Source organism: Narcine bancroftii, chromosome 9 (assembly GCF_036971445.1).
Source record: "Narcine bancroftii isolate sNarBan1 chromosome 9, sNarBan1.hap1, whole genome shotgun sequence".
Classification (NCBI taxonomy): domain Eukaryota; kingdom Metazoa; phylum Chordata; class Chondrichthyes; order Torpediniformes; family Narcinidae; genus Narcine; species Narcine bancroftii.
Window position 1 is genome coordinate 98,868,029 of NC_091477.1, and position 60,948 is coordinate 98,928,976.

The window sequence follows — 60,948 nt, forward strand, 5'->3', positions numbered from 1 at the left end:
TCTTGATGGAAGATAAGAGGAATGATTTTTTTTTTCTTATGCACTCAGAAATTTCCAAATGGTGCAGATCTCCAAAGAATATTGTTCTTAAAAAAAACCCCAATCTGCTGGAGGAATTAATGGTGGGGAAAATGGAACTGTTGCCATAAGGTTAGAGCAATGCTGTTATAGTGCCATTGACCCAGATTCCAACCTGCCACTGTCAGTAAGGACTTTGTCTGTACCTCCTGTCTCATGAAGTTTTCTCCAGGTATTCTGGTTCCCCTCCACATTCCAACAATACCTAGAAACCTTTCAGGTCTTGATGAAGAGTTTCAACCCAAAACGTTGACAATTTATTGACCTCTTCACTGCAGTTACTCAACCCACTGAGTTCCTTCAGCACCGGATTCCAGCTTTTGTATTCTCTAATGCCTCCATATTGAATTCAGTGGTTTTCTATTATGCATGATGTGAAGTCATTGAAAAGTGTCCATAAATATTTCATTAAAGCAATCATTCAATCTGTCTGTAAAGAAAAGTCATTATATAAATAATATTAATTATAATTGTACCTTATTGCAGCAGTTTTGCAAACTCAACATCTAAAAGCATGCCTTTTATTTCATTGATTTCAAGCAATAAACACTGATGCTATGGAGTGGGCTAATACTTAGCACATCATGTTGCAGATTGGTTTTTAAATCTCTGAATCCATTTACAAATCTCTCCATGGCTTAATTCCATCTTTTATTGTAATCTCCTCCATCAGGCTGTCACAGAAGGCCTCCCTTTACTTCATCAGTAGCATCAGAATCTTTTACTTTGGTTTCGTGGTCTGGGCTTCTTTTCCCAAGCTTCCCATTGATCTCTGTTTCTTCATATACTCTTTAAAAAAAATCTTTTCAAACATTTTGGCCTTGTCTCTTTGACTTTAGTTGTGGTACCTGCTGAAATCTGCTTTGCGTTTGCTTTGTTTGCATGAGACTCATGCATTTCTGAACGTTTAAAGGACGATTCCCTTTATGATCTGGAGAAGGATGCCCAGCTGGGTTATTCATTACAAGGTTGTTGTGTGTTCCTGTACATTCCTAGTTGGTTTGCAAGATGTCCATCATTGATCTTGATTTCCCTAGTGGTCTAAGAGAAGTGCACTTTAATGACCTAAGCATTAACTTTAAAGCTGTCCAGATTCAACTTGCAAGTCAAGCAGAAACTGCTTCCTGGTTAGTATTTTGGGCAGTGGAGTTGGGTGCAGGTGATCAACAGCTGGAACATCTGCTAGTCATTAAAGTTGCTCTTATGGTTGATTAAAAGGGCTGAGGAAGATCTTTAAGAGATATGATTGAGTTCAGCTGGATGAACATTCAAGAACTATTTTGAATGCAACCCAATGATGCAATTAAACAAGCATCTAGACTGAGAATACATTTCAATATGAGCTTATATTAACAATGAAAATATGACAATTATTTTACCTCTTTTATTAGAAGAAACAAGTGTGCCACCTTATCAGCCTTGTATACATAGCTTTCATTTAAATTTGTATCTTTGTTGGATCCTTCTGTTTACCAACCTATTACTTCCTCTGGTTTGACTTCCACTTTTATTACACATCTCTGAGGTAACTTGAGACAATTTTCTGGGTTAAATATCAGTTGTTCCCAAATACCAACTGATACCAATTGCTTTATACCTGCTTCCCCCCCCCCCCCCCTGCCCCCACCGCCCCCCTACCCCCAACTGGATGTGGTACCCCAAAATACCAATCATTATTCATCTGGCTTTTGCACATGCAATAGCTAGGCAGTGCATTTCACGTTACATGGTGTTGATAAACAATAGAAAATGTTGGAAGTAATCAGCAGGTTGGGCAGCATCTGTGCAGAGAGATCATTATTTAGGAAAGTAAGTTTGTCATTTTAAAAATATTCCATATTATTTTAAATCTTTGACAAACAATTTGCATTTGATGTGGAAACCATGTTGGCTGTTGATCTTGATGCTTCTGAAATGTCTTGGATGTCTGTGATGTTCAGAGCGTTGTATTTTGATACTGTCAAGTCTCCATTCAACTTTGTAATTGACTGGCTGCCAGGTCACCAAAGTGACTGAGCAACCAATCATTGTAATGAATTCGTATAGCATACCAGGAATTAATTTTTATAATGCTTACAAAGTTAATAATATTTAGCAATGATTAAAGCATCAAATAAATGGAATCTGAACTATTACAAACAAACTTTATTGTGATTCGCAGTGGTAGCAATATAATATGCTGAGCAGAAATCATGGATTCATACATCATTAACAATTCACTTGGATCCTGTGTAATTAAGTGTAAGAATTTGAACAATGGTATTTTAACATTATTTGAAGAACCATTTCAGTTTTGCAAATTACACTGAAGTATATTGGCATAAACTTTATAGAAACAAAGACTGCAAAATGACTGGAGTTTGCTGTTAGTACAACATGAAATCTGCAGCAATTTTATGGTGTCCATGCACATCTTGCTTATTGCAGGATCTTGGAAGTACAGGCAACGATTTCAAATATTCCACCATGATCAAAGCAAATCATTTGAGAAGATTAGAATTTCAAAGGCCAAAACTTTGTGAGTTTTTATTCCAAGGTGCATTTTAGTAGCAGAACTAAAATTCAAAATTTCATGAATGACTGGCTGTTTTCATATATGTGTGCAGGTAATGGGGTCATGATTGAGTTGCGACAAAGGATCCTGCCCTGGAACATTGACCATTTCTGCCCATGGATGAGCTCTGAGTTGCAGAGTTCCTCCAGTTCATTGTTTCCATTGGTATCATGGACCATTTATGAGTGTTGCCAAGAGAACCCTGGTCATGTTGTTGCAAAGCTTATCAATTATTGTTCACTCTTGGATCAGCTGGGTCCAGCATCTTCTTCCCAACCTTCGAACAGACCTACCCCCAAATTCTGATTAAATTGAAATATTACAACCCACTTACTGCCTCCTTACTGGCAAAGACCCCAACTAAGGCCAAGCTGCTACCCCAGACTTATATGGACACAGTAGGAGAAAGAACATTTTTTCTTTGTGTAAGTGTAGTTAGTAACTGATGCCTTGGCCTTCAGTCATTCATGAATTTTTGAATTTTAGTTCTGCTACTAAAATGCACCTTGGAATAAAAACTCACAAAGTTTTGGCCTTTGAAATTCTAATCTTCACAAATGATTTGCTTTGATCATGGTGGAATATTTGAAATCGTTGCCTGTACTTCCAAGATCCTGCAATAAGCAAGATGTGCATAGACACCATAAAATTGCTGCAGATTTCATGTTGTACTAACAGCAAATTCCAGTCATTTTGCAGTCTTTGTTTCTATAAAGTTTATGCCAATATACTTCAGTGTAATTTGCAAAACTGAAATGGTTCTTCAAATAATTTGGGTTTGTTTATTTACTGAGATGGTTTTAGATTTCTCATGCACCACTGAGTTTGTATGAAATGTCTCAAGACACACAGATTCTTTATATTTTCTCCACAATTGTGTTTTTTTGTCATAAATCAGGTGATAGAACAGCCATGGAATAGCATCAATGATGAGCCAGTCAAGGTAAATTGGAAAGAAATTATTCAATTATACAATATTTTGGTTTTAAAATTTTTGAGGGATAAGGGGATAATGAGAGAAAGAAATAATTTGGCAGTTCTAAGATTACGCAAGACAGGTTTACAAAAGAAAATATGCAATGAATTCAAATTTGAACCCATTAAAGTAGATTTTCTTTCTCACTGGGCAGCGATCTTACAGAATGATTTGCACGTTTCCTTTGAAAGTGACTGATTTTATATGGAACATAGGACAGTGCAGCACAGAAATAGGCCCTTCAGCCTACAATATCTGCGCTGAACATGATGTCAAATTAAACTAAATCTTTTCTGCCTGTAGATGATTCATATCCCTCCATTCTCTTCATATCCATCTATCTAATAGCTTCTTGAATGCTACTTTTTTCTGCTTCCACAACTATCACTTTATGTGTGCACCAAGAAAAATGAACTTTGCCCTATATATATATCCTTCAGGATTTCTCTCCCTCACCTTAAATCAATATTCTCTGATATTTGAAATCTTAACCCTGAGAAAAGGATTCTGACTTGCTTCCTTTTTAATGCCTCTCATAATAAACTTCTGTCTGTTTTCTCCTCAGCCTGTGTTAAACTTTAATTGATTTCCTAAAACTAAGAAGCCGATTTGTATATGAAATATTTTGTATGTGCAATTAGTTTCACCATAAATATACACAATTATCCAAAGAATGAATTCTGTATTAGTGAGTTTGATTTTTTTAATTGTAAAATAATGATCAAACTTTTTGCCGTGTTCAACAGTTACTTTTCTGTTATTGTTGAAATTATTAGTCAATCCCTGTTGGTCTAGACTTTGGTCCAACTGCGAAATACCACCTGCAGCTGTCAGTCTTGCAATCTATCAATACGGCAGGTCTGTTTGAAGTTGCAAATAACACAAACAGGACAATTAAGAAGTCATTGCCACATCCAGCTGCTCTGACCCATCTTTTGCTGACTCAAATCCTACAAATCCTCTGTAAAAATAAAGATTTCCTGGTTATTGACCCATGTTGTATATTAAGCTATTTATTAGCAGTAAAAAAATAAAGAGTGGTTTCCTCTTGTGCAGTCATTGTAAATTCATGGAGAGAAAACTCTTTTGGTGAGGAGAGGAGAAAATGAAGGAGACAATATTAAATGTTTTTGCTTTAGTTTGGAAAAAAAAGGCAAAGCTGCAGCTTTACTATAATCAAGAGAGTGACAGAATCTAATTTCCTTTCACGAGTATAAGGTAGCAAATTGGTAGCATAGCTAAGAACTTGTGATTTAAGGCAATAATTATAAATGCCAAAATTCCAAAGTTGAAAAAATACTTTCTGCTTTGTTAACAATTATAGTTGTTTTAATGAACAAATTCTATAATTGTGTTAATTCCTTCCTTTTCTAATGGGATTCATTTTGAAGATGTGCTGGCTTGATGTTATACTGTAATTGTTAAATATGTGCGTTCAGCAACAGAAAATGTAATACAGCTAAAGTGTGGGCAGAAAATTGAAAACTTTAATTTTCCTCTCAGGAATTCCTTTCATTGTATTTACTGAAAATAAGTGAGTAATTAAAAAAAAATGTAATTGATCCTCTGGTAAGCTTTACTACTTTTGAATCTCAAGTTGACGTACAAACATGATGGTCAGTCTCTCGTTAATGGGTTAATGTAGAAATGGACAATGACTGTAAATCATGTCTGTATTCCAACACAGCCTCTTTGTGCTCTACATTAATGATTAATAGCTGTACTGATATTGTCATATTATCTCATTTTATAGTGTAGTTTGATGTATATTTTGTGAAACTCAGTCAGCACTCACTGAAGATCAATACTGCCAATCTATGTCATGTTTGTTTTGAAGAGTCCTTCAAATAGGTTTTCAGTCTAAGCCTCTTTCACACTGCCAACCCTCCTAGGAAGTGGGTAAACTTACCAGGCATGCAGTACCTGGTAAGCCATTCACACTGGATCATGATTTACCTGCTTCATCTGGTTCTCTTGGATCTGAAGTTGGGGGGGCACCTCCATTGCTGAGGCCACGAGTGATGTATTACGTGATCGCGGGGCAGTGAAATCATGGCAAGAATAAAGCACATACGTGCTCAATATATAAAAGACTGTGGGAAAATCTACTGCAGTAGGCTTCAGACTGTTCAAACTTAGGACAAACCTACAGACCAGCTTGTTATTATTCCTTAAGCAATAGAGTATAACAACTATTTACATAGCATTACATTGTATTAGGTATTATAAGTAATCTTAAGATGCTTTAAAGCACAGGCTTTAAATTACTTTGCAGTTGTATTTCACAGGGCAACCGGAGGAGCTGTCATTGGGTACCTGTGTTTCAAAGCATCTCAAGATTACTTCTAATACTACTAGACTGACGCACACACGCTGGCACTAATGTCACAAATGGTACCTGGTAGAACTGGTTGAGCATTCACACTGCCACAGACTGATAAACTTGGCCAGGCTCTGATACTACCTGCACCCAACCCTCCCACCCCCAACCAAAAATCTGAGCCCAGTTGATTTATCCTCGCCGTGCTTGGTTGGGACCTTTCACACTGCCAGATTACCCACTACAGACCTGCTAAATTGTCTGGTTCAACCCACTTTATTTGGGGGTGTGAAAGGGGCTAAATAGCATTTCAGTCTGGCACAATGAGCTCTTTCTCTCCCAATATGATACAGCTTGAAGTTATGGTGTAAGGAGCATGCAATTGCTGCCCAACTTCCAGATCTGCATCCTATCATCCAGAATTTTATATGTGTCCACACATTTTGTTGAGGAGAGATTATGTAAAGTACAATATCATGTCCAAAAAATAAGGTTATTAAGAGATTATCTAATTGAACCTTAAAACGTTTCAAGGTAAACAGATTTAAGTACATAGATGGGTCATTTCCAAACATCTGTGATTTTAGGACTTGGAGTTAGCAGTTAGAGGCAAGAATTTCAGAAATGAAGTTATGAAATATTTATCTGCCTTGATAGTGGTAGGTAGTTTAAACTCTATTGCAAACATGAATTAACACTGCTCAATTGCTATTTTAAAATCTGAAATTGATAGTTTAAAAAAATTATCTAAACTATTCAAGGAAATGGGGAAAACCAAGTAAATAGAGTTTACTTTTGGATCAATCATGATCTTTTTTAATGGCAGGCAGCTCCAAGGAACCAAATGGCCCACTCTTCTAATCTTTGTATGGTTCCAAAGCGGAAAGAATTGAGTGGTGAGGAAATATTGAAAGCCTTGTCTATTTTTCTTTGAGCTTAGAGGGTTGAGACTCTAATTGAAGTATTTAAAGTGATTAAAGAGTACAATGTGTTTCTGTTGATAAACTATTTTCCCTGGTGATGAAATCCAGAAAAACAAATTAAAATTAAAGTAATTGCATTTCAATGTGACAACCTCCCCATGTCCCTCCCCCACAATAAACATCTACCGCACCCGCTTAAGGGGAAATGGAACCCAGTTGCACAGAATTGATCCCTTTTCAATTACATTTAAATGACTAAAGTCAAAAGATTTCAGTTATGCACAAGAATGACAAAATATAAAATAATGGGGATTATTCATGATCTAAATGCAAAAAAGAACAGGTTCAAGCTTCTGAATGACTGAATCTTAGTCTAATATTTCTATTCTTTCAAGTCTCAACATGCTGCTTCTTGTGGTGGTTAAACAGAGAATTTGAACTGAACTTGCCCAGCCCTGGAATTTGATGATTGACAGGAGTCATTTGTGCCTTTGCTTCATAGTCGACATGACTTGGCTCAGGAAAAAATCTGGCTAAAGTATAAATATATTGTGTGTTGCTGGGATCCTGTCTGAAGTTATCAATCAAATTGCTGTGATCCTGTTCAGGTGTTATAACTGGGTTTCAGGATATTAGCACCAGACAGTGTAATTTAAAGGTCACAGATATCTTACAGAGTTGACAGTTGTAGCCTCAGCAATGGTAAAGACTCAATTATCCTTAAAAACAAAAAATATCTACCTTGGTCATCTACCAGGACAAATTTACCATGCCATAGACAGATCTTATTGGATTGGATAGGAGGCAAGCACCTGGATGTAATAGCAATCACTGAAGAGGTAGTACTGAGAAGATTTAAGGGTCTAAAGATAGATAAGTCCCCTGATCCTGATGGAATGCATCCAGGGTACTGAAAGAAATTGCTGAAGTTATACTCGAGGCTTTGGTGATAATTTACCAAAATTCTCTGGGCAGGTCCTGGCAGATTGGAAGAAGGTGAATGCCACAGAACTATTCAAAAAAGATGTTGGCAAAAGGTGGGAAACTATAGGCCAGTTAGTTTAACATTTGTAGTTGGGATAAGGCTTTCAGTAAAGAATAAATAACGAGGCATCCGAAGCAAAATTGATCCATCAGACAGACACAACATAGATTCAGCAAAGGCAGGTCCTGTTTGACAAATTAACTGGAGTTCTTTGAGGATATAACAAGTACAGTAGATAGAGGGGAGAAAAAGGCCACTATTTACCTGGATTTCCAGAAGACGTTCTTCAATAAGGTGCCACATAAAATACATACATAAAATAAGGATACATAGAGTTGGGTGTGATGTATTTGCCGGGATAGAGAATTTGTTAAACAATAGAAAGTAGAGAGTTGGAATACAGGAGTGTTTTTCTGGATGGAAATCAGTAGTCAGCAGTGTGCCGAAGGGGTCCGAACTGTGCCCACAACTGTTTACAATATGCATGAACTATCTGGAAGAGGGGATAGAGTATAGTGTATCTAAACTTGCTGATGACACTAAATTGAGTGGAAAAGAAAATTGTACAGAGGATATGGGATTTTGAGAGTCTGCACAGAGATATAGATAGGTTAAGTGAGTGGGCAAGGGTCTGGCAGATGGAGTACAATGTTGTTAAATGTGAGGTTAACCACTTTGGAAGGAAAAATAGAAGGTCTCATTATTATTTAAATGGCAAATGATTGCAGCAAACTGCCATGCAGAGGGACTTGGGAGTGCTTGTGCGTGAATCACAAAAGATTGGTTTGCAGGTGCAGCAGGCTATCAAGAAGGCAACTGGAATGTTGGCCTTCATTGCTAGAGGGATTGAAATTGGGAGCTGGGAAGTTATGCTGCAACTGTACAAGGTACTGGTGAGGTTGCATCTGGAGAACTGTGTGCAATTCTGGTTACCTTACTTGAGGAATGATGTACTGGCTTTGGAGGCAGTGCAGAGCAGGTTAACCAGGTTGATTCCAGAGATGAGAGGGCTAGACTATGAGGAGAAATTGAGTTGTCTGGGATTGTACTTGCTGGAATTTAGAAGAATGAGAGGGCATCTTTAGAAACGTATAAAATTATGAAAGGCATAGATAAGATCAAGGTAGGTAAGTTGTTCCCATTGGTGGGAGAGACTAGAACTAGAGGACATTGGGTTAAGCTTTAGGATAGGTTAGAGGTGAGGGGGAATAGCTTTTCCCAGAGGCTGGTGAATCTGTGGAATTCGCTGTCTATTGAAGCAGTGAAGGTTACCTCGGTAAATGTATTTAAGACAGGGTTGGATAATTTTTTACATAGTAGGTGAATTAAGAGATTAAGGTAGGTGGTAGAGCAGCCATGATCTCATTGAAGGGCAGAGCAGGCTTGATGTGCTAGATGGCCTACTCCTGCTCCTATTTCTTACATTCTTATGTTCTTATCAGGATTGTTGTTGCAAATCATGGAGGGAGTTAGCTGTCATTTCTCAGTTATCCAGTCTGGACAACACCAGACCCAGAACAATAAAAGTTACTTTTAGCTGTCCTCTGAAATGACCATTTGTTGCATAACCATTGCAGTGCTCCTACAGTTCAAGGAAGTGGCTCACATCACTCTCTCAAGGACGTGTAAGAATGGGCAAAAATGCTGGTTTTCTCAAAAGTGACTGGATCCTAAAAAAAACAAATGAAATAAATTAAAATTGAACTTGCTTATTTTTAAAATAAGATTGTGTTAATGAGTAGGAACATAGTGACTTAGTCATCATGACATTGAAGGAGGTCAATTAGCTCATGGATTCATGTCGTCTGCCAGTGGAGCAATCGCGTCAGTTGAATCCCCCCACTCTATTCCTGCAAGATACTCTACCTCAATTGCCTATCTCATATGTACCACTCCCATAGGATCTGAAATTAGTTTCATCTTACATTCCTACAAAACCTTAAATTGTGTCCCTTTGTCCTGTACCTTCAGATAAAAGGAACTGATTATGATTCTGTAGGCCTCTTATCAAAAATAACCTCATACCAGTTTCTCTAATGTTAATTAGAACTTCCTAAACCTTTTATTTTCATCCTCTCGAGGATCTTCTTATTCTTTCTAAAGTGTGATGAGCAGAGTTAGATCAAATGCTCTGTTTCTGACTAGAGCTTCATAGATGTTCAGCATAACTTTTCTTTCTTACACAATATCAAAGTCTCCAAGGTGCCCTGTGTTTTGCTCTCTCTACCTTCAAATATCCATGCACATGAACCAGTCTTCTTTGTCTGCACTGGCCCTTGGAGGAACACCACTTATCTGCTCTCCTTCAATCTGTCAAACCAGCATTTACTAAGGCTTGGTGCTTTCTGTCTTTACAATGTTTTTATTCAAACTGATGATGACTCACTCAAGTCAATTTTGTTCACCAGCCTTTTATGTGGCACTTGATTATTTTGCCATTCAGTCAGTGCAAACAATATCCCACTGCATTGCAATTATCAACCTCCTCTGTTATTTCATCAACATTTGATTGTGATGTTCCTTTTACAAATTAAACGTCTCCTGAAGTCTTTTATTATTTTCTCTGATTAATGTTTGTGAAATATTATACATTTGCATAGTTGTATTCACCAGACTAGTTGAACTTGTCCCTGCTCCTTCTGTGGAATAGGTGTGCCATATCTTTAACTTTGCCCTTCCCAGCTACTCCCCCATCTCAATGGAAGATTGCAGTAAGCACCCTGCTGTCTTTATCGTTGCTGCCCTTTACAACCAGAACTCAGCCCTTGAGAAAAAAATAGCTGTATTCACAAAGTTACACATTGCGCCTTCTACCTTGTAACCTCCAATGTAATTAATTTCTGGCACCAGCAGCCAATATATCCGTGATCACCTCGAGTTCTTCCTTTGCAGTAAACTGGTGGCCCCTGCTGGGTATTGACAAAATCTTAAGGTTTATGAGCTCATAGCCAAGTCATAGCAGTGGTGAATGTGATCTAAGCCATAATACTTTGAGGAAGAGGACAGAGCTCCATTTCTGGCACCCTGGAGAACTGGAGCCACCTGGTGCTTTGCTCCTCATGGTGGAAGGCCTCCTCCATAATGAGAAACCCTCTGGTGCCTGCCTTGATCTTATCACTTCTACTGCTGCTTTACTACTGCCTCCTCTTGTTTAGACCACAAAGATGAATAAGTGAGTGTATCGTGTTCTAAAAAAATTGCTTTAAAAGTAACCATTAGTAAGAGTTTAATTTCAGATAAACAATTTTTGTGTCCATTGGCATGTACATGTGTGTAGATCTCATCCCTACAGTAACTCATTCATGACTAACATTAAGCTCATTGGACTACAGTTCCCAGGATTGTTCTTGCAGCCTTTTAAAAATACAGGCACAAACTTACCTACCATCCAGTCTTCCCGCACATCACTGAAACCTAACAATGATGCAAGTATCTCTGCCAGGTCTGCTGCATTATTTCCCTGGCGGCCAACAATGTCTGATGTCAGAGGGAAAAAAAAACGATGATTCCAAATAACTTGAGATAGCTGAATCCTTTCCAATCTAGTTTAAACTGATTGTGGTTCTTCAGCTTCATTTGCCAATTTGGGGTGTTTTCCCTCTGCAGGAATGGTGAAACATCCTCTCGCATCTATATTTTGATTTCAGCAGAATATAAAATTCATTGGTGGTCTTAAAAAAATGACCTCTGACCACAAAAGATGATGGTAGTCTTACAAACATGAACTCTGTTTATATTTGAACATGAAACGTGCCCTGTACCTTCATGACTTCCTATGTTTGTGGTTGTGATCTGTTGTGTGCCCAATTGTGGGCTTCAAAATCATTGTGTTCTAGTCCCATAATGACAAAATTTGAAGTCATGTGTCTGCCATTTTCTGCCGAATCTCAGTTATCTTCTTGGATATTTTTGTTTTGCATTTTGGCTCTTGTCAACTTTCTGTTGTTGAGCAATGAGTTATAGCTCAAGGCCATTCATTACTCCTTGGTTTGGGGTACAGTAAAAATCTCTGTTATCCGGAATTTAAGCAACGGCAGCCTCAAGCAACCAGCAAACAACTGCGGAAAATAAATAGGTAAAAAAGTACAAAAGTTTAAAATTGAAGTCCCTACCAGTCAGTTCACCAATCATGCAACATACAATCTCAAGCAACCAGCAATTCACTTAAATCCAACATGTACCAATCCCCAAAGAATCTGGATACCAGGCGTTTTACTATATTTGGAAAGCGCGATGCTCAAGTAGATGACTAACTGTTAGGCTTAACAATTCCTTCGTCGTCGTTGATATTGGGGTGATGTTGATAGTAATCAAATTGCCAGTCTGATTGCTTTTGCATCTACATCTTGGAAAACGAATGGATGTTGCTATCATTAAATTAACTTTTTCTCTATACTGTGGGGCATTATTTCTGATGAGCTCCTGGGGCTATATTGTGGGGCATTATTTCTGATGAGCTCCTGGGGCTATACTGCGGGGCATTATTTCTGATGAGCTCCTGGGACTATACTGTGGGGCATTATTTCTGATGAGCTCCTGGGGCTATACTGTGGGGCATTATTTCTGATGAGCTCCTGGGGCTATACTGTGCGGCATTATTTCTGATGAGCTCCTGGGAATGCAGCAATGGGAAATTGTCCAGAGTAGACAATCAACAAGTGGTTGATTTCTGTACTCCCTCTCTCAACTGCCACTAAATACATTTATCCACCCAAAAACATGCATTTTTCCTGCCTAGAACTTGTATGTGAAGTGTATCCTTCATTTGACTTTGTTTCTCTCAAGATCTGCAGATACTATCTTCCTGCAATGTGTCTGTGATCTCTCTGTTCATTCCCAGTCAATTTATGGCTCTTCTTGCTCTGCAGAGGTAACCATTCACTTCCACAAATGAGGAGTGGATACTTCATCGCACCACTTCTTCATAGCTTGGCGGAAAAAAAACATCTTCACTCTGATAGAAGTTTGATTACTTTGAGTGTCCAGCTTGTTTCTCACATGTTGAGTATTGGTTGTAGCTTGCACTTTGTCTCTTTTGTCTTGTATGAAACACTCAGTTAAAGTGTTCTTGATTTCCTGCATCACTGGCGAGGAATTAGAACATGTCTTTTCATATTTATGTCTCATGCAGAATGGTTCTTGCGTCATGGAGATGGACTTGGCTCAGCATTACTGCCTTAATCAGTTTCTCCATGTCAAGTTTCTCCATGAGAGCCAATGAAACACCACTGACAGTCTCCTTCCAGCTACATCCTCTCATTCAGGGCTATATTGTGCTGGCCTCCTTGTATCCACTGCATTGAAAAATATTTACATATCATCTGTGAGTTGTACAGCTTGTTTGGTTTTAATTAATCTACATGGTCTTGTCATGGCTACCATTATCCATATTATCTGCTATGTTGTATAATATAGTCGTAGGTGTAAAGTAAGAAGAGCAGGGAGCTAAGAACAAAGCCCTGTGGTACTTTGGTACTGATGGAGATGGTGGAGGAGATATTCTTACCAATCTTCACTGATTGTGGTCTGGAGGTGAGGATATCCAGAATCCAATTACACAGAGGGGTGTTAAGTCCCAGGTGTTGGAGTTTGCTGATCAATTTGAGGGGATGATGGTGTTGAATGCCGAACTGTAGCTCATAAAAATCATCCTGGTGTGTGCATCTTTGCCGTCCAGATGTTCCAAGGGTTTGTGTAGAGCCAGTGAGATGGCACCTGCCATAGACTTGTTTCTTTGGTAGGTGAATTGGAACAGATCTATGTCACCACTCAGAGGAGTAAATATGCTTCAACATCAGCCTTTCAAAGTACTTCATCATTGTTGATGTGAGTGCTTCTGGTCAATAGTTATTTAGACAGATTACCACACTCTTCCTGTGTACAAGTACAAATGGAGCCTGTTTGAAACAGGTAGGTACAGGGAGTTGTCCTGCCAGCAAGTTATATATCCCTCGTTCTCTCTCTTATACTTTACTTTGTTAGGGATGCTGCCTACACAGGAGGTGCCATCCACAAATTTATGGTGTATCGGGAGTATAGTAGAGTACTAAATACTCAGTCTTGTGGTGCCCTTGCAGTGAGGATGATTGTGGAGGATATAAAATCATTTTGAAATATTATGTGATCACTACCTGCCTAAATGTTTTCAGAGACACCTGGCAAGATGGGATAATTCTTTCACTTTTGAAGGAACTGATAAGATAAATTACAGCCCCAAATTAAGATCAACACAATACTTCACTGGATACATTTAATTACAAATTTTACTTATTACATTTTTTAGGTTTCTGGAAAGGGGAGGAGACAAAGTGCATTCTAACTATCCACAGAGCTGACAGGCCCTTTAATTGCTTTACAACACTATTAACTGTAGCAGTGGTAGATGAAAGAGCAACAGGAGAGGGCTGCATTTTATTAGGAAAGCTCCACCTATAACTGTGAATAAGCTGCCAAGGAATTATCAATAGCTTATAAGAACAAATGAATCTGTAAAGTGATTAATGTAATGAATTAAAAAGTGGTGGTTGGTATTTAATGTATTTTGCTTCTCATTTGAATAGCTCAATGTTTTAAGATTTGAGCATCAAGGTTCATTAAAGATTTAAAGAATAGCAAGAGTGGTTTTTTTTTGTTTTACCATTAGAAATACAGAGCATAAAAAGCCAAGACAAATAAATAAAAGCAAAGCATGAGAAGATTATTGATGTTTTGGATGGGATATCACATTTTGGATGCAGCTTTACATAGATGCTGACTGGGATTAACAAATAAAATATGAAGGAAGATTTTGTTTTCAATAAAATGATGCAAATAGAGAGATGTAATGAAAATGTTTAAAATTATGAAATGATGGCTTAGGACAGATAACTGAATGCTTCCATGAGTGGAGCTTTGAGGAATCAAGCATTATAACAAGAATTTGTGTGCAGGTTTGATGCGTAGGTTTTTGACAGGAAATAGAAGTCGATAGTTGTCAGTATACCATTTTATTAGACCCATTTGGATGCATTAAAACATCATAACGTGAAAAGTTGGATAAAGAAAATTGAAGACAAGGATAATTGTGACTTGGATTTATTTCTTCAGAAAGTTTCTATTTGGTTACTTCAGTGTTTTTCAGTGAGTGATTGCATGAAATAAACTCCAGTTGATATGTACATTCCTGCAAACAGAAGATGACTTCAGCTCTTTGAGCCAAGATGCTTACTGCACGACTCACAATAACAAATGTGCTTTATATGATTCATATTTTCTTACAATCATCAAAAGTACAAATTTCACTCAATTTTTGAAGAGCTCAGGATTGTTTTTTTTCCCAATTTTGACCTTTTATTGGAAAACACAATCTTTCATTAACCATGGGAAATGGTCTTGTAATTGAAAATAGACTTTTTTTCTTTCTTTGAGGAATAGTGATTCATATTTTGAGAGTGTTAATCTAATGTAATATTATTAGTGTATCTGAATATGGGTTTAACTCAAAGAAAATATTTTAAATATGTTCATTTGTTAAAATTAATAATTTTGAAATAATTATAAATCAGTAGTTCCCAACCTTTTTCTTTTCACTTGCGTACCACTTAAGTAATCCCTTGGCCATTGGTGCTCTGTGATTAGTAAGGAATTGCTTAAGGTGGTATGTGAGTGGAAAGGGAAGGTTGAGAACCACTGCTCTAGATCCAATTGTTGCTGAACCATTTTGCTTGAGAAAAGTTGTCATTGGCCCATTTCTTTTGGAGTTATGAAACCATGCACATAACGAGTCAGTTTGATACAATTAAAACAGTGGTTTTCAAACTTTTTCTTTCCACCCACATACCACCTTAAGGAATACCTTATGCCATAGGGATGACTTAAAGTGGTATGTGAGTGGAAAAAAAAGGTTGAGAACCACTGTTATAAATCATAAGACTTGGGGACAGAATTAGGCCATTCAGCCCATTGAGTCTGCTCTAATGTGTCTTTCCTTTCAACCACAATTTTCCCATAATCTTTTGACACCCTTATTAACCAAGATATTACTGACACAAAACAAAAACCTGATTTGTGATGAAAGCATATGAAATGTCCTAATAATTTTTTTGTTGCTTTGGCCAATTTTGAATGTATTTTATCGAAAAATTCAGCACAATGTGGCAAAAACTAACCCTTAAATTAATTTCTGGATTCATAAATAATGGAAGTTAATAGTTAGTACATGCACATACTCGTGGTTAGTAAAATGCTGCACAGTACCAGCAACTTGGGTTCAAATCCAACGTTGTCTGTGAGGAGTTTGTATATTCTCCCATGTCTGCATAGGTTTCCTCCTTCATTCCAAAGACTTGTGGGTTTAATAAGTTAATTGGACACACTGGTGTATTTGGCTGGAATGGGATTGTGGGCTGGAATGGTTGTTCTATTCTGTATTTCTAAATCAAAAAAATAAATGTGAAAATTTAAAGTTCCTTTAATGGCTCAAGCAGCAAATATAACTTCAAAGATCTAGTTATATTGATGAACTTGTCTTATTTTTCTTTGGTAGTGTCCATCTCAATATATTTTGAAATCATTCAAATGTGTACATCTTTGACTAGTAAAACAAAGCTTCTTGCATTTATTTGAACTACACCTATAATGTAACAGAATGATGAAGCTTGGGTGTATCTGAAGGAAATCCTAACCTTAATCTTCTTCATACAAATCTTTGCTGAACTATGTGCACCATGATCTGAGGGTGTTTTATGTGGCTTACTCCAGGTATTCACTGATCCATATACCTGGGGCTCAAGTACAGCAACAAAGTTGACACGTATCATTTTCACACCTATTCCTATCAGTATAATTTTACCCTGTATTTGTTGCATTTTACTGTCTTCCCTCAATGAATAAATGTTTAGTTCCTCATATTTTATATCCCAAAATGCCTTGGTCTTGGATACAATAAAGCTGATCAATAAACTGCCAGCCAGAATTTTAAACTGGTGTTCTTTAGAACTCTCATCAAATGAGATGTTTTAAATCAGACTTTTATAAAGAATATCACCCTGCTTGTTTCCTGTCCTATATTAATCTACAGCAAGCATATCCCTTCATAAAGGTATTTCCAAATACTGTACATTATAAAATCATGAATGACTTATGTGTAGAGTGTCAGTTTCCAGTGAAACTCTGTTCTATTTTAGTAAGTGAGAACAAATATGAGTGCTTGCTGCTTCACTAACAACTATATTTTTTCATTTCATTGAGCTCGAGCCAGAAAATGTTGCAACATTCTCTAGAATAAAATATTGTAAAGGATAAATATTTGCTTTCTAGTTATATTGTAACTTTCCTTGGGTCGTAGGTTTTATATCGGAGTGGCCTTTTCCTATGCAGGTTTCTTACCCGGGCTGGAGGGGCCTGCCTCCCCTCCTAGGTCGGTCCATACTGCCCGGACCGGGGCTGAGGCCGCCGCAGCTCACCCTGTGCCTGGACTGGGGCCGCCGCCTCCCACTCTCTGCCCGGATCGGGGCCTCCGCCTGCCTCACTCGACTGAGGCCGGGGCCGCCATCTCCCCCTTGCTCCTGCCCGGATCGGGGCCGCCGCCGCCTACCCTTCGCCCGGACCGGGGCCGGGGCCGCTGCTGCTCTCCCTGTGCCCGGACTGGGGCCGCCGCCTCCCACTCTCTGCCCGGACCGGGGCCTCCGCCTGCCTCACTCGACCAAGGCCGGGGCCGCCGTCTCCCCTTTGCTCCTGCCCGGATCGGGGCCGCCGCCGCCTACCCTTCGCCCGGACCGGGGCCGCTGCTGCTCTCTCTGTGCCCGGACTGGGGCCGCCGCCTCCCACTCCCTGCCCGGACCGGGGCCTCCGCCTGTCTCACTCGACCGAGGCTGGGGCCGCCGTCTCCCCCTTTCTCCGACTCCCTTTAACTGCCATACGGCGGAGATACAGAAATGAGCTCTCTGAACCCTTCTCCATTAACAATGGCGTGAAGCAAGGCTGTGTTCTCGCACCAACCCTCTTTTCAATCTTCTTCAGCATGATGCTGAACCAAACCATGAAAGACCCCAACAATGAAGACGCTGTTTACATCCGGTACCGCACAGATGGCAGTCTCTTCAATCTGAGGCGCCTGCAAGCTCACACCAAGACAGAAGAGAAACTTGTCCGTGAACTACTCTTTGCAGATGATGCCACTTTAGTTGCCCATTCAGAGCCAGCTCTTCAGCGCTTGACGTCCTGCTTTGCGGAAACTGCCAAAATGTTTGGCCTGGAAGTCAGCCTGAAGAAAACTGAGGTCCTCCATCAGCCAGCTCCCCACCATGACTACCAGCCCCCCCACATCTCCATCGGGCACTCAAAACTCAAATCGGTCAACCAGTTTACCTATCTCGGCTGCACCATTTCATCAGATGCAAGGATCGACAATGAGATAGACAACAGACTCGCCAAGGCAAATAGCGCCTTTGGAAGACTACACAAAAGAGTCTGGAAAAACAACCAACTGAAAAACCTCACAAAGATAGGCGTATACAGAGCCGTTGTCATACCCACACTCCTGTTCGGCTCCGAATCATGGGTCCTCTACCGGCATCACCTACGGCTCCTAGAACACTTCCACCAGCGTTGTCTCCGCTCCATCCTCAACATCCATTGGAGCGCTTTCATCCCTAACGTCGAAGTACTCGAGATGGCAGAGGTCGACAGCATCGAGTCCACGCTGCTGAAGATCCAGCTGCGCTGGATGGGTCACGTCTCCAGAATGGAGGACCATCGCCTTCCCAAGATCGTGTTATATGGCGAGCTCTCCACTGGCCACCGTGACAGAGGTGCACCAAAGAAAAGGTACAAGGACTGCCTAAAGAAATCTCTTGGTGCCTGCCACATTGACCACCGCCAGTGGGCTGATATCGCCTCAAACCGTGCATCTTGGCGCCTCACAGTTTGGCGGGCAGCAACCTCCTTTGAAGAAGACCGCAGAGCCCACCTCACTGACAAAAGGCAAAGGAGGAAAAACCCAACACCCAACCCCAACCCACCAATTTTCCCCTGCAGCCGCTGCAACCGTGTCTGCCTGTCCCGGATCGGACTTGTCAGCCACAAACGAGCCTGCAGCTGACGTGGACTTTTACCCCCTCCATAAATCTTCGTCCGTGAAGCCAAGCCAAAGATATTGTTTAACTTTAAACCTTCGAAGGTGTTGGTGAAAATGCATTTGTATAAAGTTACAGTCACATAGATTAATGACAAAATATTCAAATTTGCACAAACCATTTCTGTGAATCTGCTAGAATGATATTTTAAATGTTGGTTTCCTTATCTGCACAACCTAATGTTCCGATATTTATATTCTTTAAGAAGAAAAACTCTTGCATCATGCCTTTCAAGACCTAGGATATCTCTAAGCTATAAAACCTCATGAGGTGTTCAGAAAAAAAGAAGGGTGAAAAGGATGAAATAAATTTTCAAGAATGGACTCCTGCTGCTAGGTACATCTTAGAAGATCAGTCATGAAGGAGAAGTTTTGTAAAAATATATTAGTTTCTGGGTTGTTAAAGTGACAATGTATTTTGAAAGGTTTAGTATGTCTGAAAATTGATTTTTGGGCCAATTACTTACCTATGCTGTCAAGTCTACATGAGCATGACCTTTGCCATTTACCAAATTTAAAAAAAAAAGTTATGAACCAACATTTCCCTTTGCTGTGTCCAATTTTTGGATGAATTTGCAAAGGGTAATGTTGGTTCATAACTTTTTTTAAAAATTTGGTACATCAGAGGATTTTCTGTAATGAGAAAAGTTCTGACCTTTTTCTTTTTTTTAGTGGTTGGGATGCTTAACCATGAGGACAGCTGTACTGTGGGTGTGAGGTCAGCAAACTTTAACTTGAATGATTGATAAGTCAATCTGGTACTAATCAAGAGGGAGGGATCTATGGTCTAGTTGTGGGGAGAAAACAAGAAATGCACATACTTTATTTGTGAGTATCAAGACTTCATTCAATGTTAATCATGCTTAAAGAGGAAGTTAAACCACCAAAGGTATTTATAAAGTATAAACATTGGTTTTTCTTTGCAGCCTGGGGAAAATTAAGAATGAGTGCAATTTTCAATTATTTGGTGAGGTTCAGATTCTTCAGGTGATGACTCTTGCTGACCAGCTCTACCATATGAAGAGAAATTAAATTGTTCAAAATATTTCTTGTTCTTTTGCAGTCTTTGGGGATTGAGGCTGACTTTCTTCCATTCAAGTTGTTTGCACACTGAATGATTAATAGAATCAATGGGGAAACTATAGATCCTTCTACAGGTGACAATAGTTGTGAGGACACTTAGAATGTGAGAGGGATTTTAGTATGCTCTCCATGCATGAGCCCAAGGACTTCAATAACTTCCTCACAGTTCTCTGACTAACTTAAGCACTTATGGACAAGGAATTTGTAAAATTAAGGTGGAATGTTTTATTTTGCATGGACGCTTTCTCTTTTTAATACCCAGCTCAGAATACAATGTCTATTTAGGAAGGTATTGAAGATGTGAACCAGGTTACTAGCCTAATGCAGCCTATGAGGGAGGCACTTGGAGCTGGAGATATTGGCCTGGGAGAGGACTCTGATGGTGTTTTGCCTTTTATAGCGATATTTTGGAGGCTTTTGTATAGAAAATGGTTGTATCCATCCAATACCTTGAGGTTCCAGCAGTCAGTAATCCAGGTCTCAGAACCATAGAAGAGAGCAGAAATCATTGCCCTGTGGATCATGTCTCTTGAGGAAAGTTGGTCTGTGGTCTTGGTCTTCAATCATTTTAATCTTCAATTGAGCAAAAGTTTTTCTGTTGATCTCTGCCTCATCAAGGGACGATTTCCTAAGATGTGGACCTGGTTTTCCATGTTCTTGATGCAAACCTTTATTGTTGTATGCTAAGGACAAGTTAGTGTAAGATATTAAGTATAGGGCCTTGGAGCTCAGCTTCTGAACATTTACAAACACAAGTATTGCTAATAAACTGTTCGTTCCCAAGGTTCAGGAGGTCATCATTGAGCAATTTCTTTATGATTCTGAAGATTATTTCTACTCTTGGGAGAAGTTTATTCATAAGAACATGAGAAACAGGAGCAGGATTGAACCTTCTTCACCTTTTAATATTGGGTGGCTGCTTGAATTCTTTTAAATCCTCTTACTATTTCTAATTCTGCCCTGATGGATTAAATATTTCATTCTTTTGATCTTGTATTGTCTATTATTATCGCCCTGATCTCTTCCTTAATGAAGATTTTAAAAATGAAAACCTGCAGACACTGTGATTGTAGTCAAAATACAGAAATGCTGGAGGCACTCAGCTGGGCTCATAGCATCCATAAGGGGTAAAGACCTATTACCTATCTCGGTATGTGAAAAAATGGGCATCTAAATTAAAGGCTGGAGAAAGAAAGGGTAAGAATGGAAGGGGAAGGAGTACAGACCAATAAACAAAAGGTGTTAATTGGATATGATGAGGAAAGGTGAGAATTGATTTTGGCTCCAAGAACAAAGACAGAGGAGAAAAGGGAAGAGAGAGAGAGATAGAAAGAGCTAGAGAAAGGGGGAAAAAGATGGGATGGGGAGTAGTGTGTAATGGAAATCCAAGGTTGTGTTAATGCCATCCAGGTGGAGGGTGCCTAGACAGAAGATAAGGTGTTAATTTATGGGTAGTCTGGCAGTACATAAGACTGTCCATGTCTGTCGGATGCCTGATTTTTTTTTTAACATACTTTGAGTAAGGGCTCAGGCATGAAAAGTCCATAATATATTTTTGCCTCCATTGGACACTACAAGACTGGCTAAGTTCTTGCAGCATTTCTGTGTTTTGACTCATTCTTAATTTAGACAGTTTACCTTCCTGCCCAATCTTCTGAATTACCTGATATCCTTGGATATTTACTTCTCACTCATTTCAAACAATTTTGTTTCTCTATTGCTTCCCTCTGCCTTGCTGCATTTTCCACACCCCTCCCTGTCATATTAGTTTAAAACCTCCCCAAAACTACCAGCAAACAATGGATCAAGCACACTGATCCCAATCCTGCTCAGGTATAGATCATTCCACGGGTACTGGTTCCCCTTCCCCAAAACTGGTTACAATTCCTCAGGAATTGAAAGCCCTCCTTTCTACACCACTGCTCAAGCCATGTCTTCATCCCAACTATTCTCCTACTGCTAATCTGATCAGCATGTGTCTCTATTAGTAATTCCGTGATTATTTTTGAGGTCTTACTTTTTAATAGATATCCGAGCTCTCTAAATTATGCCTTTTACCTCTATCATTGGCACCATAACAACAGGCTGTTCCACTTCCCCTTTCAGAAGGCCCTGTCGCCTCTCTGAGATTTTTGCAACCTGGAGGCAACATACAATCGAGAGTCCAATTTACAGCACAGAAGTTCAAGGTTTTTTTAATTGTTATGTAATAAAACAGAAAATATAACATTGCACAAAATTTCCTTTAGTCTACGATAAAGCAGCCTCTACAGCTGCTCAGACCCCCGTTTGACTCATCGGCAACCCAAATCAACCTCTGATACGATCAGGAAGCCTTCAGTGCCTGAGGTCCTTTGAGAACCCATCTTGCCCTCAGCTCCCTCTCAAATCCTTGTTCCCTTGAACCAGTCCATTAGAATTGCCTTTGCATTCTCTTTGCCATAGAATCCACTATCACTGTAGCTCGGCCTCTGTATTTTCTACCATCCTATGCAGCCCAGGCACCCACTGTGCCATGAACTTGACTTCTGCCTTCCCCAGATGAACTACCTTCACCCAACTGTCCAGAGCAGACTCTCTAATTTGCAGGAGATGGCCACGGGGACCTCCAACTATTGCTGTGCTTGATGGTCAGTCATTCCCTATCTTTCCTTAGGCCCCTAAACTGCAATGTGACCAAACCAATGAATGTGTAATCAACAATATTCTCAACATTGCAAATGCTCCAAAGGGAATCCAAGTGCAGCTCCAGTGCCATCATTCAGTCTGTCAGCAGCTATTCAAGGTTAAGTGCACATTACAGTAAGAAACTTTGACGTAAGTAACTTGGAAATGATGCAGCAGATTGGTTTGACACCAGATTCACTGTGAACATATAGATTAGGATCATAATCGGTATGAGATCATGAAAAATTTCAGACATCCTATTCATTAGACATTCTTGCAATTTCCCACAGCATGACTGCCATTTTGGGATCCAGTTAACTTGATGGTAAGTGGGTCACCACATAGCTATGATTAAATGGTAGGGAACACTTGATGGGCTGATATGCTATTTCTGTTCCCATTTTCCTTTAAGCTTATGAATGTTATGATTCAAAAGCAAGTTAGAAAAGCTGCTTTTAATCAGAAGCAAAACGATGCAAATAAAAAAACATAAAAATATTCATTAGACAAATCAGGGGTAGAGAATGCAAAACAATTAGAGACAATTCAATAGATTGCATGGAGATTTCAAACTTAATTTTTTTATTCAGTAAACTAGAAAAAGTTACTGTTCTCTTATGCTGGGGAAAAAAAAACACAAGGATACTCCGAAGCCTTTAAATAGGAAATCCCAGGACAGCACCATATATGTTGACATCACATGGTAAAGGAGTGTGGATGCATCTTCCATTGAAATCTTATTCAGAGATGATTGACAAGTGATTGTTTATGATTTGAGGAAAATAATTACTACTATGTTCAATACACATCCAAAGAATTTTAATTATCAGTAAATATTTGTGACATATTGAAAGCATATTTTAATCTGAGGACATTATTTCTGTACTGTACGTGCTCAGGCTACGTGTCAATGGAAAAACAGTTATGAAGTAATCTGTAATGATTCATGATCATTCATTCAGCTGTTCATAATCCTGTATCCAATATTTTTTATGCCACAAAGATGTTGTTGAGAGGAATTTGGCAGCAAAGCCATATTGTTGTGTTTCCTCGAATAATAGAACCTCCCACTCCCCCCACCCAGCTCCAGATCCAATGAATTTTATAAACTCCCATGCTGAGTTAATAGAGGAACATTTCTGTCAATTCTGTAAAGGCAGAAGTCAAGTTCATGGCACAGTGGGCGCCTGGGCTGCACAGGATGGTAGAAAATACAGAGGCCGAGCTACAGTGATAATGGATTCTATGGCAAAGAGAATGCAAAGGCAATTCTAATGGACTGGTTCAAGGCTCAGAAGAATGCAGATCAAATTTGCTTAATTTCTTTTGGCGTGGACTTGAAGGGTCGAAATGGCCTGTTTCCATGCCATAGACGGTTATATGGTTATATGGATTGAGGATTTGAGAGGGAGCTGAGGGCACGATGGGTTCTCAAAGGGCCTCAGGCACTGAAGTCTTCCTGATCGTATCAGAGGTTGATTTGGGTTGCCGATGAGTCAAACGGGGGTCTGAGCAGCTGTAGAGGCTGCTTTATGGTAAACTAAAGGAAATTTTGTGCAATATAATATTTTCTGAACATTACAGTCCAATAATTCATTTGAAGTACAAAGTAGTTATCAGTTTATTATTATTTCAAGTAATGATTACCATCAGTTTATATTTCGTGAATTTTCATTAAAATGTTTCAGTCTCTCATCCACAGAAATTTCTTCATAAAAATAGTTGCTTCCTGTTTATAGTCAAAGCAGTTACCTCCCACTTGTTCAATGTGGCCACATTAAAAGTTTTAATAGTTGAAAAGAAATCTGTCTGAGGCTACTATTACACATGGTGAACTCTGTCCTGGCATGCCTAGCAATGTACAGTATTTTGTACTTCTCTCCACGTCATTTGTAAATGGTTCAGTGGTTGATAATTCTGCTTGGTGGATAACTACAGACATGATGAATAAAACGAGAAAGTCAGACATTATCATCAGGTGTGGACGTGAGCATAGGCAGTAGAAAATGAAAGGCAGAGAGCTAAGTTGTATTAATCTTGAGTCATTCTCATGGGTTGTAACCTAATTCAAAAAACAAAATTCATGGTCTGTGGGATCTTCTGTTCTCATTGTCTCAATTATGTTTTCCATACTTGACTGTTTTCTGTCTAAATCACATTTACATTTGAAACAAAAGGGGTATTTGCGTTCAGTTATGAAATCCAGTAATCAATCATTTTGATTGAGGTCTAAAATTCCTTAAATTGAGTCTGCCTTCAAAACACACCTTTAGGTGCAATGAAGGTTTGGACATTCAGCAAGTGTGAGATCAGACCTGAAAAATGCAGGATATTAGGGTTCTAGACACCTTTTGGGTCAAACATCAATTACGGTTAGACCCTTTGGCAAAATGCTCAATAATCAAGGTAAGGGATTACCTCATATATAATTTGCATGCTATTTAAAAGTTATACACTCCTTTCCACTGTCAACTGGAATGTTCCTTATTTCTACTTGTTGTGTAGCCTTGGCACTAATTTGCATTTCTTTGCTTTCAACAATCTGACGTCCAATAAAATCCTTTTATAGAACCTAGAACATTACAGAACAATACAGGCCCTTCGGCCCATGATATTATGCTGACCATATAAACTTACTCAACAATTGGAACCTTCCCCACCTCATTCCCATAATCCTCTATTTTTTCTTGAATCCGTGTACCCATCTAAGTTTCTTTTAAATATCCCCATTGAACCAGCCTCCACTACTTTCCCTAGCAAAGCATTCCAGGCATCCACTTCACTATGAGTGTAAAATAAACCTTAACCCTGATATCTCCCCTCAATTTTTTGCTCCTTACTTTGTTCAGATTTTCTCTGGTATTTTCTACTGTTGCCCTGGGAAAGAAAAGGTGCTGGCTGTCCACCCTATCTATGCCCCTCATAATCTAGTAGACCTCTATTAATTCACCTCTCATTCTTCTTCACTCCAAAAGAGAAAATCCCCAACTCTGTTAATTTTGCTTCATAAGACGCATTCTCCAATTCAGGCAACATCCTGCTAAATCTCCTCTGAACCTGCCACAAAGTTTCCACATCCTTCCTGTAATAAAGTGGTCATAACTGAACACTATATTACAAGTGTTGTCTATTTAGAGTTTTATAGAGCTGCAACATTACCTCGTGACTCTTGGATTCAATCCCATGACTAATGAAGGCCAGGATATCAAAAGACTTCTTAACTATCAACTGGTGTGGCAACCTTGAGAGATCTATGGATTTGAAGCCCAAAATCCCTCTGTTCTTTCATACTGTTAAGATTCCTGCCATTAACCTTGTACTCTGCCTTCAAGTTCGACCTTCTAAAATGCATCACTTCACACTTGTCCGGATTGAACTCTGTCTGCCACCTTTCTGCCCAACTGGTTCATCCAGTCCATGACTGAGGGAAAAAAAACATTCTTTAACTATATGCTGCCTCGTGAGTCTCTGAATAGGGTAGTCTGTTTCAGAGCTTCATTGTCATCTATTTTCCCAACTAAGCTGAAGGATGTTGGAGATAAATAAAAGCTATTTTTAAATCACTACTTCCTGCATTTTGAGTGTTGTTGGTAATAGAGAATTGTTGCAGTCTGCAGTTGCCATTCTGGAGCCGTATTTGGAATCTTTTCATCAGAAGAGGTTGGTTCTTTTCTTGGAGGGCACTAAGGATCCTGTTTGTTTTGTTTTGACTATTTGGCAGTTTTCCACATCCATTTTTTTTGGATGCCATTCTTTGGACTTAATTATTCAATTTTACAAAAAAGTAAAGCAAAGAGAAAATGCTGGAAACACTTGGCAGAGCAGGCAACATCTGTGGAAAGGGAAACAGAGTTCACATTTCACTTTAAAGACCCTCAGAATTATCACAAAATAAACTGCGCAAACCATAAACTACATCAGGACCACCAAAAGATCTGTCTGCAGTATTGATGCATTACCTTTTTTGCACTTACTGCAACTGTGAATATTTATTTATCTATCCTTTTTGTATCTTTTTCTATCTCATGGCTCATTATGGTAATTTTATATAGGTATATATGATTGTTGTTGTAAGAATCCATACATGGTATTAATGTATACAAGAACACACTTTCCTATCAAAATAAAGCTTTTTGGTTGGCCAGGCATTAGTTTAATGGTGGGTTTCATATGTCAAGGCCTTACAATGGAGCCCTGACTTATTTTAGACTGCCGTTTCATCTGTCACTTCTGACAGATGCTCCTGTATTCATTTAAGTAACTCCAAAAGCAGTGGCTTTAACAAGTATTGCACGAGCTAGCGACAGGTTGGAAAAGCTGCCATGCAAAACAAGATGTTCTTTCAATCAGTGCATTCTCCAGACCGTAGGGTGAAATTTTCTTTTCCAATGCTTTAAATTGCAATGACAGATCTCATTTAATCCTGAGTTACCCGATGGTTGACAGTTGGTTGGACAGCATCAAAGAAAAACTGTGCACTGCACAATTCAAACAGATATTATCTGAGCTGACAGGTAAAGACTATGGGCATATCTGCCAATACTTGCTCTGTTTACCTCTTAATGTCAATAATTAGCCATGAAAGGACTTGTAGAGATATTTGCTACTGCTGCACTGCATTGGGTATTGAATATCCTGCACAGGACAGAGGCAGCATTGGGAAGCCCGGTTTTCTTGAGGGAACTACTGTTTAACTGGAAATTGAGTGAATCTCAATTGTTTTATCGTTTTGTTGCTGTTTTGTCCTGGCTATCTTTCAGTAGGTTAAAATTGAAGTAAAATTACTTTAATTGAAGAGGCACAGCAGACTTGTAATGTAAACCTTTGTTTAATTCCAAATGGTGGGTAGGAAGCAGTCCATGGGAAAACAATTTATGAAGTGGGAAGCCCAGTTAGCACAATGCTATTACAGTGCCAGTGACCTAGGTTTTAATCTGGCGCTGTCTGTAAGGAGTTTGTATGTTCTCCCTGTGACAGTGTGGGTTTCCTCCAGGTGCTCTGGTTTTCTTCTGCATTCCAAAGAAGTACGGGGTGGGTAAGTTAAATGGTCACACAGGTGTATTTAGATGACATGGGCCAGAAGGGTTTGTTACTGTGGTATATCTGTAAAAATAAAATAAAAATTTTTTAACCCCAGGGCACTGGGCAGAAGTGCACGCTGTTCCTTCTGTACCTCAAAGGAGCAATGTAGATAGATGTGTCAGGACTGAATTATTGAATTTAAATAAAATTATAATTGTTTTTAAATTTAGACAGTTTCTATCCAGAATTATTTAAAAAAAATAATATTTAATCAACTATTTATGTATAGATTTGAATTACATTTATATTAATTTGTAATATGTATATGATATGACATGCTTTTTCTGTTAGTAGACTTTGTATGCAGCATTAATATGTTAAACTCAATAAAATTATTTTAAAACAAAAAGAAATTTAGATATACAGCATGGTAACAGGCCATTTTGGCCCACGAGTCCATGCCACCCAATTAACCTTCATCCTCGGTGCGTTTTGAATGGTGGGAGGAAACCGGAACCCCTGTGGAAAGCCCATGCAGACACAGAGAGAACATACAAACTCCTTACAGAGAGCATGGGATTTGAACCCTTGTCCCCATCGCTGGGGCTGTGAAAGATGTTGCGCTAACCGTTACAAAACCTATTTAAATGTGCGGGAGATTTCACCAACCACAGCACCCGTATACATTGCCTTCAATATTTCCACCATCACAGGAGGACAGGCCATTCTAAAGAAGATGCATCCTTCTAAGTTTTGCCCTGAACAGAAGCCAGAACTATTTGTGATCAGCAGTGGTAAGCAAAGTATTTTCAAAAGATACTATTTCAATTCTACAACTGCTTTTCACCCAATATTCAGACTTAAAATAACAAAATAAAAACAGGGTTAGGAAATACTGTTCTCCCTTCTGGAACATTTAGTTTTCTATCATGTCAATTATTAGAAAATAGGGGAAGCTCTGTCTTTATTTCAATGATTTCAAATAGCTGGGTTTAGCTGAAGTTTTAGTAACATTCTAAAACAAAATGGGTAATTGTGTTGTCATGGGAACTGGTCTAAATTTTTTTGGTGTGAAAATTGCTTTTCAGGAATTATGCTCTTGGTGTGATTTTGTAATAAATTTAAAGCATTCCAATTTTCAGACACGATGAATGAAACCCATTAGAACAACTGTGAATAAATATTTATCATCAAGCCTCTCTCTAATTATTAAACCCATTTGTACACAATGTTCTGGACAAACTAAAAAAATTGCTTATCATGGTCACATCCCTCACTCAGTGCAGTTTGCAGCAGAGCAAATTGCAAAGTGATATTACCAGTGGAATGTCTAATTTCTTTAATCTTGCCATTTTGTAACGGTCTAATTTCATAAGTTCCAAAGCTAGCTGATAAAGTCACTATTTGAAAAGAAAGGATAGGTTTTGTTTTGTCATCTTTTCATGAGGGTAACATAATATTCTTGATAAGATGAAGTTGGTCTCAGTAAAACATCTTTATCTGCAAATTAATTGGGATAGCAGGGTATGAGGAACAGGCAGAAAATGGCTAAGGAAATCAATGGTATCAGAAACATTGATTATCTGCATGAAATGCTGCTTTATTTAAAACTTATTCTTGGTCTTCAAAAGGAAAAAAAAAACAATAATTATTTCAGATGTCTTGGTTTACAGAGACATTAATATTTCTGAAGGAGTTAGGAAGTCTGTACTGCATGTTTCATATTTTTATGGTCAAATCAGACTTGACATCAATCCATTTTCCCAGTTTTGTGTCACAACATTTGGTAGGGCGAGCCTTGATTCAGAACTCCTTATGGAAATAATCTTTGCCAGAATTTAAAAAAAGTCAACTGGTCTGCAAGGCCAATCTTGAACAAAGAGGACACATCAGATATCATGGAGTGCAATGCTTCATCCTGGGAGGTGTTGTGATGGAGGGACTAGGAGGAAGGGACAACATCCTAAGAAGAGAAAAGATGGGAAGAGGTGTAATCTAGGTACCTGTGGAAGCCAGTATGTTTGTCATAAATAAATAATAAATTTACACTATTCCAGGAGAACAATGAGTGTTTCATGGGCATAGGATATCCTTTGATGTGGTATGTAAACAAAATTAAAAAAAAATAATAATTCAGATGCCATTTGAAGCAAATAATATTAATTTCCTATTAAATATTATAGTCATCTGATATTTGTCATCGATAGCTGCAGAGAAATGGATCGGAGGTCAAACCATAGGACCATAAGAGTGTCAGCAAGGATCACTGGGGTCTCCCTCCCCAAACTCCCCATCGACGTGATCTACCAGGATCATTGTCTGAAGAGGGTGCTCAAAGTCATTGAGGACCCCTTCCACCCTGCACACAACTTCTTTCAGCTATCCCCATTGGGGAAAAGATATCAGAGACAAAAACCATCTAGCTGAGAAACAATTTCTTCCCACAGGCAATGAGAATGCTGAATGGCAAAAGAACTGCTCACACTAACCATCTGAGACTCTCATATTCACAAAACAATATTTATTTATTTGTTTGTTTGTACATATTAATATTTGCCCTGCAGATGTATGAGTATTACGTCTGGTCGTGTGTCTGTATGTTTTGCAGCAAGCAGAGAAAAACACTGTCTTGTTGGGTTGTACTTGTGCAATCAAATGATAATAAACTTGACTTAACTTGATTTGTGAAGACACAAAGAAAATTCCTTATTCATCATGTTATAGTTGCTGGAATAATGATGGAGAACACAGGAAATGATTGGCAAATCAGACAGTATATGTAAGGAAAACTGAAATTAACATGAGTAAAACACGGAAATCTGCAGACACCGTGGTTGAAGTAGAAACGTAATGGTCAAGAAACTCACCAGGTCAAACAGTGTCCTTTACATAGCAAAGATGAAGGTACATAACCAATGATTCAGGCTTGAGCTTCATCACTTGGAATACTGTATACTGTTTTGAGTGCCTTATTTGAGAAGATTTACTAGATTGATACCAGGAATGAAAAGATTTGCATATGAGAAACATTTGTCGGCTCTTGGACTGTACTTGTTGGAGTACAGAAGGATTGGGGGGGGGGGGGGCAAATTCATAGTGACATTTCAAATGCTAAAAGGTCTGGACAGAGTAGATGTGATAAAGTTGTTTCCTATTGTAGGAGAATCTAGGACAAGAGGCCACAATTTCAGGATAAAAGGGCATCAATTTAAAATAGAAATGCGGAAAAATTTCTTTAGCTAGAGGGTTGTGAGTCTGTGAAACTCGTTACCACAGGTAGCAGTGGAAGCAATACACGTTGGGTGTATTTAAGACACAAATTGACAAATATTTGATTCATCAGGGCATCAAGGGTTAGGGAGAGAAGGCTAAGGGAGTAGGGCTGAGTGATAAAGATCAGGTCATGATTAAATGGCAGAGCAACCTGACAGGCTGATTGGCCTACTTCTGCTCTTGTATATGTGATCTTCTGATCAAGGAATGTGTGTATGGAAGCGAGTCTGCGTGAGTACAGGGTCATAGAGCCTGGGAGCAGCAGGGATTTCAGATGGTGATCTATGAGAGAGAATCCATAGAATTCACCGGAGAGCAAAGGAGAACTTCTTCAGGGTAGGTATCTCTCAAAGAGATTTCAGAGTTTTGCAGTAGGCAGAAGTAAAACACAAAAGTTTGCAGACACTGTGGTTGAAGTAAAAACACAATGCTGGAGAAATTCAGCAACTTTATATTTGTGGCTATGCCTCAAAGTTGAGGATGATGGCCTTTGTACCATTGATCCACAGAGCGAAGATGCCTGAGTGTGTATTTGTTTAAAGTATACTTGATGTTTCACTCTAAGAAGCACAAAAATCAACCAACTAATTCCAATGGCATGAAAACCACATCTGGAGTTGATGGATTTGTTGCTGCCTTTGTCCGCCTTTGAACTCAATGCCTGTAACTTTGTTCCCTGTTCCACCATTAAGGTCTTGGTTGGATTGTTCTTTGTTGGGGACTTCACCCTTGTCCTTACCGCTATGGGTTACCCTACCAGATGGCATCACTCTCGGGATCACAGGACCCCACAAGCTTCTTCACCATGACAGAGTGGCAATCCATGGAGAAGGGCTCAAGTCTGAAATGTTAGCTATGTATATTTATCATTGCTATTTAAAGTACACTGTTGACCTGCTGTGTTTCTCCAACATAATGTTTTTACTGGAAGTTATATTTCAAGTCTTCCAGCTCTTTGAAAGACAAAAGCAGCAAATTGTGTATTATGAAGAGCTCCATCCAGTAACTGCTAGGAGTTTATACATACCTTGACAGTGTCTTGCTCTTCCCTTGGACCCTCTCTTTCCACATATGCTGTGTATCTTTTTGAAAACTTCCAATTCTCCAGCCCACATTGGGTTGTCTTCACCATAGATGTGCAATCCCTATACACACCCATTTCTCATCAGGTACGATTTTGCTTCTTTCTTGGACATGGACCTATTAATTTTCCCTCATCCAATGGTCTTCTTCCACTTAGCAGACTGGTTCCTACCTTTAACAACTTCTATTTTGACGACTCCCATTTTTTTCCCCCAAATTTAGGATGCAGCTGTTATATGTGGATTATGGAGAAACATGTGGCTTCCGTGCCTGTTTGGAATATTATGGATTGCAGGTGGTCTACGTGTCCTCCCAGTCTGAAACTTATTCAGAAGTCAAATCACCTGTCAATTAAGGATGGACTCCGGCCACCAATTAGTGCATACCTTGCTGTTGGCTCATTTAAATTACCTAGGTTCATTATTGGCTAGGTATCCAGATCAGAACTGTATATAACATGGCACATTCTTTCTCTCTGGCTCAGGGTTCAAGCCCCGGACACCGCTCCATGTCAAGTCATAGCTGTGGATATTGCAGGAAGTGTCATGGGTAAGGTGTGCACTACAATGAAGCTGGGTTGCAGTACTGCAATAGATCAGTGCTTGCAGAGAGCTGCTGCCACCCCCCCTCCCCCCCCAATCCTTGTTGGTGCAGGGAATCGGGAGTATGCATTTAAGTCCATGACTTGTTAGATATGTTAGTAACTGCATATTATTCAACACTGAGCCGCACCCCAAGGTACAGTGATCAGGAGTGTCTGCTCAAGCCCCTGTCTTGTTAGAGTGTGTTAGAAACTGTATATTACATAACACTGAGCTGCAGCTTCACAGAAAACTGCATCTTTTGTTATGCACATTCCGAGTGCAGCTTTTGCGACAGACCCTTTATTAAAATTTACACCCAATTGACCTACAATCCCCGGTACATTTTGCACTGTGGGAAGAAACTGAAGCCCCTGGGGAAAACCCATGCAGGCACAGGGAGAAAATACAAATCACTTTACATCAGTGTGGGATTCCAACCCCAGTCCCGATTGTTAGTGCTGTAAAAGGCGATGCACTAACTGCTAGGCCAACTGTGCATTGTTTCTCTCTTTAATTGCACCCTGAGCTGTGGTAACAATGTCTCTCAACACACTGGGAAATTGGAGTTGCCGATCACTATTACAATGTTACAGTTTATAAGAAGAGTGCCACAGATCAAATACTACCAAAGAAGTATATATTTTGTTTCGACTCGACGATGACAGTGTCCCTACCAGGCCTCCCATTAACGCACACATGTCAAACTCAGGTCCGCGGGCCAAATTTGGCCCGTGATATAATTATATTTGGCCCGCAAGATCATATCAAATATGTATTAGAGCTGGCCCGCTGGCCGCCGCACCAGTATAGCGCATGCACAGCTAATACTACAAATCCCAGAATGCTTTGCAAATGTGTTGGCGCCGGCCCGTCAGCCCGCTAATCGCCCCCACCTCCTCTCTTTCCTTTCATTAGCATCTGCGACTTGTCGCCCAACTCACATGTAATAAACCCCTTATGGAAAATGGCCAAACGAAAGACAGAAAACAGGACCTTTCAAGACAGGGGGGAGGGAGACTATATGTTCATCATTTTAAAAGACAAACCTGTTTGTCATTGAAGCAAGTTGTTATTTTTTTGACTTGTTGGCTTGTGAAAAAAAAACATTTAAAAGGAGCTTAAAGGCTATAGAGAAATATTATTTATTGAATATTTTATTTCTCATTTGTTAATGCTTCTTCTGGAAAGAGTTTAACCAAAACTATTATTAAACATTTATTTTAATAAGAAAAAGTTTAACATTACATATGTTGAAAGAAGAGAAAACATGCAGATGTTGTTGAAAATTTTCAATAAATATTTAGTTTGGCCCACGACTTAGTCCAAGTTTTTAATTTTGGCCCTCCGTGAATTTGAGTTTGACACCCCTGCATTAACGGAAACAAATACCTCAAGGGGTAGGCGCTTCAAGAGCTTTTATTTAAAACTGCTAATGTGGCCAAACTTTCATCCCTGACTCCTCCTGGCTATTGTTACAGAGAACCAACACAGGCACTTTTTGTGGCATTCGGTTAAAGGGAACGTGAGCATGAACGACATCCTGGTGTCAGGCTACAACCCAGAAAAACTGGGCGTTCCCAGGAGATACGGGTACATGCTGGATGTATGCCTGCTGATCTGGCCCCGCTTCACCACTGGGTAGCACGGCGATGGGCATCTGTCACCTCATGGATGACCTTGCACTGCCTGCTTGCAAAAGCTGATGGTTGCACACATTTACCAGCTAAGCTGGAGAAACCAGGCATGCGATTCAGTGACCAGGCAATTTTCTTTTTCTTCCCTTTCCTCTGACACTGAGGAGCACCTCCCACAACACCCTGCTCCATCAGGAACACAATGACACTGTTTGGTCACTGGGGGGTGGGGGGGGGGGGGAACTGCTGAGGCATTGCCATTGTGTTTAATTTTATGCTTTGTCCAGTAAACAGAAGACACTTTCTATATATTAATCCACTTGGTTTGCATAGTTTAAAAAAAAAAGTAGCAACATGTACATTGAGTTTACTATATAGAAACCAGTTATTGATGGTCTTTGTAGTGATTGGAGAGTGATGTGGTTTCCAAAGGATGGAATGTTATATGTAGAGAAATAGATGGATTGTGCCCAGACTCCTCTCTCTATGAACCCACTGAACCTGATACCCTCCAAACACAAAAGTAACCATGAGCTCACACAAGGACGCATGCATGTGGAACAATCCCTGTCTTTCTCCCTTGCGCTGACAACTGTATTGCTGCTGTTTCTTGTGCCCATACAGAACTTCCACCCACCCTCAAGTTGAGCCATTTCTGGACTTATCTGTATCCAGCTCAGTATACAAATTATCCACAGACATTTATTGCAATATCACTGGCTTGCGCAGGTAACTGGACTACACTTTTCATCGAGATGTTGTCCCTTCCTCCCAGTCCCTCTGCTGCAACTCTTCCCAGGATGAGGCATTCCTCTCCAGGTCATCTGATGCCCCCTCTTTCTTCAAGAAACAGGGATTTCTCCCCTACCACTGCTGTTATTGATAAAGGACTCAACCCACCTTCTCCATTTCACGTCCTTCTGTTTACATCCTGACTCCCCATCAGAAAGAATGAATTCCCCTTGTACTCTTATTTCATCCTATCATCCTCTGCATTTGGCACATCATTCTTCATTACTTCTGACAACTTCAGTGTGATTCCACCACCAGCCCTACCCAACCTCTTGGTTTTTTTGCAGAAGCTGTTTTGTCTCTGATGCCCTGGTCTGCTCTTCCATGCTTCCACCCAGTGCATCCACAAAGATATGAAAACTCCCTCTATTTCCTTCCAACCTCACCATCCAAAAGAATGAACAGACCTTCCAAGTGAGAGTGTTTCACATGCACTTCGTCCAAAATAATCTACTGCATTAGCTCTACCTGGTGTGGCCTCCACTACACCAGCGTGATTGAATGCTATTCATTTAACACTGGCTCCTCTGTCCTTGGATGGAAGCTGGAACTCCCAGTGGCCAATCTTTTTAATTCCCTTCACCATTCTCATACAGAGTGAAAGTCTGCTGAAGCTGATTATGGTAAAAACACGAATGCAGGAGGAATTCAGCAGTTCTTGTAGCATCCAAAAGAGGTAAAGATGTATTACTGACATTTCAGGCCTGAGCCCTTCTTCAAGGTATGGAAAAAGCTGGCAGCATTTATATAAAAGAAATGGCAGGGACAGGAGGGCAGACCAACAGACAAGAGATGATTATTCGATATTGAGAAGAATCCAGGAGGAAGGAAAGGTGAGAATTGATAATGGGGTGGGGGTGGAAAGGTTGGGTTTGTGAATGTAGAGCTGAGGCAAAGGAGGCACAGGGAAAAAGGAAGAGCGAGGGACAGAGCTACAGAAAAAAAGACATGGGAGGTGGGTGGCTAATGGAAGCCAGAGACCCAGACAGAATACAAGGTGTTGTTCCTCCAATTTTCAAGTGGTCTCAAATACCCTGCCCCATTCCCTTGCTGACATGCTTGTCCATACATCATCTTCTACCATTTCTGCGACCTTTTACGGAATCCCAACATCAGATATATCTTTTCTGCTCCTCCCTCCTCTTCCCACAGGGACCACTCCCTCTGTGACCTACCTTCCCACCATTCATCCACTTGGTACCTACCCCAGTCACTGCAGGAGGTAACTCATCTGTGCCCACATCTCCTCCTTCAGGGCCCCAGCCCTTCCAATTGAAGCAATGCTTCATTTGTGAGTCTGCGGAGGTCATCTACTGCATTCAGAGCTCCCATTGTGGTCTCCTCTACTTTGGAGAGACTGGATGCCGACTGGGAGATCACCTCAACTCTGTGTTCTGCAATAGAGGAGATCACCCACTGGTGACCCATTTTAATTCCCCACTCCATTCCAATGTTGACATGTCTATCCATGTTCTCATACACTGCCAGCCTGAGACCATCCACAAATTGGAAGAAAAAACACTTTGTATTCTGCCTGGGCACCCTCCAACCAGATGGCATTAACATTGACTTTTCCAGTTTGCCTTTTCCCTCTCTCCTTTTCCTCAACTCTGCATTCACAGAGCTACACCCCCCCCCCCCCCCCCCCACATCAATTCTCAAATCTCCTTTCTCCTGGCCTCTTCTACATACCGAATTGCTCATCCCCCTACCATTTCTATTATTCAGTTCTTGCCTGTTTTTTTCATACTTTTGAAGAAGGGCGCAGGCCTGAAACATCTTTACCTCATCCATTCTAAAATTTATTAGTCTTAATGTTAATGGGATAAACGGGCCGGTGAAGAAGAAGGGGGTCTTGGCACACCTTAAAAAAAAACTACAAGAAACTCATCTTACCAAATCGTAACATGCTAAATTAAAAAGAGGATGGGTGGGACAAGTAATATTGTCCACATTTAGTTCAAAAGCAAGAGGAGTAGCGATTTTAATTAATAAGAATATACCGATAATAATATAATAAGCACTGACTGACAAAGCTGGATGATTTGTAATGGCACATTGTAAAATTTATGCAGAATTATGGACTTTTATGAATAGCTATGCACCAAATTATGATGATGAAGCCTTTTCGAAGGATATCTTTTTAAAAACAGCAGAGGGAAGACAAGATAAACTGGTCAGAGGAGATTTCAATTTCTGTCTAGATCCAATAATGGATAAATCAGGCAGAATAGGTACCGGGGCAAAAGTGACTATCATTTATGATGGATTTAATTTTGATTGATATATGAAGACAGCTTAACCCCAAAGAAAAAGACTACTCTTTCCACTCAAGGGTACATGATTCACATACAAGGATTGATTTTATTTTAAAAATGTTCGATCAGTTAAAAAGGGGAGTGGTAAAAATGGAATATTTGGAGAGACTTTTATCAGATCATTTTCCATTAACTTTAACTATTGTGATAACGGAAAAACAAGAAAGTGTGTATAGATGGCATCTTAATGCCACACTGTTGAAAATAAAAGAATTTTGTGAGTTTATTAAGAGACAGATAGAAATATTTTATGAAACTAATCTTTCTTCTACTAACAATAGCTTTTTAATATGGAATACACTTAAAGCTTACTTAAAAGGACAAATTATCCCTTAAACAAAAAATCTTGAGAGAACATGCTACAGAGTTGGATGGTTTAAAGAAAGATGTAACAAAACAGGAAAAAAGAATATCAAAGAATGGGGTTACAAGAAAAATATAGATTATTAGAGAATTTAAAAAAATGAGAGATAACATTAAAAGCTTATGGAAAAATTTATACTAAAAACTAAACAAAAATAATACAAATTAGGAGAATGGGCACATAACGTTTTTGCAGGTAAAGGCAGGGGAATCATCTGGGGTGATAAATTCAATAACAACTGAGGCTGATATTAATCAATAAGAAATAAATAATATATGAAACTATACAAATCAGAATTATTAGGAGATAAAAATGAGATGGCACTCATGGAACTTCCAAAATTAGTAGATAGAGAACAGATTATTTGGATGCCCCTTTCACACGAGAAGAAATTGAGAGAGTTTTGGGCATATTACAAGCTAATAAATCTTTGGAGATTGAACCACTGGCAGAGATTATAAGAAGAGATCTGAACACTAAGGGATTTATAGTAGGACAGGAAGAACATATACTTAGCTTATTTGCTGAGATTGAACCACTGGCTGAGATTATAAGAAGAGATCTGAACACTAAGGGATTTATAGTAGGTCAGGAAGAACATATACTTAGCTTATTTGCTGATGATGTGCTATTATATCTGTCTGTCACAGCTGAATCCTTGATAGAATTACAAACAATATTAGAAAAATATGGAAGAGTATCACGTTATAAAATAAATATGGATAAGAGTGAGATTTGTCATTTTTACCCTAGGAGAAAGTCTCTATCTGCCAATGCCTCTCACAATTTTCTAAACATCTATCAGACCTTCCCTCAACTTCTGGCTCTCCAGAGAAAACAACCTTAGTTTATCCATCCTTTCCTTGTGGCTCGTACCTTCTAATCCAGACAACATCCTGGTAAAATGCATGAAGAATCTTCTCTACATGTGATGTGGAGCCTTTTCTACATCGGTGAGAGCAAACATAGATTGTGTGACTGCTTTGTTGAGGAACTGTGCTCTGTCTATAGGTCCAAGATAGGATCCTGGTTGCTAACCATTTTACTTCCTCTCACCATTCCCACACCTATGTGCCTCACCTTGTCCATTGCCAGGGTAAGCCTAAGTGCAAACTTGAGGAACAACACCTTGTATAGACTTGAACCCAATGGCAGGAACATTGAAGTTTTCAATTTTAGGTAACCCTCACCTCTATCCAGTTCAAGTGTTTCCACCTCTTCTTTACCCACTTCTGTTCTCTCCTTTCTCTCATGTTTTCCACAGTCCTCTTAACATTTCTTCTACCTATCTTTCCACCTTTCCCACCTTCTATCCAATATCCTATCACCCTTTGGCTATTCCCCTCCCTCTTCTTTCCCTCTTTATTTGCAGGAAAACTCCTTTTCCTGCTTTAGTCCAGATCCAGGGTCCTGACCTGAAACATAGACTGGCCATTTCTACCCATGAATGCTGCCTGTCCACTGAATCCCTTCAGCTTCTTCTTTGTTTATTTGTGGTTCCAGCATCTGCAGTTCTTGTGTTTCTCTAATATTTCTTATGCACTTTTTTCAAATTCTTCCTTCAATGAAGCGATCAATTATTGAATAAGGAAACAATAGTTAGTGTTTTTTTGATATTTTCAGAACTTCTAGATTTTTTTTCAAGATTGAGGCCTACCATTTCAAAGTATTTACAGTACACTACTTGCAGAGCCCAGTACTTTTTCCTGACAATCCCCTCCCCTTCTTTTATCCTTTGCTAATTCTTAAAGACGCTGATAATATTTAATATGAATCTTTTCTTCTAAAACAACAAATCCAAATCCCAAGCATATCCCTGCATCATGGAAACTGTATATGCAGGAGGTAGAAAAATGAAACAAAAAGGTTCTTGAACCAAAATCCTGCAACATGCTCAACTCGAATGTTTGTAAGAAATTACACACACACACAAATATATATACATATATGAAAGTCATCTTTAAAAAAAAATCTTGTCTTTGTATTTTCCCTCACTGAAATAAAGGAAACATAAGTCTACATGCAAATGTCATCTTGACTGGAGCAAAGTGCCTGTTTCCTGTCCCTGTTAGTTAATTGCTTGTGATTAGATCCACGGCCTGTGGCACTTGTCATGTCTAAAAGTTGACATAGAATCTGAAAGGTAAACAGAAATTACAAACTTTAGATTATAATGACTGTGTAATTAAATGAAATTAGAAACTGTTTTATTATTACATGGGAATGTTTTGGGAGACATTTAACATTAACATAGAAGAGAAGCTTTGCTGGATTCCAATGTGTGAGGTTTGTTCACCTGACAGCCGCTGGAATTTGTGGGGTTGATATTTCTCTTGGGTGCAGTATCATTGACCTGCTCTCATAATTAGGCTTCAAATGTAGCTGTACTTGACCATAAACTATGTAAATGAACACAAAACAAGCTATTGATCATTGTAATGTTGCAGAGGTTAAGTAACATTTACCAAGTATTGCTACAAGAATATCTATATTCTTGGTAGGCTAACTCAGCATATATTGTCAGACCAAGTCTCCCATTATAAATCAAAATATTGCCATATTTAAAGTGCATCAACAGCATATTTCATATTTATAAATGTAACAGTTTCCTTCATGTCATTAACAAAAAATGATTTGCTCATGATCTAGATTGCTAAATAACATTGAAATTCAGAAATTCCAGATGATGCAGACATGACTGCACAATTAAAACTTACCAATCTCAGTATCCTCAAAACTATATACGTATCAAAATTAATGTCCCAGAAATGGATACTGTTGAAAGGCATAATCTCCAACAGAGGATGTGTTAATTTCTTAATTGATGAAAAAAAATAACTTCATTATGTGGGATCAACGAATTAAGATACAAACTGAAGACAAAAATCTGCATAATACCGTGTAGATGACAATAAACTCTTATCTCACCTCGATAACCTGCATATTGCACTTGCATTTATGGCAATAAACTCGCTGTCATTTGTTTGAAGGCTGGTTCTTGTTTGAATTATTGTCTTTCCTGAAAGATAGCCAATTATCCTTAACACCATTTTTTTTTAACATCTTTGAAATCAGCAGTAGTGGTTTGGATAATTCCAGGATTATGGTGTGTGAATGCTGGAGGTTGGCCAAAGAGATGCTAATCTATTTCTGGTACACAATAAATTAAGATAAATGAGAGTTCATGGTCCCGACTTCATCCGTTTCCACATGATCAAAAATACATTACATTTGTCACTTTATTTAATAGTTTTGAGTTTGATTAACTTGGAATAGAAAATGTGTGATTCCAAGAGCAGTTGTGTTTGACAAAAATTGGGAGATTTCTGAGAATAGGCTTGAGCAAGGAATTAAAATCTCACTCAATTCCCATCTGTATGATGTGTATTGCCACAAGGTGTAAAACATATATTTATCTTGCATTAATAATTATCTTTATAAGTAGCAAAGTAATAGGGAAAATATCATGTTCATTTGAATATTGCCTCTGTTAAATGCTGCAAAATGAAATTTAGTGCAGGACGAGCATGAAAAAGACATTTTTGTAAATCACTGACCAGCATTATAATTAAACTACTTGTATAACAAATCATTGTGTGTTGCTCATTCATATTCTTTTGGTTAAATATATTAAATGGTTCCGTAGTCTTCAACAGCAAAGAAGCAATTCTGAGTGAAGTTTGAAACAGAATCAGATACCCCCCCACCCAGCTATGGCAGAGCCTCCAGGCCATTACATCCTCCAAGGGCAAAACCTAACATCATAAATAGCTGTGATGCTTCACTCCCCAATGAGCTGAACACCTTTTATGCTCACTTTAGAAAGGAGAATTCAGTTGTACCAGTGAGAATCCCTGCAGAAGCTAGCAACCCTATGATATCTGCTTCAGAAGCCAATGTCAAGAGGGTGAGCCCTCGTAAGGCGTCAGACTTGATATTCATAGTACAGAAAATCTCTGCCAACCAACTAGCTGAAGCGCTCACAGACATTTTCAATCGCGCTCTGCTGCAGTTGGAGTTTACCAACTGCTTCAAAAGGGCATCGATCATTCTTCTGTTTTCTGGCTCTCCATCCCATAGGATGATGATGGTTTCTTTCAGTCAATTTGTGGGGTTTGATAAGAGGATACCCCACTCCTCAGAAAGGAATAGCGTGTGTGTGAATAGATTTAGGTTAGTGGGGGGGGGGGTGTTGCACAGGTCCAGACCCACCCTCTCAACATCCCATCCCAGATCCAGAAGCATGGTGAGATCCAAGATGGCTGGGGGGTGGGTGGGGGAAGTTCAGTTTCAGTGAATGACCAGACCAAGCTTCAATGCAAGGGGCGCCCCTTCCGTGCTTCATGGCACGCGGTTACTAGATGGCCATTGATGTTACAAGAGGGTTTGTCTGCCCTTTGACAGGTCGTTTTCATCCTGTAGATGTCTAGCCTCCCTCTGCACCAGGCAAGCCTGGTGGGGGAGCCGATTTAGTCATCGACCACCCAAAAGTGTGACAGGTAGTTCTGGGTTACATGGTACTAGTAGCACTCCAACAAGGGCATCAATCATTCTGGAGCCCAAGAAAAGCAGCACGGTTGGTGTAGCGGTTAGTGGAACCTTTTACAGCGCCGGCGATTGGGACCGGGGCTCGAATCCTGCGCTCTCTCCAAGGAGTTTGTACATTCTCCCCATGTCTGCATGGGTTTTCCCTTGGGTCTCCGGTTTCCTCCCACCATTCGAAACACACTGGTGGTGTAGGTTAATTGGATGTAAATTGGGTGGCACAGACTCGTGGGCTGAAATGGCCTGTTACCGTGCTGTATGTCTAAATTTAAATTCAAGAGTAGGGGGAGTTGCCTCAATAATGAGTAGCACTGACTTCTACTAAAAGAAAATACTTTGAGATGTTGGACATTGCCAAAATTTACTCATATCTAAGCAAAGACCTGGAGCCACTGCAATTTACCTATCATCACATTTGTTCCACAGCTCATAGTTCAAATGCCATCTAAAAATTTGCTAGCCAGCACAGTTATCAGCAAAATCACATATAGCAATGAGGAAGCATACAGGAGTGCGATAGATCAGCTAGTTGAATGGTGCCACAACGACCTTGCACACAACGTCAGCTAAACTAAGGAATTGATTGTAGACTTCAGGAAGGGGAAAGCAGCAGAATGCAAGCCAATTCTCATTGAGAGGTCAGCAGGGAAAAGGGTTAAAAGTTCAAATCCCTGGGTATCAGCATCTCTGAAGACCTATCCTGGGGCCATCATGATGATGTCATCATGAAGGGATGCCAGTGGTTATATTTTGTTAGGAGTTTGAAGAGATTTGGCATGGCACCAAAGACTTGGAAATTTCCACAAGTGTACCATGGAGAGCATTCTGACTGGTTGCATTACAGTCTGGTATGTAGGTGCCAATGCACAGGACAGGAACAGGCTACAGTGAGTTGTAAACTCAGCCAGCACCATCATGTGCATTAGTCTTCACTCCATTAAGGACCTCTTTAAGAGATGGTGCCTTAAGAAGGCAGCTTCAATCATTAAGGTTGCTATGCCCTTTTCTCACTGCTACCATCAGGAAGGGGGTACAGAAGCCTCCAATGGTACAAAAACAGCTTCTTCCCCTTCATCATCAGATTTCTGAATGGATAATGAACCTATTGATACTACCTCACTTTTTCTCTTTTTGCACTAGTTATAATAACTGGAGGAGTGAATCTATCGACGACATTATCTCATTTTTTTCTCTTTTTGTGTTTTAAAAAAAATCTCACATTTACGGAATTGTAATTCAAAATAATTTTGCGTTTTGTTCTTCATAATTACTGCAGCTGATGCATTTGTTCATAGCCTTTTTTTAACGCATGTCATTATTGGTTGCTGCAAAACAACAAATTTTGTGATGCATGTTATAACCATATAACCACTTACAGCACAGAACAGGCCGGTTCGGCCCTACTAGTCCATGCCGTAACAAATCCCCACCCTCCTAGTCCCACTGACCAGCACCCGGTCCATACCCCTCCAGTCCTCTCCTCTCCATGTAACTATCTAGTCTTTCCTTAAATGTAACCAATGATCCCGCCTCGACCATGTCTGTCGGAAGCTCATTCCACATCCCGACCACCCTTTGCATAAAGAAATTTCCCCTCATGTTCCCCTTATAATTTTCCCCCTTCAATCTTATTATGTTCAAGGTAATAAACCTGATTCTGATTCTTGTTCTTTCATGAATGATCAAATGTTAGAGTTTTAGAACGAAGAATGCGCATATTTCCTCTCTGTTTATTTCTGATTCAGGATTGAACCGCCTACATACTGTTTCTTAAGCTTCGACCACATTTCATTATACTGTCAGCGTTGCACAAAGCTGAAGCTTTTTTGATGATTCTTTAATTAGTCTCTGTTTGATATCCTACAAGTTCAGTGCATAGCAGCTTCACGATATCTCAAATTCTATTTCTTCAATTTTTGTTTGCATCAAATTACTATTGATTTATTCTTTTCTGAAAACTTAATATGCATATGTAATTTGAAAAATACCAGTCTTTGGCTTGGCTTCGCGGACGAAGATTTATGGAGGGGGTAAAAAGTCCACGTCAGCTGCAGGCTCGTTTGTGGCTGACAAGTCCGATGCGGGACAGGCAGACACGGTTGCAGCGGCTGCAGGGGAAAATTGGTGGGTTGGGGTTGGGTGTTGGGTTTTTCCTCCTTTTCCTTTTGTCAGTGAGGTGGGCTCTGCGGTCTTCTTCAAAGGAGGTTGCTGCCCGCCAAACTGTGAGGCGCCAAGATGCACGGTTTGAGGCGTTATCATCCCACTGGCGGTGGTCAATGTGGCAGGCACCAAGAGATTTCTTTAGGCAGTCCTTGTACCTTTTCTTTGGTGCACCTCTGTCACGGTGGCCAGTGGAGAGCTCGCCATATAACACGATCTTGGGAAGGCGATGGTCCTCCATTCTGGAGACGTGACCCATCCAGCGCAGCTGGATCTTCAGCAGCGTGGACTCGATGCTGTCGACCTCTGCCATCTCGAGTACTTCGACGTTAGGGATGAAAGCGCTCCAATGGATGTTGAGGATGGAGCGGAGACAATGCTGGTGGAAGCGTTCTAGGAGCCGTAGGTGGTGCCGGTAGAGGACCCATGATTCGGAGCCGAACAGGAGTGTGGGTATGACAACGGCTCTGTATACGCTTATCTTTGTGAGGTTTTTCAGTTGGTAATAGCCTCCTAACTGCCTATATAAATCTAGATTAGATCTTGGCAAAGTTTGAAGTTGAATATAATGGCTCCTTCACATAATCTGTGTTAAATATTTATATATATATGGTTGCATTTATGCGCACACAGACGGTAAATGTAGTGATAGGAAGTTATACATATTGAAGCTTCTTTTAAGGTTATTTATAGCATGGATGTGTATTGTAATATGGTGAATCTTTTGAGAGGTTTACTTGTAAGCTTTGGATGTGGTAACAAAGAAAAGTATAGACCACGATGAAACCCTGTGATCACAGGAAGAGCCAGTCTTGCACCCACATCTCCTCCCTCTTCACCATCCTGTGCTCCTCCCCCTGCCCTTTCTTTCCTTCTCCCAAGCCTTTCACTTCAGGTACCTGCCTGGTTTTTACTCATACCTTAAATGAGGCTTCAGGCCCAAAACACCAGTTATATATTTTTACCGCCTATTGGATGTTTTGAGACCTGCTGAGTTTCTCCAGCATTTCTGTGTTTTCACTATAATCACAGCATCTGCCAACTTTTGTGTTCCTCTCTAATATGAGGAAGCTCTTTGTGCAAATTATCATACGGGAAGGGGCTTTGTATCCTTTCCAGCTTGTTTCAAATTTGTTATCTTCTTCCCCATTTAATATTTGGTCCTGGGTATGGTGATAATAGTATTCACATGGTTATCTGTTGCCAGACTTGCTGCAGTGGTCTATTCTGTGAACTGTGTTGTTCAGGATCAGAGAGGAAAGGCCTTTTTTTTAATATATATGTCGTCTAGCCATAGAAAAAAGGCTTCCTATGAGCCTAGACAACTAACTTGATTAACAGGTGATTAAAATCAGATTTGAAAATGTGTTTTATTGCAGGCATAAACAATGCTATACAGCAGCGGTGTACATTGTACTTCTCTTAAATTTAGTTCCACTGATTCAAATGAAATGAAAATTTTGGTTGAGGCGTACAGCTTCCGGCCAAGTATTATGTTTCACATGTTTGACTGGGGATGCCTTTTTAGTCTCTTATCTTCAGAAAGGAAAAACATTATATTCAACATTGTTTGAGTATCTTGTCTTTTTTTATTAGCCTTTGCATTAAGAATTTTTATTCTCTTTCAAAAATGGTCTGTAATTCTGCAATATAAAAACAAAATTATTTGCACCAAATTTAAACACTATTACAATCTATGCTCCACATCAGGAAGTGATTTCATGGCTGTAATATATCTCAAGATTCAGATGACACTTTAAAACCATTTGGCCTATTCTCCTGTGGTTTAGTTTGTCATTACAACATCCTCCCTATTTTCATTATTGCTTTGTAATCACTCCCAGGTGCTTTACTTTTACTTTCATACCTGAAATCGAACTGTCCTAATATCTGAGGTTAGATGTTAAGTTTAGGGATACGATTTCAATAGAAGAAGTGCATATTACACTAGTTGTTAATGGACAGAATGAGACAAGTCAGGTATTTGTTAGAGGGAAACAATTAAAAAGTGCTGGTGCTTGATGCCCCGAGCTTAAAGCCTAGCAAAAGGTAGTGGACATAGCTGAGGACGTTATAGGCAAAACCCTCCCCACCATTGAGAACATCTCCAAGGAACACTACAGTCAGAAAGCAGCAGCATCCTCAAGGATCCACACCACCCAGCACATGTTCTCTTCTCACTGATACCATCAGGAAAGAGGTAGAGATCCCACAAGACTTGCACCACCAGGTTCTGGAACAGGATGCACCATAATTGCATGTTCTGATTCCTGGGGGAATATGGCATAATATGGACTCAGTTCCAGTGAGAGATGCATATCCTAAATATAACATAAGGATAGCAGTATTTTGCCTTCTCAGAAACCCCTCTACCATCAGACTCCTCAACAATAACTCAATCAGGGACTTGTTTAAGGACTTTATTTTTTTTCTTCTCTGTATTGCACAGTCAGTTTGTTAACATTCCTTTATTTGTTTGTATGTCTACTTTGAGTCCATTTTTGCACTAACAGTAAGTGGTATTCTGTCTTGTCCACAGGGGAAAAAATAATTTCATGTTGTATGTACTCTGACAATAAATCTGAAATCTTCATTGAGGGCTAGAATGTCTATCATTTCCATGTTATCAATTATTATTGTTCTAAGTTTTATCAGTTGATGACAGATCCAGTGAATCTCAGATGATGCCTTATTTCAGGCAAAGTTTTCTGCTTGTTAGACGCTCACACTCTTGCAACAATATCCATACTGTCAAGCTTTCCAGTGCTGGGAATGAGATGATGTCAGTTACAGACCTGAGAAGTATTAGAAATCAGGTTGGCATAGAAGGATATCAATATTCTTCATTATTGCATTGTTGAAGAAGTTCATTTAGAAGCAATATATTGTAGGAAGAATGTACCATAATTGCATGTTCTGATTCCTGGGGGAATATGGCATAATATGGACTCAGTTCCATTGAGAGATGCATATCCTAAATATAACATAAGGATAGCAGTATTCTGCCTTCTCAAAAACCCCTCCACTGTGGCTGACTTAATTGTGTGGAAAAGTCGACAAATTATTAAAATCAGATGAGATTTTGAGCTTCAGATTTCACTGAAACAGTGAGATTGTTACTCAGCTCAGCCATTAAATATTGATTCTACGATCTGCCTTTCAGCTGGTTCAATTAGGCAAATCTTTGTTTCACAAGTCCTATCCTTGGGATGCTGTGAGGTTCACAGGGGAAGTGATCGTTCTTGTCTCAGAGAGCCACAATTGTCACCAGATTCCAGTCTTCAGCCAGCACTTTGAGCCATTACTTTCCCTGTGAAAATTCAGTGTTCTTGCCCCTCCCAGAGCGTGGACACAGTGCCCTATGATGTAAAAGCACTCGTATAGCAAAACAGAGAGCTTGATGAGCATGTTCAATGCTAGTTTTTTAAAAATTTTTCACACTATGAACCATACTAACCAAAATACACACAAACATTTCCCTCTTGAATATACACAGTGTCATTTTCTCCCCTTCCCCCCCCTCCCTTCCCTCCCTCCTTCACCCCCCCCCCCTTCCCCACCCACTCAACGTTCAAGCTATATGATACATTAAACCCATTAAACAATGTCATCACACAATGAAAATAAACAAGAAATTTGTGTCTTCTACTTTTACATACTGGGTCACTTCATTTCATCGTCTTCTCCTTCTGTATGTTCAATGCTAGTTGAGCACCATTTCTACTTTACGTATCCAAGTCTGATATTCTGATCTTCCAGCATTAAATCTGCTTCTTCCCTGCCTTCATTAGTAACAGGAGAATACAGAAACAATACAGGAAATAAGTTCTTGAAATTGTTCAGTATTATATTGAAAGCTTCAACGTGATAAATCTACAGTCGGATGCCCTGAAACCCTCAGGACAGTGGTTCTGTATGAGAGATGTTTGGGATGGGAGGTATAAAAATAGAAAGAACAAATTTCAGCTTTAACTACAGATTTCTTGGTTAAACAGAAAAGGTTGTGGGTAATGGATTTGTTCCACCTCTTCCATGTTTGTGTGACATTAGTTTTTCTAAAGAAATTACCATATGTAATATACACCCTCTCTTGCTGGGTAAATGTATTAGATTGAAATTCACATGTCAGGAATATGTCATCTGAGATGCTATATGTTGCTCAAGTCATTGTAACGGTGGCTGTCAGTGCACTGGCATAGCTCTGGGAGATGTAGACAGTGGAAGTGACAAGGTAAAAATGGGAAGAGCAATTGATTGCCTGTGGGTTTCACTTATCCAGGCAGGATTTTGAAAAGACCAATTCCCCACCCACCGACCTCTTGATTCCTGCCAGCAGATAATCAATCTGCCTCATGGTCTAAACAATTACCGTAACAGAATCAAAAAGGCGCAAATATGAGATTGATGACAATAGCCGTTTGCACCTCATTCACCATGTTGCACACTCCATGTTCTCAAACTGAATATAGAGTTACTGAAATTCAAATAAAACAAAACCTCAGGAATCCAAAATGTATTTATTCAAAACAAAATCTGCAAGTTGGGATCTCCTGAGATACACGCGAGTGTCAAAGAAACTGAATCAAATGATAACGTAATAGATGACTGGTAATCTGGAACATGATTGGTTGATGAAACAGCACTGCCAGAAACTTTAATCTGATGGATACAAGACTCAAAAATGCCTAGAGGTATAATGTGGACAGCATTCTGGCTACATATGCCATCACTCAGAACAAGAAAAAAAACTCCAGAGGATTGAAAATTCAGCCTGTGACATCACAAGCACCAGTATTCACACTGTCAAGGAAATCTACAAGTGCCAGTGTCTTAAGAAAGCAGCCTCTATCCTCAATGACCCTAACTACCCAGGCCATGCCCTCTTCATTCTGCTACCATCGGTAAAAAGGTACAGGAGCCTGAAACAAGCACTCAGCAACACAAGGACAGTTTCTTCCCCATTGCTATCAGATTCCTGAATGATCATCAATTAAATATTCTGCCGTACTTTGACTTTTCGTGCATTGTTTTTACTTATTTTTCTAAGATGGTGTATATTAATGTTTGCACGGTGATGCTGCCACTAAACAACAAGTGTCTTGACTTGCTCATGACAATGTACACTGATTCTGATCACCAGTCCAGAAATTTAGATATTATGGACAGATAACCAAATGATAGGCATGGAATAGGGAATTGGAACATCACATCTGGGAATCTTGATGTCATCAGGAATATTCATTACTGTGGACAGGGTGTAAGCAGGCCAAGTAACACAGGAATCAAAATGCTTGAATGTTTAGTTTTAGGTTAAAGTATTATTTAAATACTGGAGAATCCTGGCATTATTTTAAAAGAGCAGTAATATTTTTGCCAACATTGTACCAAGCATGAAAATAGAACTTTTGGTAATCGAAGCCTTGTTCAACCAGCATTTTGTTCAAGGCCTTTTTTTTTAACGCATGTCATAATTGGAAACAAAGTCACTCGTATGGACCCAACTCCAGAGCCCTGGGAAAAACAAGTTTCTGATCTTGATTCATCATGTCACTTTTACCTCAGGGATGATTGCCTTATGAGAACTTGGGTATTTGAAAAGTAAATTCATCCAAGGGTGCAACAAAGATATTTGAACAATGGATAATTTCCATCTATCATCTTTAAAGGAGAAAGCAGAACTTTATTAATTAGATGAAGTGAAGCACAAAAGTCTGCAGATGCTGTGATTGCAGTAAACACACAGAAATGCTAGAGGAACCAGCTTTTCTGTATTTTTATGAAATAGATTACTGATTCAGAGCATGATCAGTCAAGGATCAGAATAACGTTGCTTATTAGAGAGCATTTTATAAGTAATTCTGTAATTTGATATCATGCACGAATACTAAGTACCACATTTACTTATAAATTCAAGCAATAGGCATTGATGAAGAATTATTATTTCATGCCAATTATTGTTGCTGTGTTTAATATTTCATTGCAGGCATCATTTTTTTAATTGAGTATTTGTCTTCATCATACTGCATTTTAAAATTATCAATTATATTCAGATCTGCTTTTCCTCTTTACAGCAACTTTATGCAGTTTTGCAAGCTCTTAAACATTAGTTGGGTTTTACAGTCATGCCCCATGTCTTTCATCAGTCTCTGTGGTAGGTAACACTATTTCCCCACTAAGAATTCTTTTTGAACTGTCACTGAAACCTGGTCTGCCTCTTGTCTGGTCTACAAATTTTCAATCTTTACCATTGCCAGCAAAGTAAGTCTTATCATTTGTCTCTGTCAAGTTGTTCACTAATGTGTTAAATTTGAAAACCTAAATGAGTTTACCTCAAAATAGAATGCTTAGCTGACTTCCAGAAAATAAATTGAAAGCCAAACCATAAATAAACCAAATCAGATTGTCACCATTTGTAAAATCTACTGAAAATCTAAATAAACAATGGCTTGAACTCTGATGTTAGCCACAAAATTATTAACCAAAGAGCAGGTTGACAATTTCATAAATTAAACTGAATCAATCCAATTTTGGATGATTAGCTTATTCAATTCAGTTTTGCTGCTTTGCTTAATTGTCAGCTGAGCCACTTATTGAACCTATTTGTTGGGTCACTCATTGATTTGTCTTGCATTTTAATTTATGCCATTATATTTTTGCTGAATGCATAATCAGATAATGGAGGCAATTGCATTTTCATTGAGATGTCTCAATTAATAAATGGCAGTAACAGTGCAGAGAGCATGTTGCTATTTGGAAAATAATTAAGAAGTAAATTGTGTTTAATCCTCTTTGTTTCCAACATTTTGTTTTGCTTGCTGCAGAGCTGTTGTTAAAAAGAGTGTTTAAACTTTTATGTATTTTGTTGCAGCCTTAAAATATAATTGCATTTACAGGGCTAACTTGCCAATCATAAAGTCAATAAATGATTGACCATAACTATTTAGCACACTCATTAACACCTTCATTCTGATGCATACAACCAGTGAACTTGGAGGAATGAGAAGTGAGATTGGACTGTGAATCAAAGAACTTTTCTGAACTTTCACATACATTTCATGAACGTGTGCTTAGAATTAGAAGGGGGTTAAGATAGGTTAGTTAAGTCAATAGTGATAAGTTAAAGTGTGATTCTTTTTCGTGTTTAAAGATAATTAAAACCAACTTTTGTTTAAATAACCATTTGTCTTGGTGAATATCTATTGCTGCTGGGTTTCGGGGTCCTCTGGCCTCGCAACAGAGGAGTCAGCAGTGCTTTTAAACCAAAACACTGCAACCACATGTCTGTGCCCAAGATGGCGGCACCTGTGTTCTGCAATGGTTCAGTACACAGCACCAGAAATGGGGAGAGCACCCATTGAGGAGGAGAAGAAGAGGAGATGACCGTCAGGGCAGTGACCCCAAATGGTGGACCAGAGAAGGTCTCAGCATCTGAAGAACCCACACAGTCTGCAGGCCACTTGGAGTCGAGGGACCCACATGGGTTTGGGGCTGCTTGAAAGTGGCTTATAGGAACTAGTTATCAGAGCCGGGGTTCAAGAGGTGCTGATGTAAGAAGTGCTCCCGTAAGGCTCAGGCACTGAAGGCTTCCAGGTTGTGTTGGAGGTTTGGAGCTGGAGTTCGGATTGCCAATAGATCGAACACAAGCCTGTGTGGCTGTACTGGAGGCGAATCCAAGGGCACTCAGTGACTCTGAAAGGTCTTGCATTTGCTTCATTTTCTTTCATACTGTGAGGGGCTCAGGGCAATCCCACTGGTGACTCTTTAGACATTTTCACACAGAAATGCAGCAATATTGGTGTAAGGAGGACTTGACAGTATCCCAGCTTCAAGCTTGACCCGTTCACCCAGAATCGAGCAAAGTCAGCAAGATACCAGGACAGGGTGTAATTTCACACAGAAGGCTGGCATTTCTGGACCAAAAGAGGTAGGTCATGTGATGCAACAACGTCAATGTCCACTGTGATGTAAAACATATGCGTCTGATATATTTGTCTGCAAAAATAATGGTGGTACAGCTTGAAGCAATAATGCTACTAGTTGTGAATATGTTTACCATCATTAGATTCCGAATCCTAGCTGTTGTCTCAGTAGTTCACATTTCCCGCCGAAACATCGTAGACTTTGTGCTTCATCGAAATGTCATCTTCCATACCCGAGCTGGTCCCAGAATGAGGTAAGCAGCTTTCAGACAGCGCGGCATTCTAGGGTTGTGAGTAGGTCAGCTGGTGGAAAAATGCCAGCACAGAAATAACCTCTCCATTCCGGGTCGGCATTTTTCAGACACCAGACATGCTGTCAAAATGCCGAAAATGTCCCGGAATGAAACGGCTATCTGAAAGTGTCTTTCTGCCAGGCGCATAAGGGATAAGAATATAATAGGTTTGTTGGTTCATGACCAACCATGTGTGGAAAGCTGGTACCTTGTTACCAGCGAATGGCATAAGGCTCATTGCTAAGTCTTTAATAGGTTGTTGTTGTTTTTTATAATTATTTTATAAGATAGAATTAAGTCAAAACAGACCAGAATTTCTTACAAACCCAAACTTGGGATTATGGCAAAAGAGATGAATAAATCAAAAGAAATGTATAAATTCAAATGTATCTTGATAATTTCAGTGAAAAAAATATATGAATGTCTCATCTACAATCACTAAGGAGAAGGACGTGGACAATGTTTAGCCCACTGCTCTACTTGTTATACACCCATGGCTGTGTGGCCAAGCATAATTCCAAGATCATCTACAAGTTTGCCGATGACACCACAGTTGTCGGCGGAATCACAAAGAGCAATAAAGAGGCGTTCAGGAGGAAGAGATCAGCTCATTGAATGTTATAGCAAATCAACCTTGCACTCAATGTCAGCAAAACTAAGGAGATGGTTGTAGACCAGGAGGAAGTCAGGGGAACATGACCCCATCCTCATCGAGGGCTCAGTAGTGGAAAGGGTCAGAACTTCAAATTCCTGGATGTTTATCTTTGAGGATCTGTCCTGGAGCCTCGATGTGATGCAATCACAAAGAAGGTTCACCAATGGCTATACCTTGTGAGGTGTCTGAGGAGATTTGGTATGTCACTGAAGACTCTCATATACTTCTACAGGTGAAACGTGGCTACTGCATCAATGCCTGGTACCAACTCTTGGGACAAAAATAAACTTCAGAGGGTTGGTAGCTTGGCCTGCGACATCATAGGAACCAGACCTCTACGTTGATGACATCTACATGAGATGGTGTCTTAAAAAAGCTGCCTCTCTCCTCAAAGACACCTATCACCCAGATCATGCCCTCTTCACTCTGCTACCATCGGAGAAATAGGTACAGGAGCCTAATGATGAGCACTCAATGGTACGAGGACAGCTTCTTCTGTGCTGCCATCAAATTCCTGAATATTCCATAATCAATGAACCAAAGACACTGCCTTACTTTTTGTACACTATTATTTTTACTTTGTATAGTAATGTTTTAAGATGGTTATAATATGAATGTTTGCGCTGTGACGCTGCTGGAAACACTGTATTTCATGACTCATCCATGACAATAAATTCTGATTCTGATTACCCTTTTGGTGCCTAAAGGGACTCAGCCTTGCCTGGCTCTCCTCTTGCACTTGATTACTTGTACTGACAAAATAGCTTCTCTGCCGGGTTTGCGGAGAATGAAGAAATTATCTGCCTCTTACCATAGGGGTAAGAAATAAGTGACATGTGTTCTAGCAGTGCCCCAGGTCATATGAGGGAATAAAACAATACTTGAGGTAAGAAATTGAATATAGATATTTAAAAAATCAATGCTTTAATGTACTCTATAAATCCAAAGTGGTCAGTTTAAAATACTTCGTTTTCAATTTTTATGTAACAACATTTGAATCTGAGGATTTTATTTAAAAATATGTTAATTTATGCGTGTGCATATAAAACAGTAGCTGTGTAGTAATTTCATTCTTCTTTGGCTTGGCTTCGCGGACGAAGATTTATGGAGGGGGTAAAAGTCCACGTCAGCTGCAGGCTCGTTTGTGGCTGTCAAGTCCGATGCGGGACAGGCAGACATGGTTGCAGCGGCTGCAGGGGAAAATTGGTTGGTTGGGGTTGGGTGTTGGGTTTTTCCTCCTTTGCCTTTTGTCAGTGAGGTGGGCTCTGCGGTCTTCTTCAAAGGAGGTTGCTGCCCGCCAAACTGTGAGGCGCCAAGATGCACGGTTTGAGGCGAGATCAGCCCACTGGCGGTGGTCAATGTGGCAGGCACAAAGAGATTTCTTTAGGCAGTCCTTGTACCTTTCTTTGGTGCACCTCTGTCACGGTGGCCAGTGGAGAGCTCGCCATATAACACGATCTTGGGAAGGCGATGGTCCTCCATTCTGGAGACGTGACCCACCCAGCGCAGCTGGATCTTCAGCAGCGTGGACTCGATGCTGTCGACCTCTGCCATCTCGAGTACTTCAACGTTAGGGATGAAAGCGCTCCAATGGATGTTGAGGATGGAGCGGAGACAACGCTGGTGGAAGCGTTCTAGGAGCCGTAGGTGGTGCCGGTAGAGGACCCATGATTCGGAGCCGAACAGGAGTGTGGGTATGACAACGGCTCTGTATACGCTTATCTTTGTGAGGTTTTTCAGTTGGTTGTTTTTCCAGACTCTTTTGTGTAGTCTTCCAAAGGCGCTATTTGCCTTGGCGAGTCTGTTGTCTATCTCATTGTCGATCCTTGCATCTGATGAAATGGTGCAGCCGAGATAGGTAAACTGGTTGACCATTTTGAGTTTTGTGTGCCCGATGGAGATGTGGGGGGGCTGGTAGGGTTAGGGTTAGGGTTAAGGTTAGGGTAGCTGTGTAGTAATTTCATAATGTAAGGGAAAAATTACAGATTGAACGCTTTTCCTAAAATAAAGGTTGAGATGAAAGGTGGTTTATGAATAGGTCCTCAGCAATATGACCTAATTAAGGATTTTTGTTGTGTATAGAATCAATGGGTCATATTTACATCAAAGGATAATAGGAATTCCAAGAGGCTGTTTGGAATGTAGAATCAATTACCAGCATGGGCAGTGGGACATGTATAGCAATTGCCTTCAAAAACAAATCAAACAGGTTCTTGTCAAGAAAATGGATTCAAGATTATTATCAATGCACTAAATAGGTCAGTTAAATGAACAGATTTTCTCTTTCCAAAGGGTTTTCTTGAATTTTGTAGATAGCATCCAACAATTTATATTATGATGTTTTTGCCCAATTAGTGAGTTAAAGGCATTTGTAACATTTTCAGGGGTATTTTGTGAAAAGATTATTTACTATGTTAGATTTTGGTGACTTTAGATGACCTTGAATTTTGCTTGAATCATAGCCAGCAAAGCCATAACTGGATCCCTCTCAGTTCTTTTATTGCATGCAGTAAACTGTTACACTGCTCAGGACATTCAGATGAAAATAAAAATTTCCAAATGACATGTGGGTAATGGACTGTAATCTAAAACTCAGAGAAGCTGTTGGAAGAAAAACTGCCATTTTCAAAAACAAATCAAAACTTCCAGAAAACACAAGTAAGTGTATTTACCCAAAACAGAAATACCAAAAGATTTTTTGATGTTCAAGTCAACTGCTGCAGATTATACAATTTCTAATAAAAATTGCAAAATTAGAGGGTCTATGATATTAACAAAATTTTCCATCTTTATTAGTCAAAATTGCTGTGAGTAGAGGGCTGGATGGAAGTTGGTGGAGATGAAGGGGAATATTTGTCCTTCATCTTGCATTTGCTGTATAATGCACACTTGAACCCGGATGTAATCACAGAGGCTTCTTCTATCCTTTTTTAATTTTTAACTTCTCTCAGCCACAATATGTTGATCATACTGAAACAATAGACAAATACAAAAGGGGTGCAAGGAGAATCATACTTTATTCAATGAATGCACTACCTTTTATTCTTGAAAGCTGTTCTCTTTAAAACTCTTGATTCTGATCATTGTTGTGGACAATTGCATTGTGAATGGAATTAATGAGAATATAAGGTGCACAGACAGCACAACACATTTCTGTCATTGTGTCTCAATTTAGATGGTTTCTCAGTACCATGAATTTGTGAAACTCCAGCTCAGAATGATTTGGATTAGAGACCATTGCCAGCAAAGAGTGATGACTTTTTTTTCAAGTTTCCAATCTGTTGCATGACCGAGCCATGGGATTTGAGGTAAATCTGATTTTACGAAGTAATGTGATCTACCAATGGTTGTAAGTTATTAAGTGGTTCTGCTGATGAGCATTTTGATTTTTATAAACTGAAAATTGTGGAGTTTTCTTTTGTGGGAATGTTACAATTTGATCTGAGCGACTTTATGGACTTCAAATTATGGCTGTCACCGAAGCAAAGCAAGTGATTTATTTGGTGGAACAGAAGTTTTGCAAAATGTACAGATTTGTAAAGTTTGTTTGGCTTTTCTGAAGTACTTTTATTAGCTGAAATGAGATGCATCATCTATATTTTGAAGTCATCTGTATGATTTGGTACTTGATATGATTAAACATTCCTTATTAATCACCTTTTAATATCAAGACCAGAGATTTTTGAATCAGCTGTTAAAGACCAGTTTGATGTGCAAGCACTAATCAGAATTAATGTTCTGTTACATTTTGATATCAAATAATGAAGTGTGAAATGAAATATGGTTGAAGCTTGTATAACAACACTTGAGAAAAATTGCCAGCAGAATTTTGTTCTCTTGGGTAATAATAAGATAAAGTCAACCATTTAGAATTTAGATTATCAGGTGTAACTGAACAATTTTAGGTTTTCCAATCGGCATGCATGTACTTTAGGGTTTTTTTTAAAAATTTCAATTACTTTTTCTACTTTAAAATGTTCTCAGTTCTTAATCTCAGCAACAATATTTGTGAAGTTCTCAAGCAGAGGATGTCACGTTGCGAACCTGGCAATTCTGGCTGATTTGACTTGTCCTGTATAAGATTCAGATGATCATAAAGCCTTCTCCCTCATTTGTTATAGTTGCCACCAAATGCAACTGTATATGTTACAGTGGCAGCACATTTTACTCTGATCTGTTGGTTGTGGTTTGAATTTGGCTTTGTTTCTGGCCTTCACATCAGGTAGCCGACACTGCAAATGTCATTTCATTTTAAGGCATGCCTGGTGTCATCCATGACATGATATTCTATACCTATATTGAATTGGAATGGCCTGTCTTTTTGATGGATCACAAAGTGAAAAATGTCCTGGGCCAACCAAACAAAAGATGACCTCATATGGAAATAAAATACTTCACTTGAATCATGGTCTTGGTGCATTGAATCGATGTAATGTCACAAAATATGGTTGTTCTAATAGATCTTCAATAATTTAATATCATGGCTAACCTCATATAATAGCAAACATCACTGAAAAGAACATAAAACAATATATACCTTTTCACACTTAGGGAACTGTATTTATTTTGTACAGAATCCAGCTGGCTAACTTTTGCTTTTGCTGATAAATACAAACTCATTACATACCTTGTGACATTTGACTGACTGTAATGAATTGTACTCCACTAGAAAGATTTGTTCTGGCCTTTGCTTTGAGCTGGTTCTCAGAGAAATACAGACTGCACATTAGTAGCACAAAGGTCAAAGCATGACCTCAGTGTTTTCTAACTGTGATGATTTTATTATTTTATGTTGGATAATGGATACCCAAGAGTCATTAGAGAGAAGTGGTCTAATAGAAGGTTCAGATGACATCATAAACAGCATGTGCAAAGCACAAGTAAGTTTGTACTGTCATTGGAATGTCCATTAAATTACTGATGTAACTAATCCTGATTTTATTGCTTACATATGTGTGCACTTTTTAAAGGTTTCTTATTTGGTCCGTTTACATTTATATTTTCTTCTCGTTGCTCTTGGTTTGACTCCTGCTGGAGGTAAACAAGGTATGAAACATCAACTGCCTTTTACTTCACATGGATGCCTTGTGACCTGTTGAGTTTTTCCAGCACTTTTGTCGACTGACTCTTGCCGAGCATAGTCTAATGTGTATTGACAGGCCTCCATCACTTTATCCTTCTTCTAATGTGTTTCTGGTTTGGGAATGTAAATACATTTATTTGGAGGCTCCCCTCATGCTTGTTTCCTTCTGGTGATTCTGACTGGAATGATATGGATCCTATCTCCCTGCCCGAGAAGCAGTGCGGCCAATTTTATTATCCTTCTTGTACACTGACTGCAATCCATGAACAGCACAGTGTTTGGTGAAATTTAATATTGGTTGGCAGGTGATGCACTTTATTTCATGCACAGTACTCACATGAGTGTAGTTTTTTTTGTTATCAAATTAAATTATATGAATCCTCAATCACCATGTATCTGAAGGCATCTACAGAACTTCATTCATAATTTTCCATGAGAGTATGATGACCTCTGATTGGAACCAGGAATGCTAACAAGAACAATTGTTTGATGCCCTTCAAGAACAAATACATGAGAACGTTGGATTGCTAAAGGTAAAATATCCCCAGGACTTTTAAAATGTCCCACAATTCTTGATGTAATTAAATTGATATTCTGTATATTTGACACACTTTAAACACCAACATGTTTTTTAAATATTTAAGTCTGCCTTAAATGTTATCTTCACGAGAATCAAGCTACCTATTTCCTTAAGCACACTGAGTGACTTGCATTCAGAGCATCACCTATTGAACATTTGATTAAGCAATTGTGTAACTAGTGGCTGAAAGGATAGAATCGCTTTACGATCTGAACTGGGTCTCCAGTATTTTGCACACTTCCTCCAAAGCATTTTTCCAAATATAGCAAGATGTGTTGATAAAGACAGCATCAGTGATGAAGAGCTTTGAAAGATTGGTGATGAAGCCTATCAGCTCCCTAACTGTGCAGTGACTTGAATACATTCCAAGTCGTAACAGGGTAACAGGTCTACAGCAGATGCCATCTCACTGGTTCTACACAAAGCCGTGGAACACCTGTCTGGTATGGAAACAAAAATACTCCTGAACATAAAGCCTAAAGGTAGTGGAAACAGCCCAGGACATGTCAGGCAAAACCCTCCTCACCATCGAACACATCTACAGGGAGTGCTGCCATTGGAGAACAGCAGCAATCATCAAAGATTTGCACTACCCATCACACACTCTAGACTCATTGATGCCATCGGCAAAAAGGTCTAGGTGCCACAAGCCTTGCACCACCAGGTTCAGGAACAGCTGCTACCCCTCCAGCATCAAACTCCACAACAACAAACTCAATCAGAGACTCATTTAAGGACTCTTACTTGTGCACTTTATTGATTTTCTTTTTGTTCTCTCTATATTGCACAGTCAGTTTGTTTACAGTTCCTTGTTTATGTCTTTATGCTGTGTACAGGTTATTTTTGCGCCTCCAATTAGTGGTGATTCTGCCACGCCCGCAGGAATAAGGAATCTCAAGGTTGTATGTGATGTCATGTATGTACTCTAACAATAAATCTGAAATCTGAATTCTATTTGGAGGCCATTGGTGTTTGAGGCCATGCAGGAGGCCACCTCATCACATGCCTTCACCACTCCTGGTTCCAGAAGCCGACACCGGACACAGCCTGGTGTGAAGTCCTCAGCCACTGAGCCGAAGCTGAAGGCTGACATAACAACTGCATTTAGGTATGCATGCTCCATACAGTAATCAGGCACCACTGACAGAAGCCTCTCTGGACCAATTCCAACAGTTTGGTCCTTGGCTAACATGATTCGCTGCTGTGGTTATCCTTCTCTATCTTAATAGCTATTCCTGCTCGGTGATAGAATGTTCGCTGGCTCTGTTACCCTTCTCCAGTCCACCACTTCAACTGTGCCTGCAACATTCTGTCTAGCTGCCGAACCGGGTGTCTCCATCTTTGATACAGACCTTCAAGAACCTTCAATCTAAACACTGCTGCCTCCCCCATTATACAGGAAAAGAAATTTGCACCGCGGACCATCAGGCAAGACAGCTGAGTGGTAAGACCCTGTGGAGAAGCACAGCAAGGTGGCCCCACTCCTCCTGGGACTGCACTGTCAACCAGTTGCTTCCAGGCATTGGTGTATTTGTAAGTGATCATTTAGACGTGTACAATGAGCAGAGAATATAGGCAAAAGGATCAGCTGCTGACAGAGGATTTGGTTAGGGAGGGCATTCAGCACGAAATTGGATGCACCCCAAGGTTTTGGTGCAGAAATTCTCCCAATTGAACCAGAGCAAGAAAAAATGTTTGCGGTGTTGGTGCCTTGTGAAGCTCATCAACTGCAATAGGAATGATGACCTCAGAGCACAGGAAGGCCATGGTCCTTTAAATGCAGTGATGGAGAAAAGGAGATGGAGGGATAGGGAAAGAGATAGTCAAGGGAGAGGCTAATGGAAATCAATGCGGGAAGGTGTCTAGATAGAATATGAGGCATTGTTCCTCCAATTTGCAGGTAGTCTCAGTCTGGCAGTGCATGAGTCCATGGACAGACATGTC

General features: G+C 39.5%; 1 long non-coding RNA gene across 1 annotated transcript; it reads right to left on the reverse strand.

Annotated features, from left to right (window-relative positions):
- Nucleotides 1–39,707: 39,707 nt before the first annotated feature.
- Nucleotides 39,708–58,153, reverse strand: LOC138743040 (uncharacterized). The gene is made up of 4 exons (XR_011344615.1): nucleotides 57,969–58,153; nucleotides 48,134–48,256; nucleotides 40,066–40,168; nucleotides 39,708–39,905 (listed from the first exon to the last, which is right to left on the reverse strand). It is a non-coding gene; the product is annotated as an uncharacterized lncRNA (long non-coding RNA).
- Nucleotides 58,154–60,948: the final 2,795 nt, after the last annotated feature.